This window comes from Gastrolobium bilobum, unplaced genomic scaffold (assembly GCF_033153095.1).
Source record: "Gastrolobium bilobum isolate Gb01-03AN ecotype WA unplaced genomic scaffold, APGP_CSIRO_Gbil_v1 utg17614, whole genome shotgun sequence".
Taxonomy (NCBI): Eukaryota; Viridiplantae; Streptophyta; class Magnoliopsida; order Fabales; family Fabaceae; genus Gastrolobium; species Gastrolobium bilobum.
In genome coordinates, this window is record NW_026899013.1 from 6559 (window position 1) to 69192 (window position 62634).

General features: G+C 35.5%; 5 protein-coding genes and 1 non-coding gene across 6 annotated transcripts; 3 read left to right on the forward strand and 3 right to left on the reverse strand.

Moving 5' to 3' along the window:
- The first annotated feature begins 17543 nt into the window (after positions 1 to 17543).
- Positions 17544 to 23600, forward strand: LOC133286217 (probable jasmonic acid carboxyl methyltransferase 2). Its single transcript, XM_061483610.1, has 4 exons — positions 17544 to 17736; positions 17882 to 18286; positions 20687 to 20962; positions 23015 to 23600. Exons 1-4 carry the CDS (start codon positions 17662 to 17664, stop codon positions 23372 to 23374), a joined length of 1116 nt encoding a protein of 371 aa, XP_061339594.1. The 5' UTR covers positions 17544 to 17661; the 3' UTR covers positions 23375 to 23600.
- Positions 23601 to 31826: 8226 nt separating this feature from the next.
- Positions 31827 to 33932, forward strand: LOC133286220 (histidine-containing phosphotransfer protein 1-like). The gene is made up of 6 exons (XM_061483613.1): positions 31827 to 31886; positions 32019 to 32149; positions 32269 to 32337; positions 32591 to 32662; positions 32835 to 33000; positions 33843 to 33932. The coding sequence occupies exons 1-6, from the start codon at positions 31827 to 31829 to the stop codon at positions 33930 to 33932; spliced, it is 588 nt and encodes a 195-aa protein (XP_061339597.1).
- Positions 33933 to 34758: 826 nt separating this feature from the next.
- LOC133286221 (protein FAR1-RELATED SEQUENCE 5-like) lies at positions 34759 to 37079 on the reverse strand. Its single transcript, XM_061483614.1, has 4 exons — positions 36839 to 37079; positions 36329 to 36585; positions 36107 to 36225; positions 34759 to 35989 (listed from the first exon to the last, which is right to left on the reverse strand). Exons 1-4 carry the CDS (start codon positions 37077 to 37079, stop codon positions 34759 to 34761), a joined length of 1848 nt encoding a protein of 615 aa, XP_061339598.1.
- An 8107-nt stretch (positions 37080 to 45186) lies between these two features.
- LOC133286223 (small nucleolar RNA R71) lies at positions 45187 to 45293 on the reverse strand. The gene has a single exon (XR_009748099.1). It is a non-coding gene; the product is annotated as a small nucleolar RNA R71 (small nucleolar RNA).
- A 4767-nt stretch (positions 45294 to 50060) lies between these two features.
- On the reverse strand, positions 50061 to 52997 carry LOC133286222 (glucose-1-phosphate adenylyltransferase large subunit 2, chloroplastic-like). Its single transcript, XM_061483616.1, has 11 exons — positions 52782 to 52997; positions 52438 to 52560; positions 51984 to 52157; positions 51758 to 51850; positions 51577 to 51660; positions 51428 to 51483; positions 51178 to 51271; positions 50890 to 51075; positions 50706 to 50786; positions 50302 to 50388; positions 50061 to 50228 (listed from the first exon to the last, which is right to left on the reverse strand). The coding sequence occupies exons 1-11, from the start codon at positions 52995 to 52997 to the stop codon at positions 50061 to 50063; spliced, it is 1362 nt and encodes a 453-aa protein (XP_061339600.1).
- Positions 52998 to 55714: 2717 nt separating this feature from the next.
- LOC133286218 (large ribosomal subunit protein bL31c) lies at positions 55715 to 56442 on the forward strand. Its single transcript, XM_061483611.1, has 2 exons — positions 55715 to 55872; positions 55957 to 56442. Exons 1-2 carry the CDS (start codon positions 55798 to 55800, stop codon positions 56284 to 56286), a joined length of 405 nt encoding a protein of 134 aa, XP_061339595.1. The 5' UTR covers positions 55715 to 55797; the 3' UTR covers positions 56287 to 56442.
- Positions 56443 to 62634: the final 6192 nt, after the last annotated feature.

The window sequence follows — 62634 nt, forward strand, 5'->3', positions numbered from 1 at the left end:
CAGTTTGAAGTCAGCTGGCCTGTGTTGGTGATGATCTTGAGTCCAATACAGGAGAAACTTCGGTTCCCCATCATCACCAATGAACCATGGACTTTTTCCCACCTCGGCCACCACTTTAAAAAAGTAGGCTTTGAAGCCTTTAAAGGAATCATTGTACACAGAGAACAGCTTTCGTGAAGGTTTGCTAACTCGGCCTCGAATGCTGCTCCACCCTTTAAGTTCAGGAAGTTCGGAGCCGGTACATGAGGTATAAATAGTAAAAAAATGCAAAAACAAAGGAACAGTACATGGAAAGGACAATGAGTCGCAGAGCTGTTCAAAGGCAACAACATAAGCCCAGCTGTTGGGATGGATCTGGGTGGGTGCGAGTAGCAGGTGGTTTAGGAGATGTATCTGGAATGGGGAAAAAGGAAACCGAATCCCAATCTTCGTCACCAGATCCCGGTAGAAGAAAAAGGAATGTGGCTCTTCAGGGCTCTGGCCTGAGCAAACAGGTTCGTCATCGGCAGGAACGAAGGTGTTGAAATCAACCGGGTTGCCAATGGGAAGCCCGGACACCTCTTCGGTTGACATTTCGGATGCAAAGCTCAGCACCTCCTCCGTAACCCATGGATATTGGGTACGAAGGTTATCAGTCACTGGAGCAGAGCCCTTCTCGGCCGTACTCACCCCGGCATCTGGACCTTGGCTAGAAGAAGCGATATTCGCATTCGATTCTGTAGAATGGGACTCCATAAATACCTAAAATAGTAAAATGGAGGATTAAAAAGCAAGAATAGCACGTAGCAAAGGGGATACGTACACGAATTAAACACACTACTGTCAGAGGAACTAGAATCGTCAGATGCAAAAACAGGAGCAGAGGTTGCTGAACCCGGAGTGTGTGGACAACTACCCAAAACTACATTGGCCATGAAGTCATTACCGCTCTCCATAAACTGAGCACTAAGGTATACGCAATTGAAGCAGGGCTCAGGGTTGGTAGTACTAGGACGAGATGAGACTCTTACTCTCTGATTCGGAAAAGGAATGGGTGTAATAGAGTGAACCGAGGTAGAACCTAAAGAAAGAGAGGGAGCTTCCCTGGATGGGTTGCCTAAGTTACGGGGACCAACATTTCGACCCCGGGTTGAAGGACTAGAAAAAACGCTCCTACCTCGAAGACCCCCCTACGACCACGGACTGAAGAGAAAGATAAAGAGGCTCCCCTATGGCCACCATCTCGATAGCCGCCTATCAAAGCAGCCAGCGTTTCCTCCTCAGTTCGAGGTCTGCCATACAACCAGTACCTCGAACCAGGCGGTAGGCTCTGAATGAACCTTTCCTCTTCCTCCACAACTCGTCCTTCCTCTTCGACATCAATTTCATCACCACGACCGAAGATGCGGGGGCTATAGGGTCTTCCTTGAATGGTATAATTTCTCTCACCCATATCAGAAACTAGTCAAAGCAGGGTGTGTAGGAAATGAACAAACAACAGATAAGCTTGTATAGACAGTGCAAGACTAGAACAAAAGATGTAATCATGCAAGAGCAATATAATGCATCACACATACAGATAAGCACATGCATAGGAACAAGCAGGTAAATAAGTCTGAAATAAGGAAAGGCATTGCAAATCCAGTAGCCGTAGGCGAAATCGAAAGTTAATGAAGAGTATGCCAGAAGGGAAAGCCAAGGTGAAAGAAAATACTTGCGGGGAAGGGTGTCGAAGAAGCTGGCGATGGACGAGCGCGAGAGCTAGAAAACGTTGAGGGAGAATGCTCTGGTGAATGGCGAAAGAAAAATGCTCTGGATACTGCCAAACGATTCGAGACAAATGGTATGAAATGAGGATTGAGGGTGGTAATATGAGCAAACGTGAAATCGAAAAGTTAAACCGGCGGAAGCCAAAGGGCAGAGGCATTGCGATAATTGCACGGTGGACAAGACAGTTGAGGGACGTTTCGACAGGAGCATTAAATGCCACGGCGGCAAAAAATGCACGATGCCACACGTTGTGCCTGTTGGAGGGAAGCACGTGGAAAGGTAATCATTAGAAGGAAGGGAAACTGTTTCTCACTTCAAAGCAATCGTTAGATGGCAGCTAAGTGCAATCATTTTTGGCACAGCTGAAGTAAATAACCGAGTTCCTAGTCCAAAGAGGCCACGATATAAACCTGGCAAGTAAACCCGGATGAAACCAGGGAAAGCTTCCCCTCTCGAGGCCAAGTAAGGAGGCCGAAGTAATAAAGCAGCCATGTGACCGATGTCCGAGTAAAAGCATAACAATCAGCTCGACTTGGGCATCCCGACAACCTGAAGACTCAGTCTACCGGGCTGGGGGGCAACTGTTATGGACCATAGGAAGGCCCACGATAGCGAGAAGCCCAACCCAAATCAGCCCAGAGGTAATCTCTATAAATAGGGACTAAGGACCACAGGTATAGCAGATCTCTCTAACCCTATTTCATTAAGACACGACAGTGCATACACACACACCCCTTCTGGCTAAAGCCATCGTATAGTGTGTAGTGATCAGCTGTCCCCAAGATACCTAGTTCATAGGTATCTGGAGAGAAAGCCCTAGATCCAACATCAAACACCCGACCTTCGGTCGGACATATCTGCCTCAGGCAGAACAGAAGTAAAGAAAAAAAGAGTTGGACCATTGGAGGAGGACAGGCATGGATAGACAACAATGAATCTTTGGATCTGTGGTTATTTTCAGTTAAGTAAAGGAATTAGACTTAGGAGTTTTCAGATTTTTAGTTTGAGTTTTTCTCAGTAGTGGTATTTTTCTTTTTGAACATTCTTGAAAATCTTTTGGTTAAGCTACATGTAATTGTTCCAAGTTCTTGACATTGAAGAGCATTGACAGCGCATATTCAAAGGAGAGAGCAATGATCTTCATGCAATCTGATTTCTCTACTTCTTCCTAGCTCTAGTTTAGGAATTTCGATTCTTGAAGCACTGGTCTGTAACTTTCACTTTGAGTTCTATTTTCTTAATATTTTTTGTAATGCATGTTATTTTCAGTTCAGATTTAGCAAATTTCGTTTGTTAGTATGGGTTTCTAAATTCTTTTTCTGGGATTCAAGATGATTGGGTGATTGTTTATTTTGCTGAATACTGTAATGTTTCTTTTAGTCTCATTTGATTAGTAGGAATTCGATTTAAAGTTCAAGAAAACCATGGGAATGGATCTTGGAATATTTTTAGCATAATTGTGATTGGAAAATCAGGTTATGTTCTTTTGCTAATTGAACCCTTGAGGTTAGGGATAACCCAATGAGGTATTTGATATAATTCTTGAAAATTTAGAAGACTTTGGGAAAAGACCCCTCTAAGGAACAAATCTGGAACTGGAAAGTTTCAGCTAAAATAGTCATAGTAAGTCAAATTCTGTGATTAAAGTGCCTTAGCAGTGGTAAAATGCAGGAATGCGAATTTCTTTGGAAAATCCATGATTCAAGAATTCCAATACCTTATAATTGCTGCATTTGTTGATTAGATATTTCTGTTATTTTTGTTGAATACAAATCTGATAAAAACTTTGATTCATTTACTTCGCAGTTTAAAAGATTGGTCAATTACAGTTCAAGAAATAAGAATATAAATTAAAAAGAACTAAAACAACTGTTCCTAGAGAACGATCCTAATCTTCGGATTTTACTACCCAACAATCATCTTTTAATTTCTTCATCAAAGTTGTAGCTCTTTTTCCAAGCTTTCTAAAACACTAAACAATATCAAGTTTCATGGTTCATACCTCACGATATGGCCAAAATAATGAGCTTGACCAAATCCTATGATAGTATTTAAGCTATTTTTGAAAGTAGCCTTTTGTAGGTCATGAACATAAAAGAGGGAAAACGTTTAAATTTTTGTGCGGAAGAAGCAACATTTGCCCACTCTCAATCATGTTCAACCCATGAATCATGCAATAGACATGTTAGGGTTTAAAGTTGATACCTTTATTCGGATAATTATTCCTGATCAAATGCGTTCTTGATCAATTCTTCAGACTTGAAGAACACAAGTGCTCTGATATAAATCCACACCACCTTGTTGTCTTATAAGAGAAGAACACTTCTTCGAATGCCCAATATCCTTCAATGGAGGTTGCTAGACTCAAGAGAAAAATATAGATTGGGTGGTTCCTTTGGTTATTCCAAGAGAGAGATAGCCACCACATTGATGTGTGTCTTGGCTAAGGTTTCAATGGAGAAAATTAGAGAAGAAGAAGAGATACAAAACTAAGGAAGAAGAGAGACTTTATATAGATGTGGCGCCTCATTAACCTAAGACTAGGTCAAAACAGCGTCCTCATCAAATTCCAATCTTATTGGGTAATTTTCTTAATTTTATCCAATCAATCCAATTGATTGGTTTCCCAAATTTCAGCCAATTAATTTAATTAATTGATTTCCTTAATTTTGGTCAATCAATCCAATTGGTTTGTTTCCCTAATTTCAGCCAATTAATTTGATTAATTGTTCTCTTAATTTTGGTCAATCAATCCAATTGATTTGTTTCCAATCCATCTAATTGATTGGTTTCCTTTATTTTCTCCATCTTCAATAAATCTAATTTAATGACTATATTTAAATTCAAATTTTAAATTTTAAATTCGAAATTCAAAATTAAAATTAAAATTAATTTTATTTATTCAAATTTCAAATTCGAAATTAGAATTCAAATTAATTTTATTAATTTAACATTTAAATTAATTAGGTTACATCATGGATCAAGTCCAACTAGACCTATGATGTCACCTACTCTCTCTTGGCCCAATATGTGAGCTTTTCCAACTTAGGCCCATTGTGCCTTATTGGGCTCAAACCACATATGCTAGAATTCAAGACAACTTAAGGTGTTTGTGTGCGAACCATCAGGCCCAACATAGTCACTGACATAAATAGGCTTGGGCCCATTAGGCCCAATTCATCTAATGACAACACAGAGCACTAGCAATGCTTCATCGAATGATCAACCTGTTATATCTATTTGGTTACCGTGTGAATTTCCCTTTCGTCTCGATTATCCATCCCATTGACCTAGGTCAAGAAAAACATATCAACCCTTGCTATCTAGGGTTAGCTTTTACCGAAACAGAGAATCTTCATTTACAGACTCTAAAGAACGGGCCATCTCATGACTTATTTACTATGCATAGATTCCTGAGTCCTGTAAATGTCATCTCGGTTTCATCGGTCTACGGATAACCTAATCTCTCATAGAAATTGACGAATTCCTTTAGCTTGTCACACTAGCCCTGAGTCTTGAGGGCATGCCCAAAAGTATACCTACGAGTCTCCATGTTTCAGGCAGACAAGATACACAATCAAAGCAAGCCTTCCAGAGCACAGGTTTATACGACAACGTCCGGTCTAAGGAAAGACACACCCAAATAATAAGAGACATTACCTATTGATACAATCTGTGAGATTTCCTTGTAGTGTCTCTTTGTGAGTTAGTTCAGTGCGAGCTATTCTCTAATAAGTCCGCCCACGAGTCAGCTAAGACATCTCCATGTCTGTAGCTCACGAGGACTCTACCTTGCATCTCCATGCAAGTAGCTGAGTCGTGCTAGTCTTACCCAAGATCACCAATGCCCATTATCGGTATCTCTAGACTAGGAACATATTTATGGTAATGGACGTGTAGTGTCATTGAGCCCTCATGATCGTGATCCCTATCACAAATCCTCAATGTGACACATGTTCCATTCCAAGGGCTTTATCCAGTTACTCATATTCAATATTTGAGACATGCAATATGAAACAAGATAAATAATGTTTTTATTCATAAAATATATTCATAACAAATAAAGAAGTACATGGGTCCATCTGACTCTCATATTGTCTCTAGGACACCTATGTACTAACAATTTTAATATCAGGAACAGACTTCAACTTCTTTATCAAAGTTGTAAGCATGCATCCTAGTGTAGGAGCAATAGCATCAATCGAAAGCGTTAAGACCATTGTGGTATGGATGTATAGGATCATCATGGTTTTATCATTAACCTCTTTGATGGCGCAAATCTCTGAGATGCTCCACACTCCTTGTTCCTTTGCGTGACACTCTGAACTCACAGACTGCTGCGTCACAGCACGAACAAGTGTTCTGGAAAACCTTCCAAACTATCTCTCAAGGAAGAAAGGGAAGTGTGTAGGCACTAATCAGATCTGAGCTTGCCTCTTTCTCACAAATGACCTAGGAGGCTGATGAGTGATGACTTAAGTGGTAGTATTTATATGGATTCTAAGAAACCCTAGCTCTAAGCTCATTGGGCTTCTTCTCATACTAATAGCCCAATTGGGCTTTAGTAAAAGAGCACAAACCCAACTATCTCCCACTTGCTCTTTTGGATATAAACTCAAGTTGAAAAACCCAAGACCATGTAACCCACAAGTCATCATCTATCTGAAAAAACACCCCATCCATTGTCTCAAGTTAGCTTGGGGATCTGCCATCTGTTATTAACCAAGGCTCCTGATAATCAACGAATAATTATCTAATTCGGTGCTACTCCACTAAAAGCCCGAACTTGAACTCCAAGATTAACAACACTTATAACATGAATATGCATCACCCCTTTGTAGAATGTTTATAATTGATTGACAAGTTTTCTGTAACTCAATCAATTATTTATTCCCTTGACTATGATAGTTTCTCTAATGGATTACATGCACTGGCCAGTGTCTTTAATATCCAAGTATCGAAACATGTCAAGGGGACATATCCTACAAATTCCATGTTGTTTATCTGATAAATACCGATAATCTAATAATCTCACTCCCAAAATATCGAGTTATTGGCCGTCAATAGATCAAACCTCACCCGTTGGTAAATCAAAGAATGAAAACTATTTGATTACCTATTTATAATAAACTCAGGATTAAGAGCAATTACATAACTATAGTTAACTGGAGATTTGATACCTTATGACAGAAAAACAACCTTAATCAAATCTCTCCATGATCCTTTCAATGTGAATATTAATTCACACCAATATTTTACAATGATTCGGACAAAATCATCTCATAAAATATTGCAGCCTAAATAAAGTGCCCAACTTTAGTTAACAGCTGTGAATCTATTCATCAATTGTGAGAACCTATGATCATGTCCTCCATGAACGTATCCATATGATCATATACTCCACAATTTGATCTGGACCTTGATGTTTGTAAATAGAACGCAAAATAAAAAAATAAAACCTTATTTATGAAATTCAAAAAAATGATTCATTGTTTTGATTGTCTTACTCCAAGAGCACAATGAAACCAATAACTCTCACTCACTTAATGCAAGTCTGAGATCCTCCTAAGACCCAAAGAAGTAACATGTCTCTTGAACACAAGTTCAGGCAAAATCTTAATAATTGGGTCTACAAGATCCACCTCTATTGCTATCCTAGTTGAGTAAAACTCATAGCTCGAAGTTGATTTTCTTATGTCAATGTCCACTTGAAATAACTGAATTTGTGAAAACTCAGCTTTTCAAGACTCCCACTAGAATATACCAGCATATAATCTCTCGTTCTCCAAAGATACTTGAGTACATGCTTAACAATAATCTAGTATTCCTCTAGGTTCAGAATGGTACCGTCTCACTACTCTCACTGCGTGACAGATGTCTGGTTTAACGCCCAACATGATATACATGAGACTACCTTTGCCAAAGCATAAGATATCCTGCTCATGCATTCTTCCTTCTTAGGAGTCTTTGGTTACTCCTTAGGAAGATGAATTCCACATCTGAGAATTTATAATTCTTCTCTTAGAATTCTCATGTTGAATTTTGGCAAGAGTTTTGTCAATGTAAGTAACCTGAGGTGATGCCAATAACTTATTCTTTCGGTCTCATAAGAGTTTTATACCGAGAATATAATTGGCTTCCCCAGTACTTCCATACTAAACACTAACTTAGCCAACTCTTTATGCTTGATATTACCTCCACGTTGTTTCCAATAAGGAGCATATCATCTACATAAAATACTAGAAAAGCTATTGTCTTCCGGTGGATCCTTTACATACAAATACACATCATTCATCAAGGTTCTCTCAAAATCAAAATTTTGATAACATAATCAAAACAGATGTTCTAAGACCTGGATGCTTGCTTAAGTCCATGAAATAGACTTTCACAACTTGTATACCGTGTGTTTCTTCCCATTTGCTATAAACCCTTTTGGTTGTTGTATGTAGATATCCTGACATCCAACTCCCAAAATAAAATCTCATAATTGAGACTTATAGCAACTAAGAGAATCTGAATAGACTCAAGCATGGCGTCTGATAAAAATTGCCTCCAAGCTAGCTTTGAAGGTTTTCACCTTCCTGTCCATCCTCTCTTATCCTTTTATGTCCACATGCACCTTGTGGGTTTTACCCCTCTTGGTGTCTTTACCCCACAAGCTAGCTTATAATTTCTCATCTAGTCCTCCTTTAAGAAAATCACGTGAGTGATGATACCACCCACTTAGATCATCTTGTCCTTAGGACTAAAAAAGATCTTATCCCTGGTTCTCTTAGGGTAACCAAAAGATATGCACCCTTCCATACAAGATTCCATCTTATTTGAATGCTGTTGTAGGACGTGTGCCATAGCACCCTAAATTCAAATATGGTTTGATCTGGGCCTGCACCCTTTACATAGTTCTTTAGGTGTCTTTACAACAAACTTTGACGGAACCAAGTTAAGAAGGTACATCTCCTTCTCTTAGGCATCTCCCTAGAACGTTATTGGTAAGGATGAATAACTGAACACGGACTTCACCAAGTCTAGAAATATTTGATTTCTGCATACTGCAACTTTATCTAACTAACGCGTTTCTAGAGTTGACAGTTATAAAACTATCCCCACTTAAATCAAGTAAGACCTGAACTTACCAGACAGGTAGCCAACACTTTAGTTAGACAAAAGTGTTTTGATTTGAACACCTACATGTTATTCTGCCTCAGACTTAAACCTCTTGGAAATTTCCAAAAGCTTTAGACTTATGGCGCACTAGGTTCATCTGTCCAAATCCAGAGTAACCATTCATATAATGAAGTACTTACCACCTCTTCTGGCTTGAACACTAATTGGTCCACATACATTAGTATGTACCGATTCTAGTTGAATATATGCGCAAATCCCTTTGACCTTGTAAGATTGCTTAGCCCTTTTACCTTCCAAATAGGATAGGATTTACATGTAGCTTTTAGTTCAAAGACTATGGAACTTTTAGTCTCTCTTTTAACTAAAACATGTTTTCTACTTGAGGTAATGTGACTCAATCACAGAGGCCAAAGCTATGTTTCATTTGAAACTTTTATTTCTTTGGTTAATGTTCTTGTTCATCATCCTTTCCATTCAACGTAATAAATTTAGGGGGATATATAACTCAAGTAATAAAGACAATTTAGTATACCGGAATAAAAGAAGATGAACTTCTTATTGAAATTGAGGAATTAAATTATACTGTAAAACCAAGTTTCCACAAAACAACTAACAGAAATAAAATTCCTCTTCAAATCCGGAATAAATAAACAGTTCGAAAACCCAAGTCATGTATTATTAAAAGATAAAATAACTTGTTCTACAGCTAATGCAGACACAAGCTCCCCATCTTCAAGCTTAAATTATCTTTGTCCAATGGTAATAGGCTCTCTATGCTTGAACCACTACAAATAGCAACAAACATAGTTAGTGGTTCTTGAATCATAGATTCATCCACTAATTAAGCCTTTTAAATTACCCTTACCTTTTTCTTTTCATCACCTCTGGGAAATCTTTCATCAAGTGTCCCTTCAGTCCGCACTTGAAGCACTTGCCTTTTGGCTTCTTCATTGCAACTGGTTTGATAACTGATAACCAAGTCATTTTGTTCTTGTTACCACCCTTGGGTTTCCCTTTGGATTTAACAAGACTCTTAGCAAAACCTGCATTGACTGCATTCTGTCTAGCAGAGCTGCTAGACGCAGCCAACATGTCATTAAGAGTCTGAAACATTTCTACTATACTCTTAATCATGTACATTTGCTTATGCAAGTATTTGGAAAGACTGACAATAATATAGCAGCGAACTACCATATCTGCCCTCTCCCAATATGAGAAATGCATCTTAGTTTCCTTAGATGCACTCTCTACAGGTTGTCATGGCTTTGGTACGATAAGGACAAATTTCAGCTTTTCATGTTTAAGAATAACATCAAGGTTCCTTTTCCATTCTTCGAAGTTTGTACCATCTAGAGGTTTTTGACTCAAAATCATAGCTAAAGGATTGAAGGAAGTCATTTTCTGAAAAAACATATAAAGCACACAATTACAAACAAATAATGCAATAAACAAACGAAGTACAAGTAGATTCTCATAACTACTCTAGTTTATCTTTACAAGGCTTACGACGGGCAAATCACTTGTAAAAACTAAAATTGTTATTTGGGCCTTCGGTGCCATTATCATAGCCTCGACGAGAGGGTTAATAACTTTACCAAATTTGAATGTAATTAACCATTGTTTAGTTTCAAAATTGTCTTTAGTTTCTAAATATTGCCGAAGACGGGCTGTACAATATCTAACTAAAATTTTGAATTTATTAAGGTCCAATCAAATAAAATCTGATCATACTTATCCGACGGGACTTCACATCACCATTTTATAATGGACCCACAAATGGAGCCCACAGATTTTAAAATTAAATACTTAATTTAAAACCTTCACCCATTCAATATTTTTATTTGATAATTTTTATAAGCTCTGTTAAATTTATTATTTAATTTCAAAATTATCTTTAATAACTTAGTATTGTCGACATTGGGCCATACAATACTTTATTAAAATTTTGAAATTATTAAAGCCCAATAGATAAGCCCCGGCCACAATGCGCCTGAAGGTTAAATTAAGTTCTTAATTTAAATCTCCTCCCATAATTATTTAGGTCCAATCTAATAAAATCCAATCATGCTTATCCGATGAGACTTCGAATGATTATTTTATTAATGGTCCTCTAATGCGCTTGAAGGATAAATTAATTTCTTAATTTAAATCTCCTTCCATTCAACATAAGCAAATTTTCCAATTTCCAAGAATTGTTTAAATGAAAGTAACTTTTGTTTGATTTCAAAAACTATGTAAGCAAGAGCGCCGATGAATGTGCATCACTTAGCTAATCTGAATTTTTAAATCATTAAGGTCCTAAAATCCGGTCATGATAGGCAACGTGTTCTTCACACAATCATGATACATGATTGTGGTATGCAGCGTGTGTTTAACACATGACTATTTTAGAAGACCCACAAATTACTCGCTAAATAAACTATTCTCTTAGGAAATTTTCTTAATTATTTTTCTAAATTTAAATCATCCAAATAGCTGATTTAATTATTAATCTAGATTACAACAATCATAATAATTATCATTTATGAGGATAATTTGAAATCAAAATAATTTCCATAACGATCATTAATTTATTAAATTCGTTATGTACATATTTCAAAATTATTTTTCTAGATTTAAATCATCCAAATAATTGATTTAATTATTAATCTAGATTTCAACAATCATAATAATAATCATTTATGAGGATAATTTGAAATCAAAATAATCTCATAATAAATATCATACTAGTCGCTGAAGACATAATAGCTACTATGCTCATGTAATTATACAAGTTATGCAACGATATGGACACCACCTATTCTATATAGCATGTTATCACAATAAAGCATGTTATCAATCATATAATTCATCTATTCAAACGAATAAGGCAATTAATTATAATAAAAACCTTAATCCATGGTCTCCTAAAAAAAATAAAATTACAGAGTAATCAAATAGGAAACTTTGCGATTGATTACCTTTCCTTATAATCCATAGGTTCTGTTTCAAGCCACATTATGGTAACCATGGGCCCAAAGGCCCAAAATACCAATTTTTTTGCGAGAAACCCTAAGTCAACTTTCAGGAACCCTAGCGGTCACGTCCACTGCGCCGTCACCCGAACTCATCTCAGCACGAAACTCCCGGGGAAGGACCACCTTGAGGAGACGAAGCCGTCGCCACCGGAACCACCGCAATCGAAGCTGTCACGCGCCGGTTTTGTAATGGCGAGTGAGGCCCACGCGCAGCCACTTTAGGTGGTGCGTGAGGGCGCGTCCGGCCTCCGTTCGCGGTGTTCCGACCACTGTTGTACTTGTCCTTCTGTCCTCTTTCTTATGATGTGGTTGGTTGCTGAAATCGGCCATCGAAAGGTCACGAACATGTCAAAACAGTGACGAACGCGCATCTTTGTTCATCTTCTTGATCTTCTTTTATTACGATTTTGGAATACAAATTGAAAAAAATACAAAATTGAAATAAAATTCAAGGAGGAAACCTAATCATATGGGATTAGCTTCCTTGTTACAACCCAAGAAAATACAAGGAAATTTCTACCATGGATTAAAGCCAAAACCATATAAAGAATAGATTTTTTAATAAAAAGAATTATAATGATACTCATGCAAATATTTGAATAACAAAACAAATTACATGATAAACGTAAAATAAAACTAGATCCCCATCCAAAAACACAATCCGGCTTTGATACCAATTGTAGGAGCAATAACATCATGCGGAAACGTTAAGACCATTGTGGTATGGATGTAAAGGATCATCTTGATTTTATCATTTACCTCTTTGATGGCGCAGATCTCTGAGATGCTCCACACTTCTTGTTCCTTTGCGTGACAGTCCGAACTCACGAACTGCTACGTCACAGCACGAACAGGTGTTCTGGCAAACCTTTCAAACTATCTCTCGAGGAGGAAGGGGAAGTGTGTGGGCGCTAATCAGATTTGAGCTTGCGTCTTTCTCACAGATGACCTAGGAGCTGATGACTTAAGTGGTAGTATTTATATGGGTTCCAAAAAACCCTAGCTCTAAGCTCATTGGGTTTATAGGTTTCTTGGGCTCTTCTCATACTAATAGCCCAATCAGGCTTTAGTAAAAGAGCCCAAATCCAACACCTAGCTTTCCCAAAAAAATTAAAGAATGACCAAATTTAATGTTTGTAACCAGTGACGGACCCAGAAAAAAAATTATATGTGAACACTTAAGGTGGGGGTTCGGGGGCAGAGCCCCTGAAGATTTTTTTTAAAGAAAATTTTAAATGTATTAATTTTAGGGGTTAATTGATCAAAAATCAACCTCTATCGATGTCTATTTGATCCAAAGTTGATCACTTTTGCTTAACAAAAAAATGTGAAAAATCCCATACAATTCTCCTTCACTTGATGAAGATTGAATTTCAGGAATCATTGATGTCCATTAAGGTTTGGAGCTAATAAGGTTTATGTTTAAAAAAAAGAAGAAGAGACAAAGCAATGGGGTAGGGTTTAAGTTTTAAGCTTTTAATTATATGGGTTGGTTGGGTTGTGCTTGGGCCTATTTTTACTTTTTTCTTTTCAATCTTTCTATTATATATATATATATTTTTTTTACTTGACTTAAATCACCCACCCATTTAAAAAAAAAACATTCTCAAATTTTTGTGTCTGCATGTGCAGACACAGACAACAACACCGGTCCGCCTCTCTCTGTAACTCTAGTTATTCCTAAAAATCTAAAACTGAATCAGATTCTCTGACAACACAGTTGTAGTAATTACTCGAAGTTTGGTTTAATATCCTTTAAAACTAGAGTTAGGTCTTTGTCTTCATAACAATTGTGGATCATCTTCTTAGCTTTTCATCAAGTCAAAGAACATCTGAATTATTGTGTTTAGCTGAAGTTGTAGCTAGATAATCGAAACTACACCAAATTTCACAATAACATCCTTACATTAACTTTGAGCTCAGTTTCAGGTCCTTTAACTCCACAATTATGTTTCCATCACAATTATGTAGATCAAGATATAGGCTCAGTTGTAGTTGTGAATTGTTTGGTGGCACAATAGCTATTTATATAGAGGATGAAACTTGGACCTTGCATGGGTAAAGGTGTGATGGTTGAGTCTCGTTTTTGCTTAGAAACTTAATGATGGATCTCCACATGCAGCATGTGTGGGTGTTATGCAATGTAGTTTATGATTGAATCAATATAAAGGTGATTCATGAAATCAACTAGTGAAGAAGCACTATCTTGTGTGCGGTGTAATTGAGGTCTATTATCAAGATCTGTTAGGTGTTGGTAATCATGTGCAGGGTGGGCATGGTTCCACCGGAATCGGTTATTTTATAGAAGGTTTAAACCGGATCGGTTTAAGGAACCAAATTATTTTATTTTGTCCTAATTGATTTTATTTTTCCTGAATCGATTCAGAATTGGTTTATGATTCAAAACTGATTTATGATTTATGACTAATTCTGAACTAGTTCAGAACCGATTCGGGTATATAAACTAATTTCGGACATATTTTGAATCGATTCTAAATCACTTTCGAAGTGATTTTTTAAATCAATTTTTTTTTTTTTTTGTTTCCAGGAATACAAATGACTCACTATTCACTTGGTTTATGCAGCATAATCATGATGTAAGCTGAGAGCTCTCACAGTCCAGGCACAACGACGCAATTATCAGGAGCACGCTCTATCACTGAGCTAATAGCTCGTCGTGCGTAATAGAATGGTGCATGCATATTAGCACCATCAGCTCAAAACAAAACAGAATTACACATCACATTACACATCAGAACATTCTAGAAACAGTTACAACAGAAAGAAAAATATAAAATATAAAATATATGCTAATACTATCTGTATATAATAAAAACCAGTATCTATTTATGTCTACATGTATTAGAGGGTATTATACCTTTTTTCGAGGAGGATTGCCATTGTCATAGTCGTTTAAAAAGTTGGTTTGAAAACACACACGCAACGTAGAAATTGGAGATTAAGGATTAATTGTACCGCGTGCAGTTAGTTTTCCCACTGCAGATCCAGTTCGTCTCATGAAAGACATTGCTGCTACATGTAAACTTTATTTTAATTGTAGTTCGTGTGGATTTCATATACTATAAATATAATGGCTTAGGTAAGCATTTCATCTAAAGCTACAAAATTGTAAAGCAGTAATTTCAATTCTCGTTCTGATTTCACTATATGGAATAAATAATGATTTTAATTGGATCCATGTTAAGAGTAAAAAAATTTTGTACTATCAATCAATAATATATATTGTCTCGTCATTAAAATATTATGACTTTTGTAATAATTGTGTTATATTACTTAAGGACATAATGATACACAATTTAGTATACATTTTTTATTGCAACCCTGCATATTAAATTCGTAAATATTTTATGTTGCGTAACAAACAAAAAGAACGTGACTTTTTAAGTATTATCTAGCTTAATTAATAACAGGTTTTATTAATCTCATGTTAAAGGAGATAGTTATCTCATGTCATAGGGACAAATCAGTGGGCTCTATCACCTGAAAAAAAAGAAAAAAAAAGATGACACAATTATCGAAAAGTGTGTAGAAGAAAAAACTTATGTCATGTGACATAAGAATAATTTTTTCTATTAATAAAATCCTTTGCAAATTTCAAGGGGTTGTTGCGGATTTAGTTAGAAGATTGTGTCAGGTTGGTATAGTTTTTCCCATTAATAAAACCTGTGTCAGGTGGGTATAGTTTTTCCCATTAATAAAACCCTTTGCAAATTTCAAGGGGTTGTTGCGGATTTAGTTAGAAGACTATGTCAGGTGGGTATAGGAAAAATTTTATGGCTAAGGACTACCAACAATAGGTTAAGTGGATCAAATACATCAAGTGAGTTGGACATCATATCTCAATCCAAAATCTTAAGGCATTAGTTTCATGGGCCCTTCCATTTATATATTCTTCACTTAGCCTATTACCAACCAATGTGAGACTCATCACATTTGAATATATCAACAATCTCTCCGCTTAAGTGTGAAACACAACATTGATATGCTCTCCCTCAACCGAGTACCCCATGGCCCAAGTACTCAACCCGCCTCCTAGCCAATCACCAGTCTAGCTCGATCCAAATCCGGCTCTGATACCTCTATTAGGTGGGTCCAGAGAAAGCCCGTGGCGGGGGACCACAACCAACGGACTAAGTGGATCAAATATATTAAGTGAGTTCGACACCACATCTTAACCCAAAACCTTAAAGCATTGAGTTCATAGGTCCTTCCACTTCTATACTCTGGAACAATGACCATTTTGCCACTGTTGGCCAAAAAAATTATCAGACTGTCACGCCAACAGTAAATTTTGCCAAAATGCTATGTGGCATATTTCGCTACATTGTGTAGCGAAATATGTGTGCAAATAATTCGCTACACAGTGTAGCGAAATATGCTACGTTAGAACCAAAAATGCCACGTGTAACAATTGTAGAAATTCGCTGTCCTATGTAGCAAATTTCTTCAATTTTGACACATGACATTTTTGGTTCTGAGCAGTCTGACATGACATATTTCGCTACACTGTGTAGCGAATTATTTGCACACATATTTCGCTACACAATATAGCGAAATATGCCACGTGGTATTTTGGCAAAATTTATTGTTGGCGTGGCAGTCTGGTAATTTTTTTGGCCATGACAGTTTAGTCACTGTTCCTCTATACTCTTTTCCTTGACCCGCCTGAAAGAATGTGCCCAAAAGACAGGATTTGAAGTTCGATTTTGGGAAAATTCTTTGCTGCTAGAAGTGAAACCTTTCGCTATTTAGGCCTCAACGAGCAAGTAGAGTCTCATCATATATACATCCTGGATTTATAAAAAATAATTAAATAAAGAACCCTTTGAATTTTTCGGTCATCGGTCATATGTTTTTATAGATACAATTGAGAGACTATTCCCACAAGTTAAAAATAATAATTAAGTAAAATCTTCTTCAAAATAACAACTGTGATATTTTACTTTTGATTACAGTACTTGTGATCCATGTGAATAAAAATATCTGACCCTGAAATACAAAGGCGAACCAAATTTTTTAATGTTCAAAAGAAAAACGTCCGAGAAATTGACAACTCTAGTCTACCCCAGGATCCCACTTTCCGATTGATCTTGCAGGGGGTACGAACTTAATAGTTAATATGTGGTCACCATTACAGGTGAGGTTGGCTCTCTTATTTAATCGATATTCTCACGTGACAAATATAACATCATGTTTAAATACAAATTAACATTACCAAACATGTGAATTAAATAGTAAGGTGTTATTCCAGTTTAATCAGTGATTCTGAATTTAAGTTTTTTAAAAGAAAAAAATGTGTGTCATTTTAAATGATGTAAAGTTGTGTCATTTTAAGAGAGAGAAAGAGATAGATAAAGGAATAGAGAGAGTTTACAAAAAAAGTAAAAGTGTGGATCCCACCTCTTGGTGAGAGTAAAATGATATAAGTTATGTCATTTAAAAGCATAAATACTTTTTTCTTCTTAAAAAGCAATTGTGTTAAAATTTAATAAAAAAAAGTTTTACTGTATATGTGATTCTAACCTACTGGAATAAGACTAGTTATTACTAGTGTCATGAGACCATTCATTTCTTATTTATAGAGACAACGTAACTCTTCCTGAGCATACCTTTCTAATTGAGTCAGTGACATACTACTTTTAAGGTAGTTTGCCGAATTGAAGTGAGCATTAATTCATCAACTTCACATTTTCCCTTGGCCACGTCTTCAAGTCCAACTCCAAAACAGTAACAAGCTCAGAGGAAAGAAATGGAATTGGAGAAAGTACTTCACATGAACAAAGGAGCAGGCGAGACTAGCTATGCCATGAACTCTGGCGTTCAGGTTGGCTTTTATTTACACAAAATATTAAAAGTTTCTATTTCTAAAGACATAGTATGAAAATACTATATAATATTTTAAGAACACAAAATTAATTAAGGCTTCGTCTCTTGTCATGTGCTTATTGAGTTTTGTGTAAATTTTGTAGAACAAGATTATCTCTGTGGGGAAGGAAGCAACAACTAAAGCTATTGTGAAAACTCTATGCTCAAGTTGGCCAGTGAGCATGGGCATTGCGGACTTGGGTTGCTCCTCTGGACCCAATGTCTTAACGGTCGTTTCTGAGATACTTGATGCTGTGTACGCCACCTCGCGCATGTTAGATCGCCCTGCGCCGGAATTGATAGTGTATTTGAACGACCTTTTCATGAATGACTTCAACAACATCTTTCGTTCATTGCCATCTTTCTACAGAAAACAAAGGCAAGAAAAGGGAACTGGGTTTGGTTCTTGTTTCATTTCCGCTGTTCCTGGCTCTTTCTACGGTAGGTTGTTCCCAAGCAAGAGCCTCCACTTTGTGCACTCTTCTTCAAGCCTCCATTGGCTTTCTCAGGTATGCATATATGTTATATCAAGAACCAAAGTATCTGGTAGAAGTTCTAATACGATAACATGAATCTAATTCTCCCAATAGTCTAAATTCTTGTATAAAGTAGGTTCTGATAGAGTTTTTTGGACACCTGTTTTTATAAAATTAAAAAAATTATCTTACAAAATCACACGAATATATAATTTAGAATAGGTTATATTTACAAACTTTTTTTGTTTACAAACTCTTACAAACTACACTATCTTCTTCCGAGAGAACACTTGTGAGAAGATAGTATAATTTATAAAAAAATTTATAAAAAATTTATAAACGGATCCATCCCCGTACAATTTTATATTATATTTCAAAGTATAATACAACTTTCTTAGGCTTATATTCAATCTCTAACACATGCACATGTCCTTTTCTGTTGTAATTGCAAACTGGTTACCCGGAATGCATACACGAGCAAAGGCAACGGACTAAAAAGTTGAAACAGATATTAAAATTTAGGAAAGAGTTTGTTATTGACGGGGAACTCAACCTCTTACAAAATGACACGCTAAATCATATTACCTTTTTATTTTATTTTATTTGTGTTTCTCTCACTTTTTCTCATAAATTAATGGCTCATATTGCTAGACTCTCAGGGATGTACATGGTTTCCGTTTGGAAAATTATGTGCAATAGACAGTGACTCGCGGAAATTGTACGATATTAACATTAGTAGTAGAGGGACCAATAAACATGGTCCTGCATTGGCCACGTACGTTTTTGGCTAATCTTTCTTTGTTACGTTTTTCCATTTGTACGTACGTGTCCATCTTTCAAGCATCGAAACGTAGCATGTTGCAGTAAAAATAGTAAAGCTTTCGTGATTAAAAATAGTAAAAAACGTTGCATCTTTCAAGCATCTGTGCTATGATTAAGAGGATGGTCCCCAAACCACAACAATGAGATAAACTTATAAAACTTTTAAAGAAATATATCTGCACTGCAAAAATTGAGTCCCTTGCTTTTTGCTTACAGCCTATTTGATAAATTTTTTTTAGGTTAAAAGTTATTTTTAAGTTGAAGTTAAAAAATAATTAAATATTATTTAGTGATTGTATAAAATTACTATAATGGTTTTAGAGGACAGAAAATAAAAATAATTTATTATTAGAATAAATTATTAGGATTAATGATAAAAGTTATTAATACAAATTTAGAATAATGGTAAAATTATAAAATAAATGAGGAAAATTTGATATATACCTTAAAAAAACAGCTTTTAGTTTTTAATTTTTTCTTTATTATAATTTTTTTTTATAATAATAACTTTTATAAAAATATATTTGGCCTAACTTTTACTTATAAAAAAAAATCCCCTCAAATACGCACTTACTTTTATTGATGTAAAACTGGTTAACTAAAGACAAACTAGACCTAAAAAAGGGACATGGAGCTTTTTATTTTTGTATTTTGTGATAGGCTGAAGAGACTTTTTTTTATACGGATCCTAAGGATTTGTTTGGGAGACATTTTTATAGGGAAGAAAAGGAAGGAGAATATATTATTTAGAGAAATGTTATACTTACAATCTATTTTTGTTTACAACTTTTTACAATTAATCTTAACTGTTGATTTTCGTCAATCAACTGTTATTATTTTCGTAAATTAAATTTATTAATTAATTATTAATTTACAATAAATGATAATCGTTGATTGACAGAAATCAACGGTTAAAATTGTCGTTGTAAACAAAAATAAGTTGTAAGTATAACCTTCCTCTGTTATTTATGTCTTTTAGATTAACTAATAGGAGAAGGGAAATGAGAATTTCCGTAAAATCTTTCAAAATTCTTATTACCCGTAAAATTAAAGTTTCCTAATTTAAAATTTTTAAAGAGAATATAATAAAAATTACTTATCTGCCCTTAACATTTATTATAAAATAAAATAATTATATTATATTATTTTTGTAAATATAATATTAATTAGTTTAGTTTTTAATCATATTACCTTTTTTTTTTTTTTTTTTGATAACAATCATATTACCTTTTTTATAAATATAAAATTATAAAAATATCTCGTTAAGTCTTTATTTTTTTTTATCATATTTTTAACTCTAACTCGGGAATAAAATACCCTTAATTTTCTCTTCCTTCCTTTTTTCCCCTTCCTATTAGATCACTTTCCTTCTCTTTTCCTCCAAAGTAACTCCCCAACAAAAGAAACTTTATACACAAAGAGAATTACATGAGCAAAACACAAAAGTATCTTTCCTTTCCTTTCCTTCACCTCCAGATCCACTAACAAAGCCTAAGGAGACTATATATACACAGAGATTTACGTGAGCAAAACAGAAAAGATAACTGTTCAAAAAGTTGGATATCTGTTACATATGCCAAACTAATTATTAGTAGCGTGCGATACCCGCAGGTTCCTACTGGATTGGAGGATGATAAATGGGGAAGAGTATTGAACAAGGGAAAGATATACATATCAAAGAGCAGTCCACAGTGCGTGGTAGATGCTTATTCGCGTCAATTCCAGAATGACTTTTCACTGTTCCTGGATTCACGCTCGCAAGAAATGGTAGCCGGAGGAAGAATGATGTTGTCTCTTATGGGTAGGGAATCCATGGACCCAACAGCCCCCAATAGTTGCTATCAGTGGGAACTTTTAGCTAATGCCCTCATGAGTATGGTTTCGGAGGTACGTAGCACATCAGTACCTCAAACTTCAAATTAACACATCTGCAGTTTGTATAAGTACTAGCTAGAAAGCACAATGATCATAATAGAATAGTCACAAAATCATTGACATATATATATATATATATATATATATATATATATATATATATATATATTTCTACAATCACTTTAAATAAAGTTGTGTACCTACCTTTTAAACTAAGTCTGACCAGAAAAACATAAAAAATATATTTTCTCTCTCCGCCACGTCAGCCGGCAATGTCAGAAGAGAGAAAAAAAAGAACAACTTTATTATTATAACTATATCTTGGTTGTCAAACTTAGTTAAAAAAGGTAACTATAGAAATACTTTTAATATATATATATATATATATATATATATATATATATATATGGAAAAACATTTTCTCATATTGTAGGAGAGTTGTTTTCTCCTACTAGTGACTCTTCGATTTTCGTGCAATATTTTCTTTTGTTTTTTTATTTTTTTAATAGATGTGGTCACACAAATGATGAGTCTACAACATGAAAAAAATTTCTCCTACCGCATGAAAAAATCGAAACCCTATATATATATATATAGGGAAAAACACTTCTCATGTTGCATGAGAAGTGTTTTCTCATGTTGTGACCCTTCGATATGTGTACAAAGTTTTTTTTTTCTTTTTTTAATAAGTATGGGCCCACAACTAGTTCAGTCACAGCATGAGAAAATAATTCTCATGCAACATGAGAAAATTAAAGCCAATATATATATATATATAGGTAAAATTATTTCTGCAGCCGCTTTACGTACAACAACGGCAGGTGTATGGTTATAATTTCCTACATTTAATGCTTTCATCCTTTGTATGGTTATGATTTCTCGCATTTAATGCTTTCAAGTATATATATAGCAAGTATTTGATTGTTGCATACAGCCGCTTTACGTACAACAACGACAGATATATGGTTATAATTTCTCACATTTAATGCTTTCATCCTTTGTATGGTTATAATTTCTCACATTTAATGCTTTTAAGTATATATATGATAAGTATTTGATTGCTGCACGTACAGCATGCAGAAATGTAAACTCTATATATACATATATATATATATATATATATATATATATATATATATATATATAGGGTTAGCTTTTTCTACAGTTACTGCAAATAAGTTATTTGTAGTAAGCCCAATACGACGTCGTTTTGGAGCGGAAACATGATATTTTTGTAATTTTAATTTATTTCAGGTTATTTTAGTCTTTATAATTATAATTTTTTAATTTTTTGATCTCTAAACGACGTCGTTTTGAAAGTAAATACAAATAGTTTATCTGCATTAACTGCAGGAATATTTTTCTGATATATATATATATATATATATATATATATATATATATATATATATATATATATATGGACGTACGGGGTCTTTCTTGAAAGCCACTATTGTTTTAGTGGCTGCTCTATGGACGGCAATTGGGGAAAGTTGAAAGACGCGGGGTAGCATGCAACACGGTGAATGCGGAGAAATTCACATTTCTCAATATTTGATCTATCTCCCAAAATCCCAAAAAATTCAAAGAGGAAATATATTCAAACAACTAATGTAACCCAAAAGTTTAAAGTGTTGAGTGAAGCTTCATCAATAGTTTTTATATATTTCTCTAACAATATTATCTCTAGCATCCCACTTAGAGAGAAAAACACAAAAGTTGTTATTTAATTATTCACTATTACGTAACAGGAGAAACTCTCATCCATTCACACTTACATGACTAATTGGTATGGCTAATAGTGTCTTAAAATTCTGGTTTCTCACAAGTCTGTTTTTTTTTTGTTTTTTGTTTAGTACAAAGTCACAAGTCTATTAACCTCATGATGTTCTGTTATCTAACAGTTTAGACGGACTAATAAATAAAGATATACACCACATTGCTAGATGAACACGTTCTAACACTGGATTTGGGTCTATGTAAAAATCAAAGAACGAATTTATGAGAAAATTTCTGGTGGTATGAAGTTAAAAATTTTCGTATTTATTTATTTACTTTTGGCAGGGTCTAGTTGAAGAGGAAAAGGTGGATTCTTTTGACGCTCCTTACTATGCTCCTTGCTTAGAGGAATTGAAATTGGAGGTTCAAAAGGAAGGGTCATTTGCGGTGGATGGCCATGAAGGTTATGAAGTTGATTGGGATGGTGCAATGGAATTGCAGAGTGGTTCAGTAGGGATGCTATCACGTGGAGAGCGAGTGGCAAGGACCATAAGGGCTGTGGTTGAGTCCATGCTGGAATCTCATTTTGGGAATCATATAATGGATGAACTTTTTCGAAGGTACGCCAAACTTGTGGAGGATCACTTATCCAAGACTAGGACCAAATACATCAATTTGGTCATTTCTCTCGTCAAACGAGGCTGAAAATTCAAGCAACAAAACAACCTTCATTTACCTCAAAGATAGATACATAGTTGGACATTTGTTGACAATGGGACTGATTCCACTTGTACTATTAATTTCTAGGTCCCTTTTTCTAGATATGCTACGTACGTCTATAGATATATATGTCTATTCATGCATGTCATGCCAATATTTGACAACAACAACAGAAATGGCACGGTCCAGTCCTCCATTATTAGTTGGCTTTTTCCACTTTAATTTTTGATTTTAGACTATGACTGAATGAGTGGTGATGATTGAATTTCCCCCCACAAAGCAAGACAACTACTTGCTGTTTGTGTGTTTCAATAGATTTCGAAAATTTAATTTCGCTTAAACCTAATTTTTCTTAAATTTGATTTTGTCGAGAAGTATGTATATAAGTAGTTTTTATACTAAGAAACTTTTATTTAAAAGTAATTTTGATAAAAGTAATATTGTTTTCATTTGTTCATGAAAATTACTTCTATAATGTGTATTTGTTTATTAGTATGAATGTGTAAATATTTAGAATAATAATATTATATTAAATTTGTAATATTTCAAAATAATAATAATAATAAATAATATAAAATATCTTGGATAATTAGAATAAAATATCTTGGATATTTATAAAAGTAATGATTAGATTCCTTAGATTTTCATAATCGTAATGATTAAGATTCCTTAGATATTTATAAAGGTAATGATTAGATTCCTTATATTTTTATAAACGTAATGATTAAGATTTCTTAGAATATTTATAAAGGTAATTATTAGATTCCTTAGATTTTTGTAAAAATTAATAATTATTATAGATATTATTTGGAGAGGAATCGGAATAAGAGGAAGAGGAAGAGAAAGAGAAAGAAAGAAGAAAAAGAAAAGGGAAGGTAATATTTGGAGTAAACAACTCATTCTCTCCTTTACTTTTAAAGTTAATTTTTAGATATTTTAGAAAGCTATATTGATTATGTTTTTATCTATGTTATGTTGAAAGTTGGTATTTTAAAATTATTTCTTTAAAAGTTGTGAATATGTTGTTACTTTGCCAAAATTATTTTATGAATTCTTTCTACTCTTTTACTTTATTTTTGTAACAGTCCGTTGTACACCGGTATTGTTAACATTAATTATGATATTAAGTGCAGTTACAATCACAACAATTCATTTATAAAAATGCGAGTAAACTTTTTCCGTTTTATTACGCGAGCATTTAAACAATAATAAAGCGTAATAAATAAAAGCTGTGACCGTAACTGTAAACTCTTTGCGGAATAATTATTTAAACTATATATATATATATATATATATATATATATATATATATATATATATATATATATATATCATAGAATACTTCTCTCAAGTCACTAAGGGATTCCCATAAATCCACTTAGCTAAAATCTCACTTTTAGGTTTTCTACCTATCTGAACATGGTTCGGTCTTTTAATTTCTGCGGACAAACCGCATGTCGCGAACCTCTCATCTTTTAGTATGTTATTCTAGACTTAATTACCTTTCTAGGAAGCTATCACACGAGTCATAAAGTGTTAGTATATGGATGTCCTAGAGACAATCTTTTGATTAGATTAGGACATATGTGGACCTTTTTTTATTGTCGCAAATAAATAATAAGCACTCTTTATCCTGTTTCATATTTTGTCTCAATATTATTGTTAATATATTATATGAGTAATTGGATAAACCCCTTGAAATAAAATAGGTATCTCTTGAGTATCTGTGATGAGATCACGATCATGAGGATTTAAGGATACTAAATGTTTATTTCTAATTTTATGTCCCTAGTCTAGAGACACTGAGAATGGGGATCAGTAATCTCGGGTAAGACTAGCACGACTTATCTACTTGTATTTGGATACAAGGTAAAGACCTCATGAGCTACAGATATGGAGATGTCTTAGCTAAAGTCGTGGGTGGACCTATAAGGGTATAGCTCGCACTGAACAGACCCACAAAGAGACTCTATGAGGAAATCTTACAAAAGTATCATTACAGCAGTCTCTTAATATTTGGGTATGTCTTTCCTTAGACCATAAGTTGTCACCTAGACTGTGTTCTAGAAGGCATGTTTTGATTGTATACCTCGTCTGCCAGAAACATGGAGACTCATAGGTATACTTTTAGGCATGTCCTGAAAGAGCACAGGCCTAGGGTGATAAGCTGAAGGAATTCGTCAAATCTCTGTGAAGGATTAGGTTATCTGTAAACCGGAGAAATCGGAATGACATTTACAGGACTCGGAAATCTATACATAGTAAAAGAGATCATAAGATGATCTGTCTTTAGAGTCAGTAAATTGAAGATTCCTTATTTCGAATTAAAGCTTACCCTAAACCGCAAGGGTTGATACGTATCCTCACCCTAGGTTTAAAGGGAAGGTAACCGAGAGGAAAGGAAATACATACGGTAACCAAATATATGTAATAGGATGATCATGTTATTAACCTAACTAGCACTGGGGCAACAAAGCATTGCTAGTGCTCTGTGTTGTCATTAAATAGGTTGTGGGCTTGTTGGGCCCAAGCCCATTTATGTCAGTGGCTATGTTGGGCCTAATGGGTCACACACTAACACCTTATTGTCTTGATGAATATAACATTAAAGGTATTGGGCCTAATAAAGGTTGTTAGCCCAAGAAGAAGTTTGGAAGCCCACCTAAGAGGGAAAGGGCGCATAATACTGCTTGGATGGTCCAAGACATTATTAATTAATTTAATTAGTTAAATTAATTATCAAATATGTAAATCTTGAATTTGAATTTTGAATTTGAATTTTGAATTTAAATGTTTGAACGTTTGAATTTAAATGTTTGAATTCGAATTTGAATTGGCTATGAAAAGTTGTTTCATAACAAAAGGATAAGATAAGATCTTGTTGGAACAAATCCCAAGTATCAAGAGGAGATCTTTGGGCATCAACCAAGGCTGATTTGGGGCGCTCATTTTGGGGTCTTATGATGGTCGTATGATCAACCAAATAAGCTCCAATCAGATTTGGTTGTTGAGAGAATAAGTGAGTGAGTTGGTTCAAATTTGAATGCAACTACTCAATGTATTTGGACTCCTTTTGGGCTGAATAAGGGCGCACCATATGGCTGGCCATATGATGGTTATTAAGTCAGATTTTTGGGAGAAAAATCTGATTCAATTCAATCATTCTCTCATCTCCAAGTGTGCTTCCTTTTGTGAGGTTCTCTTTAGGGTTTTTTGAAAATTACCTAGCCCTTTCTCATAAAATCCATGCGCCACTTTGTGAGTTTTTCATGCTGAATAATTCGCTCATCTAAATACATTAACCTTGCCTCCTTCTTCTCCTATTGGGACGCCTAAGGTGCCTTCCTTGTGGTGTTCGTTTGGTGGCTTTTCAAGAAGGGTGCTTGCATCTTGACGTAGGGTGGTGTGGATCAACGTTAGAGGGTTTGAACCTTCAAACCTAACACTGATCATCTTGGAGTTTTGAATCACGAACAAGGTACATCATACTGTCTTAAAGCATGTATCTGGATTAGCATGTGTGAATCCGCTTTGAAATTTTTTTGTTTTCATCCTCACATGCCATCGTCCTTCAAGGCCATTTTCTTTCTTAAAGTTCTCGTTTGCTCCGGATATCGCCGTTTGAAGTTGACAAGCAAATCTGCCAACCAACCTCAAACAGGCTCCAAACAGTCCTTACTCTCTCAGTGATTTTGGAAAATACACTCAACCAATTTCTCTCAATTTTTTATACAGAAAACTAGACACCTCATGCTTCAATTTGACATATCATGCACCTAATTTGACTAAGAAACGAAACGGTAATAAAATTCCCAAAAACAACCAGAAACAGCCCCCTGTACAGGGGCGTGCTGTACATTCCGGTTTCCCTGGCCTCTACAGGGCTGCATACAACCTAGAAAATTCTCAATTTTTAACACAAGGTAGAGGATATCTCAAGCTTTAAAACGGCGTATGGCACGTCCCCATTGGACTTATGTGGAGGGAGATATGCTCTCCCAAAGTTCACCTAAATTCTGCCAATTTCTAAAAATTTCGCCAGAGTTTCCTTTGTTTTCCTAATAAATTCCACCTTTGAATGTGAGTTATCTAACCTCAATTTTGTACCTAATAATCATGGGTCGCACACAAGGACTAGCAATGCCTTGGTGCTCTTACAACCCTTCACAGTTTATATCCAATTTACTCAAAATACATAATCAATGCTTACTTTTCCATGTTAACTTATTTCAATCACAAGAGTCCAATTTCATGAATTCATTGAATCATAAATCATCATTCACACCTTAGAATAGGCCTATTGCCCTTTCATCATATTACATACTTCAATGTTACATCAATTCTCCATATTACAAATTTCAACTTCAAATAGACATATTACAATTTGCCTTCAAGTATACATAATAAAAGCTCCAAAATAAAAAATGATAATCCAAGACTAAACTTAGACAAAATACCTCATGAACAAAATGATAACAATAATCCTAATCATATGCATTGTTCATGACCTAAGTCTAGTCTAGGCCCAATGGCCAACAAAATGTAAAATACGGAAAAGACCTCCTCCTGCTTATACTACGGGCTTCTTGCCCACCGCCCCGACACCACTGCTACCTCCTGAAATAAAGTTCCCAAAGTGGGGTGAGATATACGAATATATCTCAGTAACCCAGAGGTTCTGGAGAATACTCCGTCCAATGGCTCACTTCGATGCATATAAATAATATAACATAACATCTGAAAACGGGATAAAGCAAGGGATTAAGTGAAATAGGAGAGCATAGGGATACAAAATACGACGGAGCTGGAATGGTCAATGCCAAAACCACGCAATGTCCAGCCTATTGGCCTCGGCATATAAGCCTACGGGTTTCAAACCAAGGTGTGTTCCCAGAACATCAACCAAGGCACCTTCCATCCATATCCACCCGAGACTTCCTAGTGTGCTCCTATCCGGATCACACACCACGACCCCAGGTCAACTGGAACTCCCTCTCAGAGACCTATCCAGTGGAAGTCCGTCACGCCCGAAGGCAATTGTCTACTGGCCAGAGACACGGTACATCCTATGTACCACCACACATACAATATGCATGAACATGTTATCCTATATTATTTACATACGCTTCCTACCATTACCCTCAACGAGCATGGTGGAACACACAAGTGGATCAAACCCCAGTACCAAGGGATTACCTGAATAATCCTCCTCTACAGCTTCAATGCAATATATTTTCCGAGCTAGGTACACAACAGAAATGCCACAATCCCTTTTGGTCCGGGACCAAGGGCAACCCACTGAGATCACGTTTCAGGGTTCAAATCTGCGTAAGGCAACCTACAATGACCATATACGGATCATCAATATACAGTGAATTCACCAAATTCACAAAACATCAAAATCCTCCCCTACACCATGGTAGGTTCGGCCATTATAGTGTAAAAATACAATTTATTTTTCTTTATTTTCTTTTCATTTTTCTTAAGCATCCTAAGATTACCACAATGTCATTTTAGGTGTCAAATTGCATCCTACATCTTCACAACCTCATTTTGTCATTAATTTCACTCTAGGTCCAATTATCAATTACACATAACCAACCACTTTTTCCTTTGATTTTCAAAGCATCCAACCATCACATAACCCTTCTAATTATCATTTAACAACCCAACATATCAATCATACAATTTCACAACCTCAAATTCCCATTTTTCTCTCTTGGACGAAATTCACATTGGCCTATACCAAGGATCATTCAATTCAATCCAACCACTCCACACATAATACAATCCTATTATTAAACTCATACAACCATACAACAACTCAATTACACAATCCTAAAACCAACTAACATCACAAAGTCATGGCATTTCAACACAAAAGTCCACTAAGTTATCATACAATTCCTCAATAATTTTTATTGCATTTATCACTCCAAGACATCATTCTAAGACATATTCATCTAATACACAATTTCCATTTGAGCTCTCTAACTACATCAATCACACAAAATGCCTTTAGGGTTCATGAAATTAAATCAATTAATCCTACCAATAGAAAGTGATGAAACTTACTCAAAAGCTTGGCCTAGGAGTCCTCCACAACATACTAAACCATTGAGGAACCAAACAACTCCATGAGTGAAAATCTCCATACATAGGTCGCGGGTTTGGGGGGGGGGGGATTTTCTCAAAATCTAGGGAGTTTCATGGCTCAAGACTACCATGGTTGTGTTTGGATGGTGATTTCCAACAAATTTCATGACAAACTTTTCTTGATTTGGTGAGGTATTGATTGAGTTAGAAGAGAAAGAAAGCTTGGACAATTTCTCCCCATATTTCCATGGAGGCCGCAGGTTCATGGTGAGGAAGGAGAGAGAATGGTTCAAATTTTTATGACATGCCATGTGGCCAAGTCCACTTAAGTGAGGTAGGCCCCACCGCCACCTCACGGGACTTCAAACTAATTCGAATTTCTCTCATATTCCGCTAAACGTTCATAATTTCCTAAACTAATTAGAAACTTTAATTTTTAACATTAACCATTGTCCTTTAATTTCCCTTGATCAGATGAATCCGGAGTTTTCCGGTCATTCGGAGAAATTGCAGTTTTAAGCTGTTATGCGCGTCGTGGGCACGCTTCCCCAAATACACTAATTTCCATCAATTTTCATCAGAAATCATATTTCCTAGTTCTATGTACCATTTATAACTTATATCCAAACCTAGAGCTCAAAATTCATTCGGCACGTTTAACAGTGCAATTGTACCGTGATATTTTTACTCGGTAAAAATACTATTCACCAAATTTGTAGAAACTTGCCTAACCACTCAATTTTTCGTTCTGAATCCATTTCCAGGATTAGTTTTCTCATTTGAGATCTCCTACTCAATTTTACCTTCCTAGGGTTACGTGTTTGGCTAATTACCATTTTATTCTTCCTTTGTATTTTGGCCTTAATTTCAGGATTTTCACTAATCCTACCCTTTAATCCTTATTTTCATATATAATTATACGTTTTAGAAATACGAGGTGTTATAATTTTCTATATTTGGCTTTGTAAATTTGATGAATTTACTTATATTAGATGGGAGAATGATCTTGAATCAAGTTTATAGAAATTAAAGAATATCTTTGGTACTAAATGAATACTAATGAAATACGTAATCTTTTACTGAATGATTCTGAATCAACTGACCCACAAGGGGATCAGAATGGTTATAGGGTAAGGGACGCCTTATCATGGTTTGAGCTCCGCTATACAGAACCTTTCACATACAGAACCCACAAAATTTGGGCGCTCATAGAATTGAGCATTAGTCATTTCAGTTAAAGATTACACGTTCTTATATATGTTTATATCTAGAACCCACAAAGTTTGGGTAGATCCCACAAAGATTTGGGTATAGCTGAATGAAGAACCCACAAAGATCTGGGCTTATATTTAATGTTTATGATATTATTTTCTTATTATAAATTTATTATGTGAGAATGATATTTTTCACTAAAGTGGCTGGATTGGTTATAGTTCGAAAACCCCAAGATTACTGAGATTTATCTCACGTGTGTTTGTTTTTATGTTAATCTTTCTAGAGTAATCAAGTCAGTATGTGTAGCTTTGGAGTAAGATAAAGCATTATGGCTAAAGACTTTGAAGACTATACGGAGCTCAGTGGAGCAATAAAAAATATTTCTTTTCAGTTTATATTATGATGTATTTCTTCTTTTTTTTGGGTACATTATTATGATGTATTTCTGATGTAATAGTGAACTTGACTTTTGTATAATTAAATTTTAAGCATATTTTATCATATGTCTTATTTTATATTTTTCACATTAGAATTTCACTTAAGAATTAATGTGATATCTTCTATGTTAGTCAGTTGTAGAGGATGTTACAAAATTATTATAATAATTTTGTTAGAACATATCCAATTGGAGGATGGTTATAGTTACAACCAAAACATTTTACAACTTTTTTACAACCTTTTTTCTCACCGTTAGATTAGCTCTTGATCGATGGTTTACAATTTTTCCTTCGCTCTCCTCAGTTTGTCCATCTCTTGCCATTGTTCTTCCTTGGGTCTCACCAGAAGAAGAAAAAAACCACCGATTGGAAGAGGAAGACACTCCATTAATCATCCAATCAAAACCTAACAGAGGAAGAGATATCAGTTTCTCACATTTTATTTCGTTTTCAAAAACCCTAATCAATCTTTGTTCTTGTTCTCAGGTGATTCTCTTATTCGATGACTTCATCATCCATTCTCATTTCTTTTTTCTTTTTCTTTTTTCTTTTGTATTTTATTTTCTAAATCTCCAAAATTAAAGATAATTTAGATGTTTTCCCCTTGTTTTCGTTGATCGCTCCATATATTGTTATGATTGTGTTGGGTTGGGTGACCACTGAACTGAGGGCAAAAAGAAAAAGAGAGCATGGAGGTGAGTCAGATGCAGAGACAGTGGTTGGATTACATCAAATCCTTATTCATGGAGGTAAAAGCAAACAAACAGTATTTGCAATATATTTACGTTTATGGGGTAGGGTTTCTTTTGTTTGTAGTTAGATTTTTGGGGTATTTTCAGTTGTTGATTTTGTGGATCTTGATTTTCTTACTATGAGAAAAGGGCTTCCTGGATGGTCAATTTCTACAACTTCAACAGCTACAAGATGAGAACAACCCAGAATTTGTGTTTGAAGTGGCGTCTCTCTTCTTTGAAGATTCTGTGAGGCTTCTCAATGATCTTACCTTTGCTCTGTGAGTTTGCAATGCTCTCATCCCTCCCCTTCTCTTTCATCATTTAGAATGTTGTTTACTGGGCAAGGTTTAGTGGTAATTAGTGGCTTTGGAAAATTCTTGGGATTTTTCTTGTGCAGAGATCAGAAAAGTATTGACTTCAAAAAAGTTGATGCTCATGTTCACCAGTTGAAGGGTAGCAGCTCTAGGTATGCCTTTTCATTTATCCCAACCAAAAATGTAAAAAAACCCTCAGAATTGGAACAAAATGGAACTAGACTAGTTGTGTACTTGTTGGTTCCTAAAGAACTCGAGTTACATATCATAAAACTCAACAAACCAATCAAGTTTGGATATTGACCTTAATTAGGAGAAACCAAAAGGCCAGTACCAATTCGTTTTCAGTTAGAATATGGTTATCTTTCCTTGATTTGCTGAGATAATTTTATGTCTGGTCCACAGCATAGGCGCACAAAGGGTAAAAAATTCTTGCATTGCTTTTCGCAACTTCTGTGAGGAACAGAACATAGACGCGTAAGTTATTTATCTTTTCACAACTTTTATTTTGAAACTTTTAGACTATTGAAGAGTAGAGAGTACTGAAGTTCGAATAACAAAGCCATTTGGGCATAGCTATACTGCTGGTAGAAAAGGAATGGAGGTATTTTTCATACTCTGGCCATTGAAAAATTTATAATTGCTGCAGGTGCCTTAGATGCCAGCAACAAGTTAAGCAAGAGTACTGCCATGTCAAGAGAACGGAAACATCTTTACTCACTGCCGTACTGTCAACATCGCTTGCCACACTTATATGCTATCCTCTAGGCACAATGTGTAGACAGATGCAATTAAAGGGTACACCCTATAAGACAGTATTAGATGCCATTTCAGGTGAGGATTGCTCGTGTATACTTTTTAGCATCAAAATTTTGTAGCTACTGGCATGTTAATATTTGTCCACACATTAGTAAGAAATATATAAAATTGATTCACTTTATTGGAGCATGTATCTCGGGCTGTAACTTTTTAGTACACAAGTTTGTGCTAGGTACGCTGTAATGCTATATTCTTTTGCTGAATGTATTTTAGCTGTAATTGTTGTAGGGATTTTGTGTTTGCCAAACTGAATGGCAATAAAAAAATGTTTGTGCTATTGACACCTACCAAATGCACATATGACAACCTTTTGCTCCTGCATACATGTTAATGTTACTATTTGAATACATTAAGATAGGTTGTGTACTCGTTAGATTATAAATGTATTTGAGCGATAAAGACTAGGTCTAAACAACTCTTACTCTTCCTTACGCTGACTATTAATAAGGGAAGCCTTAGAGTTGCAATATATGCAAAAGTTAATGGAGTGCAGGGGGCATCTAGCCATATATAAATATAACCTAATGGTTCTTCCCATCAAAACTCTCGTATGTTAAGGCCTACACAAATTTTATTAAACCGCACTAACTAGGTGTCTTAAACTCCTTACAAATAGATCACTAAATTAGTGGGTTTTAAAACAATTTGAAATGGATCATAACATTGGTTTCATTTATCTCTAAGCATACACAACTATGATCAATAAAGCTAATTATGGTTATGTATTTTTCTTTCATGTAGATTGATTTCATGTGCTTAATCAATATGAATTTAGATATAAAGCTTGGAATATTAGTGAAATTCACTTAATTACTATAATTAATTTATTTATTAACAGGGAAATGAGCAAACTGAATTGGAGTTATCCAGCAGTAATGGAAGGTTCAATGTTCAAATGAATTTGCAGATACTTTTGTACACTGGGTGACTTATGGACAAACACTTTGCCATTGAACTTCTGCAGTAACATATAATTGAGATTTTTTTAGCTGACTTGGCTTTGGTCAGAAGATGCTTATTAGAAGAGACTACAGAGAGCTTGTAAAAGGAAAGAATCAAGCATTTAGGATGGCTTCTCTTTATGATGCTAATCTAAGAAGAATCTTGGTAGTGACAAGCAACATTAATGTCAATCAAATCCTGAAAGCATAGTGTGGTTGTAAAATTCTTCGTCTTTCTTATCTCTTTTTTTTTGGGGTCATATTAATGCCAGAATTCACATACTGATTCTATGTAATATTACTGTAATTTACACTTTTGTAAATATTGTTACCTTCCATTTGGGAGCTCAATTTTTAGAGTTGTATACAATTGATTCTTTTTAAGTGAATTTTTATGAATCAATAAAGAGTTGCCAGCTATGCGATTATGACTCAGGTTACTTCAATCTATTTATACGAACAACTAGGCTATTCATCATGAAACTTTGAGTTAAAACTTTTTACAAATCACATGGTACGATCATGTTAGTAACAAAAGGACCGTTTGAAACTTTGTTTGTAGTAAGTGCCATCTTAGAACATTAAGTAAAGAATGAGATAGGCTTGGCTTTCATTGCACTTGAAATATCTCAACTTTGTAGAGGTAAAACAACAACAAAAGAACGAAGACATAGAATCAATGTATATTCAAATATCTGATATCTTAAACCAAAAAAAAAATAGAATTTAAAAATAATAAATACTTAATATCTAAATTGGAACCAAAAGAAGAATGACTTTAAATTAATCAATAAACACGTAACATAATTGAAACTAAAATGAATCTAGATTTATTTCTTTACAAGTGCATTTATTATGTCCTCTCTTCTTACAATTGCCACAAATATTAGTATGCTTTAATGCTTCTACAATCCCGCTACGAATCCTGCGTCCCTGTGAAGTGCTTTGTGAGTCCCTTTTCCGCCCTTTCGTTTGCGAAATATTTGGATCCCTCAAGTTCATTGAAAAAGGCTCTTCGTGATGAGAACCCAACAACTGTAAATTAGAGTCCTCAAGAGCACTACTCTCTTCAGATGCTGGAACTTGTTCTACAATTTTACATAGAGAATCAATACCATCACAAATTAATTTAAATGCTTCATCTGACTTATATGCAAGGTCATCAAGTTTGGAATATCTAGAGCGTAAATGAAAGCTGCGAAGAAGTCTATCTCCATCTGAGGTACATTTATCCCTCTCTAGGCTTGGTATGACATATCCTTCCTTGCTGCAACGCTGCAAAATGAAGTGTTCAGGAATCTGCTCAACATTTTCAATAAAAAAAATTGCAAGAACATGTCGACATAGGATTCCCATGAACTCAAAATAATGGCAAGAACACCTAGCTTCTTTGTTTTCCAATTTCATCTCAACTGTTGTAAAATCTTCTATGTCTTTCTTATTAAAAACTCGGTAAATAACCCACTCACAATCATTTCCAAGTTTCTCCTTAGAAAATCGTAGACTAAGAGAAAGTTGATGGCAAAACTTTAAAAAAATTGCACGGGTATACACTTTAGCAGCATGCTCCTCCAATGGCATATTAAATGTCAAAAACCTATCTTTGTGCTTAGATTCAAAGTCTTCTTTTTTGAATGACTCATAGCGAGCATCTATTGCTTGATTATATTTCTCCACAAATTCCTTTAAAGTTGTGCCAGATGTAACAAAACCATCAAAGAATGAATTTATACTTTCGCTACGTTGAGTAGTGTTCATACCAGCAAAGAAAGTGGAACAGTTAAATATTGGTACCCAAGAAGATCTAATTGTGTAAAGTACTTTTAACCACTCATTTTCAGTAAGACCATACTGAAGAAGAAGACTCTGCCATCTATCTTCAAACTCTTGAGTGCTCTTGGTGCTCCAAATACAGTTATTAAGATGCCTCTTGAATGACGCATGCTCATGGTAGAGATGGGACAACTTCTCTGGAAATTTTCTCATAATATGCCACAAACAAAATCGGTGTTTGGTGTTTGGAAAAAATTTGTTGACTGCATTGCTAATCGCCAAGTCCTTTAAGACAAAATAACATGAGTAAGTACGCAGTCACTAATAAATAGCCATATTCGAGATGATATTCAAAACATTACAATAAAATACAATAAATTGATCATACCTGGTCAGTATTATGGCAACTGGATGTTTCCCATTCATTGCTCGAAGCCATTCCTCAAAAAGCCATACAAAAGTATCTTCAGTTTCATCTTGTAATAAAGCACATCCGAATAAGAGGGACTGCAAATGATTATTTACACCGACAAATGGTCCAAATGGCATAGAATACTTATTAGTCCTATATGTTGTGTCAAACGTGATGACATCCCCAAAAAAAACTTACCATCCGATCATCATCATCACACTTTATACAATAAATGAAATCTGGATTCAATGATTGTTGCTTAATACAATAAAGTAGAACAGATTGTGCATCCCCAACGTCATATATTCTTTTTCTCACATTTTTCATATGATTATAACAATCTCGACTATCAAACCCTAAATCATGGCTTTTGAAGATAATGGCCACCTTTCCAGTAGGCAAACCCGCCTCATTGAATTTTTCTAGCAAACATTTTGCAGCATCGGGACATTTGTCTATGTGATGTCAAATATGAAACACTTTTCGGAGTAACCATCTCATGGTTATGGTTGTCGTCAAAATATGTAATTCTCCACATATTTGTCTTTTTACTTTTGAAAGCCTTGAGACAAGCTTGACACCCTATACGTGATGTTGATGTCCGTCTTGATTTGGTGTCACATGTTTTTTTTTCATGTGGATGTCCCTCTCTAACACATGTTAGAATCACATAGTTATTCTTGGATGTTCGTCCCCGAATTCCGAAACCTTTTGCCCTACCTAATGTTGTATACAATTCTACTATATCATTCCGTTCAGGAAATGTCATTCCAACCTCAATCAAAACATCATTATTCTTTGTCGATGATAACAGAATTGCATTCGACATATTATTAGGTAAGTCTTCTTCTATTTCATCAAGTATGTCGTCTCCCATTTCATCATGTTCCATTTCATTCGACAAACCATCGTCACTGAAGTCAATATAATCTAATGGATCGACATCCATATTAACCTTCACCAAAGTAAACGAATGAACTATATTAATTAAGAACTATTGAATTTCTTTATAGCAGAAATTTTCAATTAAGCATGAATAATAAATCAAAATCAATGTTGTCAAGAGCATGTAGCCATGACGTACTAAAAAATCCAACCATTAAAAAACTAACTGAGAAGTAAATCTTGAAAAGCACTGCCATGAGTTAATGAATCACTTACAAAAGTTGATGTCATGCCAGCAAAAGCACCTGCTACAAGTCTTCCCACAACAGAGAGCTAACCATTCTTTCCTTCTAATATTTTTTGTAAACCCAAAAATATAACTTAGACCTGAACATGCAATGTTTGGTATTAGAAATTCTTGACAGTATCAGCTAATACATAATAATGCTAATTGCAAGTAATATTCAAAAGTTGACATTGGGAAAATAACAGCCAGCTAATGGCAGCAATAAAAATGTCATTTTTCTTGTTTCTTATAGTTGACTATCGTAAGCATTTAATTTGGTGGTATTGTACGACATGGGAACTTCATCAGGAACAAACCTCACGAGCAACAAGAGCGTGGACATCAAGGATTAAAGGTGTAGCCACTAGCTAGTTAGTGATACTTGCTCAAGTAATTTGTATCTCACTCTTTTGATTTTAAATTGAAAAACATTGCAAGCAGAAATTTATACAAAAAGAAAACAAACAGAATTTCTTATGAGGAAAATGGGGACAAGACTAACTTTGCTCTGGCTAATGCAAATTATAAAGTCAGTAATAAATTAAATTATCATAATTAACGAATGTATAATGAGATCCATGCACTCTTGGCTTAAAAAGAAAAAGAAATTTTTTTCAGCAAAAAGGTAGTAGACTAATGGCCCTTTTCAACTACCAAGTGATAATATGTTTCATATGAGAAATTCACTGACAAATCAGTACAAATGAAATTGTCGATGTTTTAGCAGCGAATTTCATTGGCAAATCAGTAAACATGAAGTTTTCGATTTTGCTTTTTGCCCTCTGTTCAGTGGTCACCCAACCCAACACACTCACAGCAATATATGGAGCGATCAACGAAAACAAGGGGAAAACATCTAAATTATCTTTAATTTTGGAGATTTAGAAAATAAAATACAAAAGAAAAAAGAAAAAGAAAAAAGAAATGAGAATGGATGATAAAGTCATCGAATAAGAGAATCACCTGAGAACAAGAACAAGGATTGATTAGGGTTTTTGAAAACGAAATAAAATGTGAGAAGCTGATATCTTTTCCTCTGTTAGGTTTTGATTGGATGATTAATGGAGTGTCTTCCTCTTCCAATCGGTGGTTTTTTCTTCTTCTGGTGAGACCCAAGGAAGAACGATGGGAGGACATGGACAAACTGAGGAGAGAGAAGAAAAAATTGTAAACCGTCGATCAAGATCTAATCTAACGGTGAGAAAAAAGGTTGTAAAATATTTTGGTTGTAAATATAACCATCCTCATCTAATTAAGTAGATTTTTCCTTACAACAAAAATAACAAAATATTGCTTTTATGGTTGGGCAACAAAATCATGGTTTTGATGCAAAATTAATTTGCTCTTGTATGAATCATGCATAGTTATAACTGTAACTTAATTATAATGATTTTTTTTTTTTGAAAAAAAAACCTATTGTGTAATAAGTCATTTTGGAATGACGTCTACGTATGTAATTTGGATTTGTATCACTAGGATTATTAATATTTTTATTCTACTCTAGTTTGGATGTTACTTAATTAATTGAATGAATTGTATGTGTTTATTTTTTTGGCTACTTATTAATTTGGATAGCTATTGTTATTCGGCTTCGCCTATAATTTAGTTCGTTCTTGAAACTAAACTATTTTTTTTTTATAGCCAAATGTAAAATCGCCGTTGCCGGGATCGAACCCAGGTCGTAAAAAAACTAAACTATTTAACTATCATGTTGTGATATTTGAATATATACTTTTGAGTCAGTAACAATCAATTCAGAACTATATAGTGATATTTGAATTCTATGTATGCTGAACATTTTCTATTATTCTTAATATGAGAAATGTTAGGCATTTTGACTATTGTGTCTCTCATTAAATAAAAAATAATCAAATTGTTTCTCATCCAAAACATTCTACTATTCTGTCCTTATTTAATTGATTATAATACATACGTAATTGATTAAAAAACAATTGATCATTGATCCCGTGGTATATATAATCGATTACATCACGTTGTAATTACATAATGCTTAGACATTTTCTCTTTCATCTATAGCTACTATATTATAAGAATTTTATAATTCTTAATTTATATTAAAATTGAAATCTTATGTTGCAGAGACAAAAATTATATGAAACCCATATGTTAAAAAATTATATGTAAGATCTAACTTAGCACGAAAATCAAAAGTATGTAAAAAGATTTCAATTATCATATTTTATGAGAACTATAAAACAGATATTATAATAGGGTTATGCGAGTATCACGTTATACATATCACATTAATTATACTGTAGCAGTAGATGTTCACTTAAGAGGGACGATTTAAATTATGTTTGTCTTTAACTAATAGGTAGTTCTACGGGAAAACAAGGAGCTGATACCTGACAGTGGTCCCTGAATTAGAAAACGAAGCCATTGTTGATTGTCGATTTTTTATTTTGTATTTTTTAATTCTGCTACCTACCTACTTTTACCAAAACACACAACACTCAATTCGACGACCGCGAGAAAATATTAGCATTTTATGTAAAATTAAATATGAGTTCTATTAATCTCATGTTAAAGGAGATAATTATCTCATGTTATAGAGATAAATTTATGGACTTTACCACCTGAAAAAAAAAGTGATACAATTATCGAATAGTGTGTAGAAGGAAAAACTTATCTCATGTAACATGAGAATAGTTTTTCCCATTAAATATATGTTTACAATACAAAAAATGTGCATATTAAGTGGAACACCTTTAAATTAACATATTATTTGCATTGTATCTACTCGTAAAATATTTGATATGAATCTTTCGTATGAATGTCAAACTTAAGAACTTACATCATGCTCTCATGCTGAGTCTTTGGCAAATCCAGGAGATAAATTTCTCTCTATCAGTTGCCACGTTACCATACCAATTAGGGGTGTAAATGGGTTGGGCTGGGCTTTGATCTTCCTGACTTAAGCCTACGTAAAAAAATATTCAGCCTATCTAGCCTACTGAAAGCTTTATTTATAAGTCAAGTCTGGCCTATTTTTAAAAATTAGAGAACCTGATATGGCCTACAGGCCTTGTAGGCCTCCCTCGTGATATATTTTTAACAAATTTTAAATTATTTTTTAACAATTTTTAAAATATTCGCTTGACATTACAAGTCATTAACGTGTTCATAAATTGTTGCATTTTTTTACACGAAATATAAATTTCACTAGTGAGCATTAAAAATTTTACAATAGTAAAAAAAATAACTAAAAAAATATATTGAGCAAAGTTTCATTCATGTATGTACTAGTACTTCTCATAAGAAATAAAAAATGACAAACAATAAATAGTCAACATAATACCCCAACTCTATATTGTATATCAGAGAGGAATAGAGTCAAAAAAAATGGAGAAAATAAAAAAATACAATTACTAGGTCAACCAAAACTGAAAAAAAGTCTACAAAAGAATATCATTCATTGAAATATCTTTAAACCACCATCAAGACAAGGGTTGGTATTAATAGCCACCTAAAATAAATATTATTTTATTTTATTTTTAAAAATTAAATAGGCCAGCCTACAAGGCTTTAGGCTAGGCTTGACAAAATTGACCTACGGCCTATTTGTTAGAAAGACTTTCTTATAAGCCTAAGCCTACTCTACTTTTCAACGTAGGTCGGGCTAGGCCAGGCTCAACGTAGGCCTGGCCAGGCCATCCTGGCCCATTTACACCCCTAATACCAACTCAGTAGTTAAAGGTATTGTTGTCAAAGACTAGCTAGTATAAAAACGTAAAAACTTACGTTTTTACGTTTTTACTAATGTGATACGTGTTAAAACGTAAGTAAAAACTTTTCTAAGTAAAAACTGGTAAAAACTACGTGTAAAAACATAAAAATGGTAGAAACACAAGTTTTTATGTTTTTACTTAAACGAAAAAACCGAACCAGGTCAACTTTTAACCCATGACCTGATTTTATTTTTTTAAAATAAATAAAATAAAAAACCCTATTTCCATTTCCCCCAAATAAAAAACCCTCACGCGAGGCCGCTGTGTTTCCATTTAAGAGTTGTTAAGTTTTATTCTTTTGATTTTGTGTAACTTGGTTATATTAATTGTTAAACTCTTTTTGTGTTTTTGGACTTATGCCTTATATAATTACGTGACTTATATATCTTAAATATGAAGTTGTTCCTTGAATTTTGAGTAGTGACTTATGTGATATTTTTTTGACATGCATATATATATATATATATATATATATATATATATATATATATATATATATATAAATTTTTATCTTGACCTTAAGTAGTAAAATTTTTACATTTCGTGTCGTTTCTATGATTTACGTTTCTATCATTCCTTTTCGTTTCTACATAGAAACTCGATTTTGACAACATTGGTTAAAGGTTTGAGTTATATATGTTTACCGAAAAAAAAAAGGTTTGAGTTATTATTGGAAGAAGAATACTTAACTTCTGATCTGGATAAATTATGATACACCCACTAAGGGTTAAAGCCCAGAATAGGCCCAAGTACATACAGGGCCCATAATATGTGCAATGACGCCATCGCACGTAAGGGCCCGAAGGCGCAATGGTCTCATTGAGCCTAACCGCCTTATATGACTTAAAAGCTAAGGAAGGATCCTATAAACAAACAAAGATCTATCGCGCTATAAGCCAATACACGAAAGACAGCTCTAGCTTGCCACCACTCTAAGAAGGCAATCCAACGTATAGGTGTATAGCCAGAAAGGCACCAGCTGAGAACAGATAAATCTGCAGCCCGTGAGCAACCAATCAGAAGGCACACCGCTTATCGAAGGCGGCATAAGTCTTGCTATATAAACAAAGGGTACACACTCAGGTTTTATAATCTAATTCCAATAACATTATAACATAAGCCTAGCATTGATACTGACTTAAGCGTCAGAGTGTCATTGCAGGTATCCTCCCAGTCAGATCCATTTCGGGAAGGAAACTCTCATCCATTAACTATATAGCAAACATCATCGGCCCGCGAAGCACTCCATCAAACCCAAAGTCTTTAACCTTCAATTGTGTATGATCTAGCCCAGCCCATATTGTACTGAACTGATCATTGGTGTCGTCTGTGGGGAATTATAATTAAATCCCACTCTTTCACAAATCAAAAAATATGGTTCATACCAGAAGCAAATCGCAGAATGGTTCCAAGGAAAAGTGCAAAGAAACACCAACCTCGCGGGAAAAATCAGCTTCCTATGTTGCACCAATTTCTGCACACAATGAAATTCCACCTACCACTTAACACGTGCTGAAGCTGATCACCCAGCAAAACAAAAAAATTGCCCAACAGAATCGAGACTTAACCCAATTGAAAGAATTACAAAAGGCAACAGAAAAAACTAGAGAGAAAGGAAAAGAAAAAGAAATTGATAAAGATCTTGAAAACTCTGATGAAAGTGAGTCGGGGCATGAATACTCAAAGAAAGATCATGGACCTTCAGGTCAAAGTAAAAAAGGTGAGAAGGAAAAAGAAATACTTGAGCATTCTCAGGGGAACTCTAAAATAGTTTCTCGAGTTTTGCATCCTTTTACATACCAGGTCATGAATATTCCAATTCATAGGGACGTGAAAATTACAACAGAGAAGTATAATGGGAAAGGAGATCCGCAAGAACATTTAGAGCAGTTTCAAACCAACATGATGGCTCAAGATGTTGCCGACTCAGTGGCATGTAGATTGTTCCCAACAATGTTAAAAGAAATCGTGCTTAGATGGTATTCGGCCTTGCCTACAGATAAACCCTTGGTTCACCATGAATTTAGGCCAAATTACATAAAGATTATATGGTAGATTGCATGGAATTCAAGGTGTTATATGATAAAATAATAAAGATTTGAAAATTGAGCTAATGTTTTGATGTCTTGCTTATTTTGAAGGTAAATCCACAAGATTTGGTGCTAAGAAGTGATCAAAGAATCATAACAAAGATTTGAAGCTCAATCTGTCATCCCAATCTGCAGGATCTTAAATAAAAACATAAACAAATCAAGATTTGATTGGAAATTGATAGAGATTCATGGGGAGATTTGTTGATGAATTAAAAAATATGGCTTCAAAGGTTATACATAGGGAGCTTGGGGTCAAACCAATTCACCAATCCAGAGAATTACACAGAGACTTAAGGGAGGAATCCTGTTGCGGAGCGTTGGAGCACTGAGGAACCAAGTCAAAATCACACCAATGAAGGCTTAGGGTTCTCTTTTCTTTATTATTGCTTTTGAATTCAGTATGCTAAGCTAGACTTTTATGTAGTTAAGGGTAGATGGAACCCAATTGAATCGTATGTCTTGAATTAAATTATTCCTGAATTCTTTTCTTTTTATAATTGAATAAATTTATCTGTCTTTAATGTTTTCTATGAGTTTGCTCCTTATAGATTGATTTAGGGGAATTGTATCACAAAGGGATGTTAGTGCATGAACCCTGACTTGGTAAATTTATCATAATCCTTGTGATCTAGGAATAGACATAGGATAATTATGTAATCTTTAAATTCTTGATCTTAATGCATATTTTCTTGGGGAATAATCGAGGAACTATAGTTCTTTCAAAATCACATAGATTTAGGGTAACAAGGAATTGAGCCCTAATTAACTTAGAAAGAATTGATTGGCATTATATTAAGAACGGATTCTTGACAATTTAATTCATTGCATATATAGGAGATTGGGGGAAGTCGAAACCCTAACTATGCTTGTTTTTAATCTTTAAATCAATCATCTTTCCAATTTCTTTTTAATTCTGAATTTTAATTTGTATGTTATTAATTGTTTTCTTTTAAAATTCAATTTTCTTCATCTAAATATTGATTGTCCAACTAAACCGCAATTAGCGAACTAGTGTTTGAAATCCAGTCCTCGTGGGAACGATCTCGTACTCCGGTACACTTTTATTACTTAACGATCGGTGCACTTACCGAGTCGCAACAAGTTTTTGGCACCGTTGCCGGGGATTGGATCCTTTTTTTTTGAGTTACACAACCTTAATTATCTCTTTGCCGGGGATTGGATCCTTCAACATTATAAGTAACTAAAAACTGTTTAGATTGAACTTTTTATTTTTCTGCAATTCAAATTTTCTGTATAATTTTATTCTATTTTATTTTTTTTTTATTTTTTATTTTTTATTTAGTTTTTTTATTTTTTATTTCATTTTTTCTAAATTTTTTAATTTTTTTTTGAATTTTTTTTAAAATTTTTCAAATTTTCAATTTTATTTTATATTAAATTTTATTTTTATTTTTAATTTTTTAATTTTTTCTGCATTATATTTTTTTGTTTAAATTTCCTATTTTCTGTTTTTTGCATTTTCTGTTTTTCTGCATAATCTTTTACTCTTAGTTTATGCGAGGTACTGTTAACCCACGGTTTGATCCTGAGATAGAAAAGATAGCCAAAAAACTAAGAAAAAGCGCAAAAGAAAGAAAAGCAAAAGAAGCAAAAGCATCAAGCTCGACGAAACCAAAGGAAGAAACTATGGCTGACAACAACGCGATTCAGAATCTTCCCATAACTTTGGGAGATTACATGACTCCAGTCCGAGTTCCTCAGACTTCAAGTATTGTTAGACAAATAGTGGATGCTAACAACTTCGCGCTTAAGCCAGCGCTGCTACAATTGATTCAAAAAGATCAGTTCGCTGGAGGAAGCACCGAAGACCCCTACAATCATCTAGAGAATTTCTTGCTCTATTATGATACCTTGAAGATGAATGGAGTCTCACGTGATGCCATCTTGCTCAGACTTTTCCCATGCTCACTGAAGGAAGAAGCAAGAGGGTGGTTGCGGTCACAGCCTCAAGGAAGCATCACCAACTGGGATGATTTGGCGACCAAGTTCTTGGCCAGGTTCTTCTCAGCTTCAAAGATGGCAAGGCTCAAAGCAGATATCACTTCTTTTGAACAAAAAGAAATAGAATCCTTGTACGAGGCATGGGAAAGGTTAAAAGGACTGCTCAGGAAGTGTCCACAACATGGCTTTGAAGCTTGGGAGAAAAGACGGATTTTCTTCCAAGGAATGACGCCTAGTACATGAACCTTGGTGAATGCTGCATCAGGAGGATCATTGAAAACAAAAACTCCAGAGGAAGCGCTGGAATTGTTGGAATCTTTAGCCTCTCAGGGGTTCGACAATGCTCCAGTCACACAAAGGAGAGCGGGGATCATGAAGCTTGATGGCTATGATGTGTTGTTGGCCCAGAATGAACATATATTGCAAATAAATAAGAAACAACAAGCAAAATTAGATGCTCTTACAAAGCAATTGTCTAATTCTCAAGTTTCTTCTTTTAATAATTCTCAAGTTACTTGTGGTATTTGTGCAGGTACTCATGCTACTGAAGATTGTGATTTGATGAGAGAACCTGAAACTGCTGAAGTAAACAGACTCTGGTATGATCAGAAGAACCAGAATGATCCAGGGAGAAACCAGTTTGGGAATAACTACAATCAAGGGTGGAAGAATCAGAATCAGTATCCAAGATTCAGTTACAAATCCAACCATCAGCTCAACCCTCCCCTTCCAGTGCAACCACATCCCCTACAACAAAGTAACACCTCAGAGTGGGAGAAATCCTTCGCACAACTCTCTAAGACCACTTTAGACTATATTCAAGGTGCAAATGCTTTCAGGGAGGATACATATGCATTCATGCAAGAAACCAGATCAGCACTCCGGAATCAAGAAGCTTACATAAGAAATTTGGAAGCTTACATAAGAAGCTTACAGTTGTCAAGGCAATTTGCTGAGAGAGATAAGGGTACCTTTCCAGGAGACACTGTCATTAATCCTAGAGAGCACTGCAATGCAATTACCATCAGAAGTGGAACAGTGATTCAGCCTATACAGGAGCAGCCTGAAGAAGAGAAGAAGGATAGAGAAGCATCAGTTGAAGAAGAGAAGCAAGAAAAAGCAAAGGATACTATTGAAGTTGACAAGGGCAATCTTGAAAAAGTTGAAAGGAAATTATTTAAGTGGGAGAAAAAGAAAGCTTTAGAAAGGCAAGACAAGCCCTTAGATCTCTCCCCATATGCTCGAATCCCTTATCCTCAGAGATTAAAGAAAGAGATTCAGAAGTAGCAGTATTCAAAGTTTTTAGACATATTCAGGAGGTTGCAGATCAACATTCCTTTTATCGAAGCTTTAGAACATGCCCAACTATGTAAGGTTCATGAAGGATCTATTATCAAAGAAGCGTAAGTTGCAGGAATATGAGACGGTAAATCTGACAGAAGAATGTAATGCTATCATCCAAAAGAAGTTACCTACCAAAGTCAAGGATCCAGGAAGCTTCAGCATTCCATGCACTATAGGCAAAGGGGAAGTGGATAATGTTTTATGTGATCTTGGAGCTAGCATCAATGTCATGCCACTCTCCATGATTAAGAAGCTGGGGATTACTGAAGTGAAGCCCACAAGAACAATAGTGCAACTGGCTGACCGCTCTTCAAAGCAAGCTTATGACATCATTGACGATATCTTGGTAAAGGTAGACAAATTCATCATTCCTGTTGATTTTGTCATCCTTGATATACAGGAAGATGTCACTATTCCTATGATTTTTGGAAGACCTTTCTTGGCAACCTCAGGAGCACTGATTGATGTGCTTAAGGGTGAGCTGATCTTACGAATAGACGGAGAACAAGCAGTATTCAAGTTCTTTGACAAAGAAATCCCCTCATCTGTAGCTCAACCGAAAGATCAAGTCTACTATATTGGTGAAAGGAAAAGTGAAGAAGAGCACAATGAGGAGTCTTCTCAAGAAAGTAAGCCAAAAGTTAAGATGGAGAAGCCCAGTAGCAAAACAAAAGCATGCAAAAGTCAAGTTCAAAGTTCCTGAGACTAATTTACCTCATCCATATGCAGAAACGCACTATGATAGGACACAATTTCTGAATGATGGAGCTTAGTCATCACCAAGATCATGCTTTGAGCCACCATGATCACAAGTCAGGCACGTCAGGCTCGTGACGTTAAACAAGTGCTAATTGGGAGGCAACCCTACTATTTTTAATTTTTCTATTTTATTTATTTCACTTTTAGTTAATTAAATAAGAAAATACAAAAAATTAGATAGAGGTGATCAAGTGATAGTTGAAAAAGAGGGCCAAGATGATGAGGATGAGGATACCGTCATGACACCCGCCATTGTGCGAGATGCAGAGGACGAGGAGGAGCTTGATGAATGATCACTTTAGCTATTTTCATTTTATTTCTGTTTTCTTTTCGATTATTTCTTTTTATTGTTATGGTATGAGATAACCCTGTGATGCAGTATGGTATTTCACTACTGATGACTGATACTTATGACTGATGTTGTTCCAGAGGAATCCACTATTTCTTAACTCTCATAGTGATTTTTATAGATTTAAATCAGTTGCTGGGGACAACAACATTTAAATCTGGGAATGAGAAGCGCGTAGTCCATCAAGTGGTACTACTAAATGAACCGGAGAACTTCATGAGTATACACGGAACATCTGGCTAGTATAGGGAGCTATCTCAACCTTTTTCTTTTCTTTAATGCAACATTTTTTTTTTATAATTTGAAATTAATTTTTTTAGAGTTTTAAATAATAAAAACCCCAATTCATTGTTTTGTGAAAATCTGAAAGTTTTACTCAGTGCTTTTAAATGGAAGATTGGTAGGAAATTTGATCAGTGATTTGATTCAGGATATGATTGAGGCATGTTCTTTCTTTAAACTAGATGGCTAAATAGCCAACCATTACTGACATTCTTTAGTTAAACCCTTTTGAGCCCAGACCTATTTATTCTTTGAAAACTTATGAAGATGAATAAGCCACTTTCCATATAAATCCTCACCTTATTTGAGATTAACTTTCAGATTTGAATTGAGGAACAGATGATAATTAATTGATTACATAAATTGTGATGTATGGGAGTATAGGGAAGAAAGGCAAAAGCTAAGGAAGTAAGGCTGGTTAGAATGAAAAAGAAACAAAAAAAGAAAAGGAAAATTACTCAGAAAGAGGAAAAAGAAAAGAAGTGAAAAGAAAGAAGAAAACTTGTTCTGAGAAAAGAGAACGACAAACAAGAGAAAAGTTCAAAAGAAAAAGAAGAAGAATGGACCAACAAGAAGGAGAAAGTTGTTTACAAATTGTTAAACGATTACATTTATTCCTCTTTGAATCTGGATTTTAATCTTGGAGCTCATTCTCTAAATTTCCCCTTCCTTCAACCAGGCCAAGTTATAACCCTAAACAAAACCTCTTGATCTGTGAGATATGTCACAACAACTGTGGAGAGCGAGAATATAAGCAAGCCTATGGTAGTGTTGATTCAGTGGGATACGAGTGAAACACCAACCATCTAAACAGTTGAGTGTGAGTGAATTGAATTCCTAGTGAGGGAGTGTTTCAGAAAATCTTCTTTATTCTTGATCTTAAGAAATTTTGTTGCAGCTTTTAACTGATGAATTATGAATCTTGTTGATTAATGTATCATTCCTTAGAGTCTAAATGCTCTGTAATCATCTCTCTGATTGAATCATTCCTGTCAAATTCCTTGCAAATGACGATTCTTACTCCCTATTTTTTTAGTTTTATTCTCCATATCCTAACTACCTACCCAAGGATCCCTTAAAAGGATAATTCTCCAATTATCCTAACAATATAAAACAGTAAGGCAACTAAGGATAGAGTCCCTATCCCAACAGAAAGGAAGTTAAATCCTACTATAACTGGGAGATCTACACAGCCAAGCGGTAACCCTTATAAATAAGAGATTAAAGACCCCAGGTATACACTCGGAACTCATTTACTACTTCTGCCCACACTGTGCACACACCCACGTCTCGGCTATAAGCCTATTGCTTGTGCGCAGAGATGGGGATATTGGCTATAAGCCAACCAAGATACCTATCTATAGGATATCTCTGAGCGCATACCCTTAAGGTATCATTATACGGTTTAATAGAACCGAACAATATTCATCACTTTTGTGCCAAAGTCGAACATGAAAAGTTTTCAACTCAAGGATCTAGAGGTCCACTAGGTTATATGTCGATCATGGATTGCCCTCACCTAATAGTCTGTTTGAAAAATTGCTACGTATAATAATTGCCCTCACCCCTAACCTAATCTAGTTAATCAGGTTGAATGGAAGTGATTTTTAGTTAATTGAGAGAGGTGAAATGTTGATGCACTATGAGGAAAAATGAGGTTGATGCCTAACGATGTGCAAAATGAAGATCCCTCCTCTCCTTACAATTTTCAATTTTAGGTGTTATACCCTATGTAACACCAATAGGGACACGAGACACGACACTCTGAGACATTAATTAAAAAAATGTTAAATTTTGACACATTAGGACACGTTTTGATATTAAATAATATTTTTAAGTTATATAGTATATATTATATTTAACATTCAATAATTTAACAAAAAATGAAGCTAAACTTATAAGAGCTATCAATTTTGCAGAGAAACATAATATATCCCAAATATTTATATTAAACTCAATAAAATGGTAATCGTAATACAATGAATATAATAGTTGGAACTAAAAACGCAACACAACGTATCCTTTGAATATTTTTTTGAGTTTCTACGACGCGTGTTGGAGTGTCGGAGAGTGTCGAATACGGCATGTCAGGATTTTTGAAGTGTCGGTGCTTCATAAATTATACCAATTCATTGCTACTCTCGCTACTCTCTGAATTATCCATCCCACCCAACAAAAGTACATAGGTATTGATTATAGTTACATGGAATTTAAATTTAGGTCAACATATTATCCACCAACACTCCCCACAAAAGGTGCAAAGTACAAAATGTATTAAGGTTACCTGAAGCTCTGCACCGGACTCTAAACGTGAGCGCACACCAACAATGGAACGTTGAACACTACACTCACTCAAGAAGCAACCATGAGAAATAATTGCGTCCACAATCTGTGAAAACCAATCAAGCATTCATCCGCAGCAAAAATCCACAAAGCAAACCAGTCAAAGCTTTCTGTAATACCTTGCATTTTACTACTTCAGTGGGTGGTAGGAATCTTGGGGAAGTGAAGAAAGGCGTCTTTGGATCATAGAATTCAAATTTTGGATGCTGCAGGTAATAAAATATAGAAACAAAAAATGAAATAGTAACATTATTTTTCTCAATAATATTATTAACCCCACTATTATCAAGATTAACAGCACAAACTTGGGTACTATACTAGTTCAACTCTTCTAAACTCTGAAAATTCCCCAGTTAATCTCTTTCCTCAGCTATGACTAAATTTCATTTCTGGTTACTCAACCCTCAGCTTCCAGTTGCACTAAACGATCCAAATTGGCTGAATGCCAAAATATTCACTGAAATTATAACCTTTCAATTTACAAATCAAATGTGGAGGAAATTTGCAGGATTGTTAAACAAACCTGTTCTGTTAGGGCCAGATTTGCATCAAAGAAGGACTTTATAGTTCCAATATCTTTCCAATAGTCCCTGAACAAGTATGCCTGAAAATACAAAGATTTAAAGATTCATTTTCGTTATCATTCAAAGATTTAAAAAAGAAGAACATCCATAGGTCACAAATAAATGGTTGGAGTTCCCTCTCACTTGGACTTTGTGCTCCCTCAAAGCATATGGGAAAAGTTCAGATCCAAAGTCATTGCATGAAGGACAGCTCCATCTTAATAGTTTCAATAGGGTCTCAGTTCTAAATACATAAACACCCATTGATGCAATGTAAGGATGTTTCTGTGCTTCTTCTGAAGGCAACCCTAGTAGAGTGGTGTCAACACGCTGCAGTTATCAAATCTCACAATGGATTATCTCGGCAACAATCAACTTTTATTGAGGGAAAAGGGATGTGAAATGTTAGGAGTTGAAGGACTAATAACATACCATTGCTTTCAAATCTGAACCTTTTGGTTTTTCTGCAAACTGCATAATCCGTCCCATTCTATCAATTTTCAGCAGCCCATAATCTGATGCACGGCTGCTAGATAACTATCAGTGATCAACTCCAACAACAATATATAAAAAAATAAAGATTATTGTTAGTGAAAGTTTTTTTTTCCTCTTGCAAGTAAGTTGGTATGCCTTAATTGTGAAATCAAACCAAATCAGATAGATTTTGCATATAGATATGTACCTTTCATTCATGGGTACACATGAAATTGTGATGTCAGCATTTGTCCTGATATGTTTCTGCAAGTTCAGTTCTCATGAATCAGTATTTGTTTTAGCAAATTACAAATGATACAATATGTACTGTTAGATGAGAAATTATTTCAGTTGTACCTCCAAAATCTTCATATAGTCCATCCGGCAAAGATGATCACTAGAAATTATCAATATATGCTCAACATTCTTGTTCCTAGCATCCTATATGGCAATCCACATTGGCATGACGTTTACACAATAGCTTAAACTTTTAAGTTGAACTTTTAAGTTGAATTGGTTGTATTACAAAAATACTTACCTCAAAAACCCATATAAATCGTCTCACAACATCAGCTGTTCCTTGGAACCATTTCTTCCCTGCCTCTCCAGGAGTTTGAGTAGCAGCCAAGACCTTTTTTAATGTAAATTGTGCTCCTTAGATCAATAACATAGCTTCATTGATAAATTTCTTCAAACTGGTTTATAAACACCATTTCCTAGAAGGTAGTAAAACTCACTTCTTTGAAATATTACCAATAACTTACCTCCACAAAACCATCTCCAAAGTTCACGCCATTTCCAAAATTATATGTGCGAGACAAGTGGCCATTGAGGGAGAAAGAATTGAACTGTGTTAAAACGAATACTTTTTTGATGCCACTGTTGATGCAATTGCTCATCCGAATATCTATGAGTCTGTAACACCCTCCTATTGGAACCTGCAAATAGGCTTAAATTATTAATAATTGCATATTTTCATCACATTCAGAAATTTTGAATAAAGGAAATGCAATCATTAGAACCCTTCAACGTTAGTGCATTCATTTGTGCCCTCAATTTGGATTGGCTCAATATTCAAAAGAAATCACTCCTATGATAATCATTGCTCGAACTGGATTACTCAATTCCATTGAACCGAAGGAAAAAAAAAACACTCTACCATTTATATTAATCAATTAACAACCCCGAAAGAAAATGATATAAATCAATAAATCATACAGCGGGCTTAGCTCTTGTGCTAGTTAGAGGAAAGAGTCGAGTTCCAGCACCTCCACCCAAGATGATGGCAGCTACATTTTCTGGGTTTGCTTTTGGACTATGAAAAATTGGTTCCTGGAATATCTGAAATCAAAATACAAACACATCATTGCAATTAACCATCCAAACCGACCAACAAACCAAGTAACACTAACGACCCAACAAAAAAAATATGGCTTTTACATTAACATTACAATCCAATGGAGAAAATAAACACACAACAATGATCTTAGTTATTTAATTATTTTTAACATATATATAGACACATACACACACCAAATTTTTTTACTGCATTTAGTGATTACCACAGAATCTTTGTTGATGTCTGGTGTATAAACAGCATATGCAAATCCAGGCTTGAACTTTCTAGTTTTAGAACTCTTGCATGGTTGAATACTACAAAATCTTCTGTTCAGACTTCCCGTTTTACCCTCACCCCAGAATCCAGATCCTCTGTTTCTTCCTACTCCATTACTAACTAGATTAGCACTGGCATTCAGGGTTGCAAGAGTTGAATCCATGGCTACCCTTTTCAGTATCTCTTATCAACGAAGTTGGGACTAGTGAACCTTTGAGATTGCACAAAATCCCGAACTTTCCAGAGACAAGTTACACCACGAATTGAGGAACCATAATTGGAAATGTTTAGATCAACGTGCATCAATTTTGTACTTTTTATTAACCCTTTTCAGATTTGGCTAGTGGTTTAAATAAAAATGAAAGTGGGATCAAATGAATGTGATCATAGTGCTAGTTGAGATGGTGTAGTTGAAATGCTTCTAATGTTAATGATGATGATGATGGTGGTGGTTTTGAGATTTATTGGCAAGTGAAACTGTCGTGACTAACGAGAAACCTGGCAAGTCTCTCTCTATCACTCTGTTTCATTAGTCAGCAAGAAGCTACAAATTCATATGACTTCGTAAAACACATGCCCCCGCTTTGAGGTGTTTTATTTATGTGGTTCTTAGTTCATCCATCTTTAGGATGAGTTCAAATTTGATAGGCGGTTAGGGGTTATGATCTTAAACATATTTAATAATCTAACAATACTTGATAACACAATCATTAAAAGAAGTACAAGTTCTCCCTACAAAACCTGCCGTCCATAGATTTTATTAATTTAATTTGTCTCGAACTCTCTTTTTTCGTCCATTTTCCGACAATAACTACGATGTTTCATCAGTTGAATGTACCGGAATTGTCTTAATAATAATAATAATAATAATAATAAGGGATAGGATATTATAACAACGAACTAGGATTAGTTACTACCAATAATTTAACGGTCAGATATATTACGTTGATTCAACGGTTATATATATTTTCAACTTTGTATAATTATGATTTCAAATATTTAATGTGAAAATATTAAATATGAGAAATTGTAACCATATAAGAGTGGAAATAAATATAGTATTAAATATGCGGAATCATAACCATACAAAGATGAAAATAAATATAATCTTTGGATGACTTGGATCAATATAATCGATCTAACGAGAAAATTGATTGGTAATAACATTAGTAGTAACCCTAATTGATTGTTACAATATCCTACCATTAATAATATGGTTAATTATTTAAACTTATATCTTAATGCAACGTGGGTCTTAGGTGTGCATAACAATGTTTTCAGAAATGTTCTTTTCTTTATTTTTAGTATGAACAACAGAATTGATTTAAAATAGTATTTGATAATATCTGTTTATTATTTTATTTAGAGAATAAATCAGTTTCCATGAATGCAAATTGATAGAAATAAGAAATAATTATTTTTTGCTGTTTTGTTCCTTGACATGATTAAATTAGGCCCGAAATGACTATTTCAGGCCATATAAAAATTTGTAGAGCTTACATATTAGGATAGACTCCTTGTTAGCAACAAATTTGAACGGTTGCTCCATGTAAATTCCTTTCTGTAAATTACTATCTAAGAAATCATTTTTTTTATGTCAAGATAAAAAAGAGAGCTTATGATGAACAACAACAAAACAAGAATCAAAAGAAAAGAGGCCATCTTGGCAACAAGAGATAAGGTATGCCCAAAATCGAGGCAAAAAATCTGAGTAATCCTTGACCACTAACTGGGCTTTGTAACAGTGTCAACTTTAATAGTGAACATCCAAGACATCCAACAACAAATTTTCCTGGGAGAGCAGGAACAAGATCCTATGTGCTATTAGAGTATAGAGATTTGATTTCATCCATCGTTATCTAGTGTTAACCTAGATGGGTTAGTACTTCTCCTGTCATATTAGGAATGAAAACAAAAAAAATAGACACAAAGGTAAAATGTGGTGAAGAACGCTAATCATAATTCAAAAAGGTATAAAAATGATAAGGGTTGTGAGTAGAGTCAATAGTTTTATGGCCAGCAATTTGAGTGGTATCAGGTATATCTGCAACTTGTAAGGAGGAATCAAGTGAATAAGGAGAATAGAATCAACCTATGATACCAAAATGTGGGAAGAGTAAAAAGGTTGTTGATCGAGAGTTAACAAAAGATACGATATAAAGTTTGCGGTCAAGAGAGTAGTAGTGATAGCACCTTAAAGAACGTGGGTAACCAAGGAAAAGATACTTGAAGGATTTGAATGTTAGCTTCTCCTTGTCTAGAGCGAGGTCATGTACAAAGCAGGTAAAACCAAAGATATGGAGAGACAAATAAGATAGGATCTAAGAATAACTATTTCCCAAAAAATGAACTGAAACATTCATACGCAGAAAAAAGATGTGTGTTATTTCAACCCTATATCTTTCTTTTTTTTAATGTTCAACCACTCCATTTAATTATGAAGTACAGGGATAAAAAAATATTATAAAAAAATATAATACTTATCATGAAAACCCTGAACAAGTCTGATATGTCTGTTAAAAAGCTCAACTTAAACATCAAAAATATATTTTTATATTGATAATTGTAAAAACTTATTTAAATTTACAATAAAACTACTATTCTTATTAAAGTCAATAAAAATTCCGATTCTAGATATCCTTTTAAATAAAGGAAAATAATTATCTCATGTTACATGAGATAATTATCTCATGCAACGGAGACAATATTTTAATTTTTGTTTTGTTTTTTGTTTTACAAATAATAGACTCCACTGATACGAGATTAATAGATCGCTTAAATAAATAATTCGGGTCTTGCCCATCAATTTGTTAATGGGCTAGTTGGGCTGAATGAGATTAAAAAATGTTGTGCAGCATAGCATAGATTGAGCCATCACGAAGGCCCGTTTGGTAACGACCACATATGCGCACATTATCTCATCCACTTCGTCCCTGATTCCCATCCCCAATCGATCCCTGAAAATGGCGCAGTGTGTAACCAACACGTTCCTGCAAGGCAAAATTCTTCTTCCGGTTCCTGCAAACTCCACAAAGAATGTAACTAATTGTTTGGAAATTCCATAACATTCCGAACTGTTACACTATTTAAAGATGTTTATATTTAAGTGTTTAATGTTTCAGGTGAGGAGAGTGGAGAATTGCGGAGTGTGGTGCAGGAAGAAGGACATACACCCAAAATTCTACGAGGACGCGAAGGTGTATTGCAGCGGGGAGCTGGTTATGACGACAGGTGGGACCCGTAAGGAGTACGTGGTTGACGTGTGGTCGGGGAACCACCCATTCTACCTCGGAAACCGTTCGGCAATTACGGTTAGCGACGACCAGGTTGAGAAGTTCCGTAAGAAGTACGGTGAGCTTTCGGAGATTATGCAGATTCCTGTCCTCAAAGGAGAGATTGTCATTCCCTCAAGGCGCAAGGGCATTTCCAAGGGTGGCAAGAAAAAGAAGTGAACTTTGTACACATCAATTAATTCCCTTGCTTTTTACAATTGCCTATGTGCTGTTTGTCACTTTGCCGCTATGGTTTTTTATTTTAAATTTCATGTTATTTACGATGATGTTTGTCGGTAGGAAAACTGCAATGGGATTCATGTGATGTTTGTCACTCTTGCATTCTTTTGATTCAATGACCACCACACGAGAGCAATTTATGTTAGTTTAGAGTGTGTGATCAAGAGAAATTGATTCCACACATACTAGGACTTCCACTTGGATACACGAACGTTCGTGCTGTACTATGTTCTAAAAGGAAGTTGCAAACGGAGAAGGGAAAAACACATAACACAAGTTTGATCGCTGTAAATTTGAAAAATTACTTTTTCTTTTTTTCTTTTTTTCTTTTTTCACAGTCACGGTGTAATCTAAAAAAAGAAAAAGAAAAACAATTTTTTAAATTTACACAAAGTCTGACCCGGTCAGACTTTGCGTAAGTCACTGAGATGACACAAGTTGTGTTCTTTTAAAGTGCATCCATCCACTTAACCCAACAGACAATGATTCAGAAATAGGGTTTGGTGTTTGTCATTTTGAATGACATAAGTTATGTCATTTCAGGAAAGAGATAGATACAGAAAAACGGAAATCATGGGAGAGAGAAAGTTGGTGATTTTTTTTTATTTAAAATTCAAATAAATTTTTTTTCTGTGTTTGTCTCTCTCTTAAAATGACATAACTTTATATCATTTTAAAATAACAAACACTTTTCGCTTCAGAAATATTAGAAACTTTGTTGCTTACCATTTGTTACTACAAAATAGAAAAAAGTGGAAAAAAATATATAGAAGGAAAGCATGATAACGAGGCTTACTCATGTTTTAATCTTGCATTCCCTATTATTAAGCATAGGGAAGGGGGCATACCCTAAACATTTGTTTAAGTCCAGGAATCTGGATTCGAAAAAAAAAAAAAAAAAAAAGGAGGGGAGTTTATAGCCATCTTGCTTGACTGGTCAGTTATGGATGTGATCTTGTGTGATTGTTCACTGTATGAATGTGAGTATAAATTTTACAGTTGACAAAATGTCCAACTCCGAAAGCCATGTATGCATTCCTATACTGTGGGAGGATTGACAAGGAATTGGGAGGATGACGAAGAAAGCAGTTCATAGATTATAATTCAATATCACCGAGTTAACATATGTTTGTTTGCATTCCTCACGTTGATAGTTTCGAACATTTTGGTGTACGGTTAGAACATAGTGCTGAGTGATGAGCATACTTTTTTTTTTCCTTACGGACAGTGCAGTAATTATGGCCCTTCTGGTAATGGACGCAACATGATTTGTACATTAACCTGAAGATCGTTGTAAAATCTGGTTCACAAGCATTGCTTCACATAGATACATATGAGTATCCTCTTTTCTATCAATACTTTTTCTACAATTCATATCTACTTTCAATTCTTATCAGCATCTTGCACATAGCATTACCTTTCCGATTTATATTTGCTTTTATAAAAGATAACAGTTTTAACTTTTACCTATGTCTCAAATTTTTATTTAGAAAGATTTAAAATTACAAATTGTATACGAACAGAACATTCCTCAATTTGAACTTAGGTTATGCAGTTATCATGATCAGAAGGTCCACTATAGTCAACATAATTTGGCATCTAAAGCTTTTATTTAATTCCAATGTTTATTGAATAAATAAATAAAAAATAAATGATCATAATAGAATTTAAAATTGCAGTAAAATCAATTTATAAGTACTTCAATTAAATTCTTCATTCTTTTTTCCTCTTCTTTTTAATCTTAGCCCACTTTATTGTTGTCAACTTATCTTTCAACAGCAGACACTGCCTTTTAAATTTTAATTGCAGTAAATTATTTAAAAAATAAATAAATATATATTCCTTTAATAATTAAAGAAAAAAAAATTTGTGATAGATATATTCCTGTTCTATTATTTTTTAGAACAAATCAATGGTTCGTTTGATTTGTTAAAAAATAAAGGAGAGCATAGCATAAAAAATTGTACTTTATTTAATTATTAAAATAGTATAAATAGTGAACAAAATGTAATTCAAGTGACAACATTAACAAAATATATATAGGGGTAAGATCTTTTGACACCGATATCAAACTAAAATTTTTTACATCAAATCCTAACCGTTGATTTCATGAATCTATCGATTATACTTAAATTTTACATCAAATCGATGGTGAGAACAACAAGGAGTGGTCTTCGTCAACCCTCGACGTCAAACCTCCAAGTTCCTCCTTTTGTTAGGGAAGATCCCGCGGAATCAAGGCAGCAGATGCCGCAGATCCCAGATCCAGATGCGGTGCACGTTAGTGACGTGCATTCAGATTCAACATCAACTCCCGCGGTCAACCCAGATGCCCCATACCTCCCAGGGTTGCAGCCAATTGAGGACCCAACTGCAGAAGCCCCGGATTCGCGGGTGACGAGTTTAGCTATGGCAGCCGTACTTCGAAGGATGGAGGAATTGGAACAGCGTAATGAGCTGCAACGGCAAGCGGATGCAAGACAGATCCGAGATTTGGAGGATCGGCTGTGGCGCACAACAAATCCAGACCCCGAGCGGGCCATCGCGCAGGTGGTGACAGATCTGCAAATTGCAAACCCCCAGCAGGACACTCAGGAACGCACCCACCGTCCTGCAAGGGCTAATGTCGGACCCGGGTTCGTCCCACAAACCCTAGTGCACCCGGGTTCACGCCAACAGCCACGGCACCCTCTGGGCCACGGAAACGCTGGATACAATCAGCAACCCCGGCATGTACCAGACCCACAGCGCCCGGCCGAGATCCACTGTCAGGGGCCCATCACCCGGGCTCCGGATGACGTAACCGGGGTATACCGAAGAAAGTACAACAGGGGGCAGTACAACGACAGTCCCTTCGCGGATGAGATTGTAGAAGCTCCATACCCGGAAAATCCGAATTTATCCGAGTTGATTAAATATGACGGAACACAGGATCCGCAGGTACACTTGGATGCCTTTGATACAGCTATGTACATCAAAGGGATAGAGGAACCCTTGATCACAAGGCTTTTTGCAACTACATTAACCGGTGCAGCCCAGGCGTGGTTCTCGTCATTACCAGCGGGATCCATCAGATCCTTTGAGGAGTTTGGTGGGCGGTTCTTGCTGAACTTCGCCACCAGTAAGAAGCAGCCGAAGTCAGAATTCGCGTTGGGGAAAATTAATCAACGACCAGGGGAGACACTACAGAAGTACCTGGATCGGTTCAAGTTAGTCGCGCTTCAAGTACCCGGATTACCAGAAAACGTTCATTTATTGCAACTGCCCCAGCGTCCTTTCAACTGTCTTTCCTTGCGAAGTTACCTTTTTACCCTTGACCTTTGGTTTCGCGGGTTTCATCTATTTGATTTGCGCTTCTTCCTTTCTTATTTTCTTACTTGCTGCATTACGCTGAGAGACTTCCTTCAACATTTCCTGTATTACGTTCCAAAAGACTTCCTTCAGTTCGCCAGCTTCTCGTCGTTTGCCACCTCTCGCATCCTTCACTTGCACCAGGTATGCGCTTCAACCTACTTTGTTTTTCTTCCTCTCTTGCTTTGATTCTCCTTTTGCTCGAATGTATGTTGGGACCTCAGAGATGCAATTGAGAAGTACATTAGAGAGGGGAAGTTGCGGCAGTATTTGATCCGTACGCAGGGATGGAGAAATAGGAAGAGGAGAGGGGGGCGGCTCGGAAGCCCACCCAAGGATAAGAAGTTTAAAGAGGAAGGACGAGGTAAGAAGCCGGCTAAAGAAGATGACGAATTCCAGGAGCCGGAGTTCGAGTGCAACGTGATCAGTGGAGCTTTTGGTGGTGGTGGCGACACAATGAATGCTCGACGTAAATATTTGCGTGAGGTGCTTTCCATTCGAGAGCGCCCCAAGTTTAAACAGGAAGAGGAACTAGAGCAGCCGTTGTTATACTTCACAAAGAAGGAGCTCGAGGATGTAGTGCCAGGACATGTTGATGGGTTGGTGATTACAGGAACACTTGTCAATTGCAGAGTTAGGAAGATTTTTCTGGACAATGGGAGTTGTGCCGATATAATTTTATGGCACGCATTTAAGAAGATGAATTTGGACGAAGAAGATTTGAAGACTTGCAACACGACTTTAATTGCGTTTAATGGCCGCAACACTACTCCTAAGGGGTATATTGATCTCCGATTAACATTGGGGACTAAGGAGGCGTACAAATCCGAGAGGGTAAGGTTCATTGTAGCCGACTTCCCATCCGAATACAATGTGATTTTGGGAAGACCTACAATTCATGATTGGGACATGCTAGTCTCAACCAAGCATCAAAAGTTAAAGATGATTGGTAAGCAGGGTACGGTGCTTACCATAGCTGGGGACCAGAAGGAGTCTCGAGATTGTTACTTCAGATCTGTAGCTATGATTAAGCAGAGTGGTTACCAATCTTCGAAGCGGAGCTCAGTTAATATGGTGGAATTGGATATGAGGGATGAAACTCAGATGCCAAGGTCGGAACCTGACGGAGAGCTAGAGGAGGTAACCGTGGGAGCACTAGGACAAACAACAAAGATAGGAAAGGGGTTGACGGATGAGGAAAAAGTCCAGCTGGCCTCCTGTTTGAGGAGTTATAATGACGTCTTTGCTTGGAAATCTTCAGATATTCCAGGGGTGGATCCAAAATTTTGCTGTCACAGGTTAGCTGTTTATCCCAGCTCAAAGCCAATGGCACAGAAGAAGAGGAAGTTAAGTTCAGAGCGTCGACAGGTGCTAGAGGATCACGTTAAGGAACTACTAGAGGTCGGGTTCATCAGGGAAATACAATACACAACCTGGTTGTCCAATGTAGTCATGGTGAAGAAGCCAAATGGAAAGTGGAGGGTATGCACAGAATACACTAACCTAAATAAGGTGTGCCCTAAGGATGCATACCCAATGCCCAACATCGACCAGTTGGTTGATAGTTCCTCCGGGTTCCGAATGCTATCCTTCATGGACGCTTATTCGGGATATAACCAAATTCCACTGCACCTTGAAGATCAGGAGAAAACTGTTTTCATCGCAGAAAAGGCAAATTACTGTTATAATGTGATGCTCTTTGGGCTGAAAAATTTGGGAGCCACATATCAACGAATGATGAACCAAGTATTCTCTGATCAACTGGGCAGGAACGTTGAGGTATACATTGATGACATGATAGTGAAGTCGGTTGATATGCCAGTACACGTTCGTGACTTAAAGCAGACCTTTGATAAGCTCAGGCAACATCGTATCAGGATAAACCTGGCGAAGTGTGCCTTTGGGGTTTTCGCAGGGAAGTTCCTCGGCTTTATGCTCACGCATAGAGGGATAGAAGCGAATCCTGATAAGTGTGGGGCCGTTCTAAGTATGGCGGCGCCAACAAGTAAGAAGGAGATACAGCAATTAACAGGAAGGTTGGCCTCCTTGACGCGGTTCCTACCCCGGTCGGCGGAGACAGCCCTGCCCTTCTTTAAGCTGCTGAGGAAAGAAGGTCAGTACGGTTGGACCTCGGAATGTGAAGCTGCGTTCCAGGAGATCAAGAGGCAACTTGCTTCTCCTCCGGTGCTAGCAAAGCCAAGGGAGTCGGAAACTTTAATTTTGTACCTATCCGCTGGAGATGTGGCAGTGAGTTCGGTTCTGGTGCAGGAGAATGAAGAGGGCCAACAACCGATATACTTCGTGAGTCGGCTCTTTCAAGGAGCCGAGCTTCGATATCATCGGCTGGAGAAGGTGGCTTTTGCTCTTCTAATCTCGGCAAGAAGGCTCCGAGCGTATTTTCAAGGACACAGGATCCTGGTGCGATCCGACCTGCCAATCCGACAAATACTCCATAAGCCGGATTTGGCGGGAAGGATGATGAGTTGGGCGGTGGAGTTATCGGAATTTGGCATAACTTTCGAGAGCCGTAAAGCGATCAAGTCTCAGGCGTTGGCCGACTTCGTTCGCGAGCTCACTTCAATCCAAACGACAGATCCTGCTAGCCTGGATACATGGAATGTGTATGTTGATGGGTCTTCTAATGCAAAGGGAAGCGAAGCCGGGGTAATTATTGAAAACCCTGATGGCGTTGCAATTGAGTACTCTATGCAAATGGACTTCAAAACTTCCAACAACCAGGCTGAGTATGAGGCCCTCATAGCTGGACTGCTGCAAGCACAAGAGCTCGGAGCTCGAGGTTTACAGTGATTCCCAGTTGGTCACCTCACAAATTGAAGGAAGTTACCAGGTCAAAGGACCCCTACTGGCCAAGTATCTTGAACATGCAAGACGGATAATGGCAGACTTCGAAAAGGCAGAGGTTAGTCACATTCCAAG

Bases quoted from the DNA above. Each gene is read 5' to 3' on its own strand.
- LOC133286217 (XM_061483610.1), top strand. From the start codon at position 17,662: ATGGAATTGGAGAAAGTACTTCACATGAACAAAGGAGCAGGCGAGACT. The intron at 18,287-20,686 runs GTATGCATATAT...CGATACCCGCAG, and splicing joins GCCTCCATTGGCTTTCTCAG to GTTCCTACTGGATTGGAGGA. The intron at 20,963-23,014 runs GTACGTAGCACA...TACTTTTGGCAG, and splicing joins TCATGAGTATGGTTTCGGAG to GGTCTAGTTGAAGAGGAAAA.
- LOC133286220 (XM_061483613.1), top strand. From the start codon at position 31,827: ATGGAGGTGAGTCAGATGCAGAGACAGTGGTTGGATTACATCAAATCC. The intron at 31,887-32,018 runs GTAAAAGCAAAC...CTATGAGAAAAG, and splicing joins TCAAATCCTTATTCATGGAG to GGCTTCCTGGATGGTCAATT. The intron at 32,150-32,268 runs GTGAGTTTGCAA...TTTCTTGTGCAG, and splicing joins AATGATCTTACCTTTGCTCT to AGATCAGAAAAGTATTGACT.
- LOC133286221 (XM_061483614.1), bottom strand. From the start codon at position 37,079: ATGGATGTCGATCCATTAGATTATATTGACTTCAGTGACGATGGTTTG. The intron at 36,226-36,328 runs GTAAGTTTTTTT...AATCATTTGCAG, and splicing joins GTGATGATGATGATCGGATG to TCCCTCTTATTCGGATGTGC. The intron at 35,990-36,106 runs GTATGATCAATT...CTTGGCGATTAG, and splicing joins GTTGCCATAATACTGACCAG to CAATGCAGTCAACAAATTTT.
- LOC133286222 (XM_061483616.1), bottom strand. From the start codon at position 52,997: ATGGATTCAACTCTTGCAACCCTGAATGCCAGTGCTAATCTAGTTAGT. The intron at 50,787-50,889 runs GTGAGAGGGAAC...TTGTATTTTCAG, and splicing joins TGAGGGAGCACAAAGTCCAA to GCATACTTGTTCAGGGACTA. The intron at 50,389-50,705 runs GTTTGTTTAACA...TATTACCTGCAG, and splicing joins ATCTGGCCCTAACAGAACAG to CATCCAAAATTTGAATTCTA.
- LOC133286218 (XM_061483611.1), top strand. From the start codon at position 55,798: ATGGCGCAGTGTGTAACCAACACGTTCCTGCAAGGCAAAATTCTTCTT. The intron at 55,873-55,956 runs GTAACTAATTGT...TTAATGTTTCAG, and splicing joins CTGCAAACTCCACAAAGAAT to GTGAGGAGAGTGGAGAATTG.